At 40.5% G+C, this 55856-nt stretch overlaps 1 protein-coding gene and 1 long non-coding RNA gene across 4 annotated transcripts; both read left to right on the top strand.

Moving 5' to 3' along the window:
• The first annotated feature begins 27574 nt into the window (after positions 1-27574).
• LOC139433679 (uncharacterized) lies at positions 27575-34805 on the top strand. Of its 3 annotated transcripts, none has more exons than XR_011643068.1 (4): positions 27575-27941; positions 32053-32166; positions 33252-33459; positions 34382-34805. It is a non-coding gene; the product is annotated as an uncharacterized lncRNA (long non-coding RNA). The 3 variants fall into 3 exon arrangements; XR_011643070.1 differs by having other exon boundaries at positions 32053-32225; XR_011643069.1 differs by lacking the exon at positions 32053-32166.
• A 2850-nt stretch (positions 34806-37655) lies between these two features.
• On the top strand, positions 37656-53662 carry btc (betacellulin, epidermal growth factor family member). Its single transcript, XM_034080202.2, has 5 exons — positions 37656-37964; positions 42617-42712; positions 46421-46541; positions 49361-49507; positions 52013-53662. The coding sequence occupies exons 1-5, from the start codon at positions 37925-37927 to the stop codon at positions 52152-52154; spliced, it is 546 nt and encodes a 181-aa protein (XP_033936093.1). The 5' UTR covers positions 37656-37924; the 3' UTR covers positions 52155-53662.
• The last annotated feature ends 2194 nt before the right edge of the window (positions 53663-55856 follow it).

Here is a 55856-nt window from a genome sequence, read left to right as displayed (position 1 = left end):
AGTGCTTTACAAAAAATGAAAGACATTAAGAAAATGGCATTTAAAATCAGTCACTAAAAAGAAAAGCTAATAAAAGAAACATTAAAAGAAAAAATACATGGATAAAAGTTACAGTGCAGTTTAAGATATGAATAGTTCAATTAAAAGCAGCGACAAAAAGAAAAGTCTTCAGCCTGGATTTAAAAGTAGTCAGAGTTGCAGCGGACCTGCAGGTTTCTGGGAGTTTGTTCCAGATGTTTGGAGCATAATAACTGAACGCTGCTTCTCCTGTTTAGTTCTGACTCTGGGGACAGAAAGCTGACCAGTCCCTGAAGACCTGAGAGATCTGTCTCTGGGGACAGGAAGCTGACCAGTCCCTGAAGACCTGAGAGATCTGTCTCTGGGGACAGGAAGCTGACCGGTCCCTGAAGACCTGAGAGATCTGGATGGTTCATCATTTAGCAGGAGGTCAGAAATGTATTTTGGGCCTAAACCATTCAGTGCTTTATAAACCAGCAGCAGTATTTTGAAATCTATTCTTTGACACACAGGAAGCCAGTGTAAAGACTTCAGAACAGGAGTGATGTGATCCACTTTCTTAGTGTCAGTGAGGACTCGAGCAGCGGCGTTCTGAATCAGCTGCAGCTTCCTAATAGATGTTTTAGTGAGACCTGTGAAGACACCATTGCAGTAGTCGAGTCGACTGAAGATAAAAGCATGGACAAGTTTTTCCAAATCCTGCTGTGACATTAGTCTTTTAATCCTAGATATATTCTTTAGATGATAGTAGGCTGATTTAGTAACTGTTTTAATGTGACTGTTGAAACTCAGGTCAGAGTCCATGACTACACCTAGATTTCTGGCTTTATCTGTTGGTTTGAACATTGCAGACTGAAGCTCAGCGCTAACTTTTATACGTTCTGACTTGGCTCCAAAAACCATTACCTCAGTTTTATCTTTGTTTAATTGGAGAAAGTTCTGACACATCCAGTCATTGATTTGTTCAATGCACTTATTCAGTGTTTGAATTGGAGCATAGTCTCCTGGTGAAATTGTTACGTAAATGTGTGTGTCATCTGCATAGCTATGGTAACTTATTTTGTTGTTTTTCATTATCTGAGCCAGTGGTAGCATGGAGATGTTAAAGAGAAGAGGCCCCAAGATGGAGCCTTGAGGAACCCCGCATGTCATATTTGTCAACTCATATGTGTATTTACCTATAGAAACAAAGTTGTTTCTGTCCTTTAAGTAGGATTCAAACCAATTTAGAACTGTTTCCGAAAGTCCCACCCAGTTTTCCAGTTGGTCTAGTAATATGCTGTGGTCAACAGTGTCAAACGCAGCACTGAGATCTAATAATACTAACACTGAAGTTCTGCCACTGTCTGTGTTTAAGTGGATGTCATTAAAGACCTTTACAAGAGCAGTCTCAGTGCTGTGGTTTGGACGAAAGCCTGACTGGAACACATCGAAACAGTTATTTAAATGCAAGAAATTACTCAACTGTTGAAAAACAACTTTTTCAATGATTTTACCTAGAAATGGCAGGTTTGATATGGGCCTGTAATTGTTCATTACTGAAGCATCTAGATTATTCTTTTTTAAGAGCGGTTTAATTACTGCAGTTTTCAGGGCCTGTGGAAAAACACCTGAGTGAAGAGACTTGTTTACTATATGAAGTAGATCTGAGGCCATGCAAGGCCATTGTGTCATGATGTCTGAATTGATGTTAAGTGGACACAGAGACAACACATTTGCTGTTCCTGATGCAGAGGCACTGACTGCTTGTCTGATTTTCTGAATTTTGTCAGTGAAAAAGGCAAAATCATTGCACGCCCTGGTGGTTAGAAATTCAGAGGCTACTGACACTGGGGGGTTAGTTAGTCTGTCGACGGTAGCAAACAAGGCACGTGCGTTGTTTTTGGTTTTGGTAATGATGTCAGAGAAGAACGATTGTCGTGCGTTTTTCAATTCCAATATAAAGGCCAAGTCTCTCTTTATAGATTTCAAAGTGAACCTGGAGATTTGTTTTTCGCCACCTGCGTTCAGCTTTTCGACACTCTCTTTTTTCTGTTTTCACGGTCATGGCCTTTCTCCATGGAGATATTTTCTTGCCAGACACTTCCTTTATCTTAGTTGTAGCAATGGCATCTATAACATTTTGAATTTTTTAATTAAAATGATCTACTAGCTCATTTACTGAGATGTTAGCAGGGGCAAGTGTGGAAGAAAAATTCTGAGTAAAAATTTCCCTAGTATTTTCAGTTAAATATCGCTTTGTGGTTACCTCTTTTTGAACATTTTTGTGAACAGAAATAGAGCTCTCAAAGAAAACACAGGAATGGTCAGAGAGCACAACATCAGTCACCACAACCTTAGAGATATTCAGACCCTTTGAGATAATTAAGTCCAGAGTGTGCCCCTTATTGTGCGTGGGCTCCGTCACATGCTGAGTCAGTCCATAGCTATCAAGAACACAAAACAGTTCTTTAGCCCCTCTGTCCTGGGGGTTGTCAACATGGATGTTAAAATCACCAACAATGACTAGACGGTCAAAGTCAATACACACTATAGACAGCAGTTCAGTAAAGTCATCAAAAAAGCTTGCACAGTATTTGGGTGGTCTATAGATATTTAGGAACAGAGCTCGAGAGGAGCATTTCAGCTGAAGGGCCACATATTCAAAAGAATCAAAGTTTCCATACGATGTCTTCCTGCATTGAAGGGAATCATTGAACAGAATAGCAACTCCACCCCCTTTCTTATGCATTCTTTCCTGACTCATAAAACTAAAGTTGGGAGGGGTTGATTCGATAAGAACAGCTGCACTGTTATTTTGTTCAATCCAAGTTTCTGTTAAAAACATAAAATCGAGATTGTGCTCAGTGATAAAATCATTGATTACAAATATTTTTCCTGCCAAAGACCTGACATTTAATAAAGCTAGTTTAAGTTTGTTAAACACGTCATCAGTCATGTTTTTTGTAACAAGCTGTGGCTGACATGGAATCACTGCTAAATTAAATAAACTCACACAAACGTTTGAGCGCTTCCTGTATCTAAGATGATTCACCGCTCTTAATCTATTACCTATCAACACAGATATCGGCAAAGCTACTGGTAGGCAGGGGCCCGACATGTCTTGGAAAGAGTTGAGAGTGCCATACGCCCTTGAGCCTGGACCCAGCACATATCAGTAAGAGTTTGTTGTGTTTTGTACACACACATTCTTATCAGGCTTCGGAGACTGCAGATGCTTTCTTGAAGGGAAGGGAGGTGGTTGACGTAGGCACGGTGATGGAGACGGGGGAGATGGTGCGGGGGTAGAGGACATGCTGCCAGGGGGGGGGGGGTGGTTGACGTAGGCGCGGTGATGAAGACGGGGGAGATCGTGCGCGTCTCTGCAGTGATTTTGGTGGGCGTCGTTGAGGAGCGGGGGTAAAGTACATGCTGCCAATCCTGCGTATCGCCTTAGTTTGGTCTTTGAACTCCAGGAAGGAATCGGTGCCAACCTTCTGTATCTCCTTTGTGTGTTCAGTGATCTCCAGGAGGGTGGGCGAGGGTGAAAGGGTGAACAGAGTATCCTCAAAGGCGTTGACAGGGGGGGGGGGGGGGGTGACGGGCAGTGGAGACTCCTCCATGTGTCTCATAGGTCTCCCATAATCAGAACATTCCTCAGGCGGGTGCAGTGATACTACTTCTTTCGTCTGCATCAACCCAACTGTTGAATTTTTCGGCCAATTATGCCAAGATACAAACATTTGTTTTTTCCCTCTCACCACACGCCTTTGTAGAATTTTCTCGACATGAAAAGCCTTGTCATTGGCTATCTTCACTTTTTGTAACTCTTTCTCATAAAAAGTCCCCTTGATCTCTTCTCCATCATAATCTTTGAGCTTGTAAACAGGTGGCTGCCGAGGTAAGCCTTCAGACACCGTAAATAATTCGTCCGTATAACTCTGCTCATATTTTTTTTCGAATACTCCTCTTAATTTGGATATCCTTACAAGCTCCCCCTCCTTAAAGTTCATTTTGACAGCAGATTTTTTACGAAGGCTGGAGAGGTTATATAGATTCCGAAACACTTGAGCCTCATTTTCCTTGGTTACCTGCAGTGGGTTCATTTTAATACTTCGGTGATAACTATTATTGTAACTTTCAAGTAGTTCGGGTAAGACGTCTATATATCTATGAGTGTTTTTAGCTGTAAAATACCTCCACATTTGAGTTTTCAGCGTACGGTTAAATCTCTCTACCACACATGCCTTCATATCACTGGCGGTTGCATAATGTTGTATACCTCTTTTCTTCAATAAGTTTTGAATAACTTTATTAAAGAATTCTTTCCCCGCATCTGTTTGTAACTTTTTAGGGATCTCGCTGTGTGTTAAAATTGTATCAAAGGCTTTGGCAACCTCAATACCCGTCTTTTTCTTTAATGATTGAGCATAGGCTTTTTTCGAAAATACATCTATGACTGTTAACAAATCATTAAAACCATCATTATATTCGGACAGCGACTGCATATCGCATAGATCTGCTTGAAATTGCTGCAGCGGTCCGAGTACGAAAACTCTGTTTCTTACAAAATGCACCCTAGCCGGCTTGTGCAAAGTATATGCGTCCTGCTCAGATAAATATTCTCTGACTTTCTCTACATGAGTACGTTTATTACCCCCCTCCCTTCGGCCACCATATGGTCATCTCCATAGGGGGTTTATGGTTTCTCCCCTCATGTCCTGACTTGTCTCAGAATGTTCGCAAAAACAGAGAGGCTGACTTTTTTTAAATATATGTTTTTTTTAGATGCTTTACTTTGATTAATTTCATGTTATTTGCAAGTATTTGTAAGTTACATTCAATACTGTATACAGGATTAGGGGCACAGGAAGTGGTTAGGAGGCGGGACATATATCCTATGCATACTAATTGATTGAAACAACGGAATTTTATTTTTCTCATTTTTTAAATTTAAATTTTATTTTATTTTTGTAAACCGGAAGTGGGGGCGGGACATCCGGCCGAAATGGGCGGGACTTCCGGTCGGAAGGGGCAGGACTTCCGGTAAAAAGGGGCGGGACTTCCGGTCAGAAGGGGCGGGGCGACCTGTCACATTCCATGCATACTAATGTATTGAAAGTGGCATTTGTATAACTACTAGTGTAGGTAGAGACAGAGCCATATAATAGAATATCTATTCTATTCTATCTATATGGAGCTGGGTAGAGAGAGAGAGAGAAGGAGAAGAATAAGAGAAATAGGGGTTAAAATGGTGACCGAGGCTTCTGCTAAGTACTTCTCACAGGAAAAGAGGAATGGAGGAGGGATCAGAGCTCAGGAGACTAGCAGGAGACTGATGTCCAAGAATGAGCCAAAGCAGGACTTGTGCAACCTGGCAAAGTTCAAGAAATCAGAAGATTGCTCTTTGTAATTTATCCAGTTATATATATATATATATATGCAGTTCACCTGTTAATGAATATTTAAAAAGGATTTGGCTTTGTCAATATTAAATTATTTCCCTTATATCTTTTACTATCTTATATAGAGGTTCGAAAGGGTAAAATTGCCAATTTAGAAAATACAAAATGATGTAGGTTAGAGACGAGTTAAATAAGCTCATATTTGAATTCCCCATAAAAAAAACACATAATTTAGACACCCCCATGTTAGGATTTCCTTCAGATTCATGTTGGCACCCGAGTATGACCCGCCCTATTGGTGTATGATCAAATTTGATTTCTAATTTTAAATAAAAGGAAATAAATTCACAGTTATTGTCAAACATGAGTTAAATCAATTTCTCGCTTATTGTAAGAATGTATTTCACCATATTCATATTTAAATGATCGGGAAATTACGTTGTAATGATAATAAATCACCTCCCTCATTCAGATTAATGTCAATTGTTATGTTTGAATATTGAAAAAGAACAATCGACTGTGTTGTAGAGCCCATGAATGGGAGTCAGCAGGATAATCTTGTATACACAAGCTAGAATGACAACACACAACACAGGTGCACTCACTAACTCCTCCGTGGTGCAACACACACCATATAACCCAGTGAATTGTGTCCCGTAAATGTCACCAGTGTAAACATAATTATGTAAATAACCCAATTTGTGTTTTGTGAAACGGAAAAGGATATTACATTGTTTTTGTTACTTTCGTTGCAGTGTCTTAAATGTAATTTAGGTTAACTTCCTGTTTTATTTAGAATTATTATTATTACCTCTTGGGTTGCCGTACAGCCAATGAGTGACGTCATTGGTAAGCATAACGGACCCCGAGCAGATCTGGTAGGCCGAGCACATATGGTACTGACACCGGTAGTGTCTGTGGACCTGTCTGCCCGTTTTGTGAGTGCACTGCGCGCACTTGTGTGGCATTGTTTGGGATGACCTAATTAAAATAGCGTCCCCCCAGTAAAATAATCCCCTCTACACCACTGAATCCCTCTAGATATGACCCATTCTTACAAAATAAGTAATGATTTCAAAAAGTGTAGTATAAAAAAATTGCTTATTATGCCACTAGGCTATAACACTGACAGTGTTAGGAATCGTGGAAAAAGGTAGGACCCAAAAGCATACTACAAAAAAACGGAAAAAAGGTCTTGAAACAAAAGCGAGCTTTATTTAAAAGCTGATTAACAAAACATGGCATAACTTGAAACGGTAACAGAAAACAACTACACAAAAACTGACCGTGAGAAACATGGAGGAAGACCGGAGAGACAACCAAGAAACATGATGTGAAGGGAGGACAAACAAATACAGGGAGGGGTAATCACGAGACAAGAAACAGCCGGGCAGGGGAGGCAGAAACACAAGGGCAACAGGTGAACACAATTAGACAATCAGACACACCAGGGAAACTAACAACAGGATAACAAGACACAGGTGGGAACAGAACAGCAAAATAACACCCAAAACAAGACAGACTCAACTAAAAACTAGTGCTGTCAAAATTATCGCGTTAACGGCGGTAATTGATTATTTTAATTAATTGCGTTAAAATATTTAACGCATTTAACGCATGTGCAGAATGGCCCGCCCCATACCTGCCACCAGTGGCAGCGCCAGGGTATGGCTGGGGTAGGCTACACCCATACCAAGAAATGGCTTAGCCCCACCATGAAACATGATGTTAAAGTAAGCAACATAAAGTCTGCCAACTCGCGGAGTAAATCACACAGACAGCAGTTAGTCAGACTGATTTCAGTAGCCACGGTTTTGAAAACTTTTGTCACGTAGTGATCGTCTTCTCAATAGAACATCTTTGATAACGGCGTGGTGTTGTTGCAGGAAGTCCCGACGGAGAATACTTTTGCTGTAGTACAGGGGTGCACATAACTGGTACGCAGGTTATGGCGTAATCTGAAATGCGTGCCGTCACTTGTGTCACAAAGCGCATTTGCGTACCGACGTACTTGTGAAGCTTTTCCAGAAGGCGGTTAGATCCCCGGACGACAGAGTCGGTCTCCGTGTGCACAGACAGGCTGCTGTTAACGTCGGTCTGTACAACGGAACTGTGCCAAAACTACGCCAACCGGCTGCGGAGGTAGACTCCCCTCCCCCCCCCCCTTCACTGGAGCTAAAACAGCTGATCACAACGTTCACACTCTGTGGTCACGAGGTACTCCACTAGCCGCCGCCCTCTGTCGACTTTCCTGAAGTACTCCACTAGCCCCCCCCCCCCCCCCCCCGACTTTCCTGAAGTACTCCACTAGCCCCCCCCGTCGACTTTCCTGAAGTACTCCCCGTTGATAGAAATCAACACGTAATGAATTAAGACCCCACGGTTTGATGATTGATAGGTGTGTGGGCTGTCTTTCATTTTGACATGCAGAAAAATGTTATAATAAACATAGATACTGTGTTAAATGGATATATCCGCCTTCTTTCATTTATCTTTCCATTCCCACAACAATATACATAAATAAATGGCATATTTTGGACATAGTTCGAATGGTGATTAATCTGATTAATTAATTTTTAAGCTGTGATTAATCTGATTAAAAATGTTAATCGTTTGACGGCCCTACTAAAAACGTGACATGACATTAGGATTGTGACAGACAGTAGCCAATCTGCAGTATGACACCTGTTGATACTTGATTTGGTTACTTATAGTTTAACATTACTTGAGCAAACCTTTGCAGGACTTTTCGTTGAATGGAGAAGTATGATTCTATTGGTTATTTCCGCTTGAGGACATTATTTAAAAACCTCTTCCTTTCTCACCGTAGGCCATTGTATAATGATACACCGTTCATCTCCGATGAAATAATTTAAATATGCATTTACAGGAAGAAAAAACCCCACAAACCAGTAACATTTAGCGGCCAATATACACTAAAACAACTTTTAACCTGCACTCTACATGTTATAATGTTATATTTCTTATGACATTTAGGAATATAACAATAATATAAAAGGCTTTAAATTAAATATGTAGTGTAATATAACGCTGCAGGATCTTAAATCAGAAGTGTACGTTATTCGAGAGGAAGTTATTATGTAGTAAGCTTATTTCTAATTAGTTGTAATGCTAATATGAAGACTATATCAAACATAGTGACTCACCAGGGCCGAAGTGTGTTTCTCCAGTAAGTGAAGACCATAAAGGACGTCATTTTCTCCCTGCATGTGTCTCCTCAGCCTCCTTGCATCTTTATCTGCTTCCTCTCACTGGCCCAATCCCAAACCACTCCCTCGACCCTACCCCTCCGTGACGGAGTGAACTCCGTCTGTAGCCACACTCGCAGCTCAACGAGGCTCCCTCCTGTCAGGTGGAGGGAGTAAACACAGCAGCAAGCTTTGGGACGGCCTCCCCTCTCTCCGGAAGAAACAGGAAGTGCCGTAACTGTATGTAACAACGGTTTCAAATCAGCATCTCTTTGACAAAAAGTGTAAATTAATAACTCAAATAAAACTCCAAACATCTTTAATTGTGTTACTTTTTTGTAAAACTCTTTTAGTTTTAAACTTGATGTTTATAAGCTTCTTAGTTTTTGCAACAGTCTGTATATATACACAACTTTATAATAAAATGCACACATTTACCTTTTTCTAGACTAAACACAGTGTTCGTGTCTCCGTGTTCTGTCTCCCTGTTCCTGCCTGTTGACGTCAGCTGATAGAGGTGTTATGATTTTATCTTGTTATGCAGCATGTTGATGATGCTCTCGGAACTAGCTAAATACAGGGGTCTGGGGTAGAGTTCTTCAGAATTGACGTGGCAACTCTACCGTGCAGTCAGATCGTGGCTGCTGTGACTTGTGATGTGAATTCTCCGGCCGAAACTCCAAATAAATCATCAGTGTTTCACATCAAAGCTCCTGCTCTACCGTGTCTCTTTCCTGAGTCGGTGACTCCCACTGCATTGCTGCTACTCAGAAGTTTCCCTTACAGGCAGGGGCGCTGCCAGGGATTTTGGGCCCCATGAAAAGATATCACATTGGGCCCCACCACCAGGCACAGGCCACACCAACCAAGCACAATGCTGTCACCACACCTCCAGAACCCAACCCACTCATTCATGCTTTAAATAACTCTACCTGTACAGGCTTGCATCTATCGTGTCGTCCAATACTAACTGCACAATATGTACTGACACTGAGCGGTGAAACTATAACACTGTGCAGACGTGCCACATTCTGCTGCAGTAGAATTCACTATTTGATATAACACTAACATTCCCTCAATAGACCTCAATGGTCATCTGTTATGGTGTACATGCCTTTTTAATAACAGGTTTGAATGGAACATTCATAAATATAAATAAATATAACTTAAATATACATGACCTCTTGAATTAAAATAAAGTGAACATTAACACCAATATTATCATTTATAAAATGCTATAACAAAAAAAATAACATAAGCAGCAGATTGTTTTATTAAATATACCTTTTGAAAGCCTTTTTTGACGCCTGTAGTGTGTACGGGCCGTAATTCCACCTCTAGTAGCGTATTAGTCTGAATTGTAGCCACAAAATCACACAGAGCTGTGAATAGAAATAGACTCACAATGGTAACAAGTGGAAAATAATATTTACAAATGTGTAAATGATTTGTAGGTAATTCTGACTACTCAAGACACCGGACTTCTACATCTCCAAAGGAAGACTGTGTTCATTCTACAATCACATGGGATTAAAGCAAAATGTAGTTTTACTTGTATAATACTTCAATTTTATATAAAAGACAGTTTGTTTTCATCTGTTTTCAAATAAACAAAGTCTTGGCTTTCAGAATATTAAACTTGTTTCGGCAAATTCAGATGATAAATACAACTTTGAAGCTTCGGCATAATTACAAGCAGAGAACGGACTAATGTAACGTCACAGCGAGCATAACAACAGCCGGTGTTTCTTGTGAGTGTTTCCCCGGTACACAAACTCAAAAATACACACACACACACACTCGCGTGCTTCCCCCAGACAGGGCTGGACTGGGACAGCAAATCGGCCCTGTCATTTAGAACCAGACCGGCCCTGTAGTGGACATTTTTATTATATCCTTATATGCTTAAACCAAATGCATCTCATTTCCTGAGATGTGCTGTTTTCTTCTATCTACTCTACTTTGGGTTTATTCCCAAGCGCTTCAAGGCCACAGAGCTGCTTTGGCTACTGGGTTTTTTCATTTCATTTCAAACCTTTATTTAACCAGATTGGTCCCATTGAGATCATAGATCTCTTTTTCAAGGGAGACCTGCAGCATACAGGTTCCACATGAAACATAAAACAATAAAGGACATTACACATTATATTTACAGGATACATAGTTATAGACATTTACAAGTGCCCATTGTATCAGCAAGCATTTCATTTACCCTAGCTTTAAAAACATGCAGAGGAATGAGATGCTCAGTTTCAATTCTTGCTGAAGATTGTTCCAGCAAGTGGAGCTGCGCACATAAAAGCTGTCTCACCTCAGACAGTCCTTGCTCTTGGCACATCTAACAAGACTACATCATGTGACCTCAGACAATAGCTGCTTGCAACTCTCTGTGTGATCAGAGAGCAGATATAATACGGGAGTTTACCCAACAAAGCTTTATAGATAAACGTGTACCAGTGACTGAGCCTCCGTACAGAGAGAGATGGTAAACCTGCCTTGGCATACAGTGTACAGTGATGAGTCAGCGCTTTACAGTTAGTCACAAATCTCAGAGCACTGTGATACGCAGCATCCAATTTGCTCAGGTAATTGGCAGGTGCATTCATATAGACCAGATCCCCATAGTCCAGCACAGGTCAAAGGTCACAGAGCCTTTTCCTGGCCTCAAGCGAGAAACAGGACTTGTTTCTGAAAAAGAACCCTAGCCTCACCCTCAGCTTTTTAAGCAGGTTATTGACATGAAGTTTAAAAGAGAGACAATCATCAAGCCAGATACCCAGGTGTTTGTAACAGGCAACAACTTCAAGTTTTGTTCCTTGCGTAGTTACAATATCTAAAACAGGCTCTGGTGTCTTTTTAGCTTTAGAAAGAGCATTACCTTGGTTTGATCCACATTTAAAAGAAGCTTTAGTTCAGAGAGCTGAGTCTGAATAGTGTTAGAAACAGCCTGTAATTTAACACCAGCCTCTTTAATGGAAGGACCTGCACAGAACATCACGGTATCATCCGCATAAAAATGTAAAGTAGCTTCATCCACTTTTTCACCTACACTGTTAATATATATGGAGAATAAAAGTGGTCCTAACACAGAACCTTGAGGTACACCATTAGAAATGTTTAACCACTCAGAAGACAGTCCATCAAAATGAACACATGGGGACCTTTCAGAGAGGTAGTTCACAAACCACCCACTGCATGGCTGGATAGGCCAATACTGAGTAGCCTCTGCTTTAAGATGCGATGATCAACGGTGTCAAACGCTTTGGAAAGCTCAATAAACAGAGCTGCACAACTCTGCTTATTATCTAAAATAGTAGTAATGTCATTCACCACTTTCATCGTGGCAGTGATGGTGCTGTGTTTCTTTCTGAATCCTGACTGATGTTTAGACAGGATGTCATTTATACATAAAAACTCCTTTACCTGTTCACTCACTAGGCGTTCAAGAACCTTAGCCAGAACTGACAATTTAGAGATTGGCCTATAGTTATTTAAATAGTTGCCTCCCCTCCTTTCAGTAAAGGCAGGACATAAGCTGACTTCCATACTTTTGGAATTGTGTTCGTGCTGAGGGAGAGGTTAAAAAGAGAAGTAAGAGGTGGAGCAATAAAATCTGCAGCTATCTTTAAAAAGAAAGGTTCTACGTTGTCCGGGCCAGCTGGTTTCCTAGGATCTAACTTGGATAAAGCTTCATGAACAATACCAACAGTTAAAGGAGTAAAACTGAAAGGGTTTTCCAGACCACATTGTTCAGAGTCAAGGATTGGAGCGTTCACAGGAGCCACACAGCCAAACAGAGAGCCACAAGACACAAAATGCTCATTAAAGCAGTTTAGCATAGTAGCCCTGTCTGATATAATGCCAGATACTGTGGTCATGCACGGAGGTAGCTCATTTGGGATATCACCAGTGGAAATCGATTTTATGGCTTTCCAAAATTTTCTAGGGTTATTCAGGTTTTCTGTGGTAACCGACAAATAGTACTTTGATTTAGCACTTTTTATTTGAGATGTGAAGCTATTTCTTAGCTGCCTAAAACGCAGCCACTCTACCTCTGAGCCTGATTTCCTAGCCTTAGCCCAAGCATTATTTCTCTCATGAAGGAGACTGGACAGCTCAGCAGAAAACCAGGGATTGTTTCGTCCCTTCACTCTAAATTTACGCAGAGGTGCATGTCTATCTATAATTTTCATAAAACCAAGATAAAAATAAGACCATGCAGTTTCTACATCAGCACACAGATTGATTCTACCCCAATCAAAATCAAACAGATCATGTACAAAACCCTGCTCCACAAAGTGTTGTTTGTCTCTCTTTGTGATGACACGTGGTTTAACCTTTTGGACCTTAGTGTCCCTAATTGTGGCTACAACACAATGGTCACTCACATCATTAGCAAATACTCCCACAGATGAGTATTTATGTGGAACATTTGTTAAAATTAGATCAATTAAGGAGGATTTGTTTGGGGACTTAATATTTGGGCGAGTAGGACTGTCTATAATCTGGGTAAAATTCAATGAGGTACACAGGTTTTTAAAATCCTCTGACACAGAAGTTAACCAGTCCCAATTCAAATCACCAAGCAGCACTATTTCCTTGTAGGAAAGTTGCGATAACAGTTTTGCCAAAGACGATAAAGAGTCCTTGACAGCCGAAGGAGCCCTGTAGCAGCCCACCACCATGAGCTGTTGACCCTTTGTTACCTCAATATTCACGGCTAAAAATTCTAGCTGTTTACTAACAGATTTGGAAACCATATTAGTTACACAAAACTTATTTTTCACATAAATGGCAACGCCACCACCTTTTTTAGGCCGGTCAGTACGATATGCACTGTAACCATTTATGTAAATGTCAGAGGCCAAAATGGATTTATCTAGCCACGTTTCTGATAAGACAATGACATCAGCATCAGTAGAACTCGCCCAAATACGGACAAAATCTAATTTAGGTAACAGACTATGCACATTTAAATGAATTAAACCTAGCCCAGATCTAGATATAAAATCAGCAGGAGTAGCTATTTGACTAATACTGCTCGGTGGACCTGGCTGTACATTTCCTGATAGTAACAACAATAAAAATACCAAGCACCTTTTCCTCTTAATCAACACACATACATTGTCAGCTGTTCTAGAGTCACCAGCAAACTTCGCGAAAGTGAGATTAGAGTTTAAAAAACAATTCTGAAGGACCATCGTGGCAGGCATGTGAGAAAGACAAACATTTTCCGAAATGAATGTCCGCGACAGTGCAACCAGCAATTGTTTGTGCAACACCTCCGAAACTGTACAGGGGATGTCCACAGCGGGCGGCAGAACATACCCGAATCCAGTAGATTGTTCAGGACGACTAGCGATCTTCTCCATTGTCCAGCACAGCCAAGAAAGGCACAGCAGAAACACGAACCCGCCATTCTCCCAGTCCAGCACAACAGTATCCACGCTGTTCCCGGAGCAAGGTGGAGCAGGCCTCAGCTACAGCAGCACAGCAGAGTAGAGCAGGTAATCCCACCGCGTTACACCGGCTGTTTAATCCACTTTACATCTCCGCCGGGAGCACAGGCGCGGAGAGGAGCAGCGATACACGGTGTGAGGAGCGGCAAGAGAAGCAGCAAGAGGAGCGGCAAGAGGAGCGGCAAGAGGAGCGGCAAGAGGCAAGAGGAGCGGCAAGAGGAGCGGCAAGAGGAGCGGCAAGAGGAGCGGCAAGAGGAGCGGCAAGAGAAGCGGCAAGAGGAGCGGCAAGAGGAGCGGCAAGAGAAGCGGCAAGAGGAGCGGCAAGAGGAGCGGCAAGAGGAGCGGCAAGAGGAGCGGCGATACGAGGTGTGAGGAGCGGCGAGAAGGGCGGCGAGAGGAGAGCCAGGACCACACTTCCGACTCTTTATCTCTGCAAGAGTTGCTCCCTCTCGTGCTAAATCCACTCGGCGGGCAAAAGTAGGATCCCAGAAGTGATTCGCCCAGTGTGGAGTGGCTCCTGAAACCCTTCCCGACGAGCCTTTAGTGGAACTCGGGTCCGCTGTAGTGGATGAGGTTGAACGTGGCTCACATCCGGAACTCAGCAAGGTGGATCACGTCTCAGCGCTGACGGCGTGTAACCTGTTCCTCAGGTGAGCAGCAGCGAGCAGCTGTGAACGAGCAGCGAGCGGTTGAGACTCACACAAAGTCACACAAGAACTTCCCTACTCTGAGAACCGTTATGCTATCTACTGCTCAAGGACAGGTGTCTCATAAAAATATGTGACCGTGTGAAGACAGATTTCTGAACTTCCCACTCCTTCTGTATATAAGCTTTGCTACCATATTGTATGGCGCACACTCACGCAGACTATTCTATGCTCTGTGAGACCTGTGTCTATTTGTATTGTATCTTATGTATTTGAAGCTTCAAATAAATAACTAGAAAGACAGCTCTGTCTGATTTGTTTTGTCACTTTGACTTGTACTCTCCACAGTGTTGGGTCCTAGATTTCCATAACAGCCCAAATCCATAACACAAACGAATAGTAGCGGTTCCTGACAAGAAGAATAACTCAGTATAATTAAAAAAAAACACTATTATTATCCTTTTTCCGTACCAGGGGCAAACTAAACTAATACATACAACAAGTATGTGTAACTTCAAACCCTCTCACAAAGCGAACAGTGACCGAGCACTAATAGGGGCGTCTGATGGTGGTGGGGGCGGGGAGGGAGCGGATCAACAGCTTGAGCAGCTGTCAACTCAACATTGTAAATAACCAACCAAAGACGATCACCGGTTCATCTTGTTTTTAGCGTGAGAATAGTTTGGGCAGCGTGAGAGTGAAAGCGTGTCTCACAGGCCAGTTGGGGTGTGGTGGTGTACCGGCTGCAGGTGGGCCGACCAGTTCTACAAGAGGGAGACAATAGCTGTACTTATTTTTTACTGAGCCACATTCCATGATGCACCAACTTCAGACTTCCTCACAGAGCCCCTCCTCCAACACACACGAACACGCACATGACCAATGAGGGCACGAGATAAGTCTGTGCCCCGATGGAAGGCTGACAGGCAGGTCGGCCATCCCAAGTTCCCATCAGCAGGAACACGTGGGTTTGCTGTCCTGGCTCCAAGATGGTGGAATGAGCTCCCATCGACATCAGGACAGCAGAAAGCTCACACACCTTCCAGACTGAAACTCATCTCTTTCGACTCCACCTCGAGGATAGAACTGCTAACAAAGCACTGAAACACTAATAAAGGGCTGGCTCCTCTAAAGCCAGCTGAGCAGCACTTGAAATGTTTGGCTCTATGAAACCTGATGTACTTTATGATTCTGTTTTCTTCAAAGTTGTGTCTTCCTGGTGGAACGCACTTATTGTAAGTCGCTTTGGATAAAAGCGTCAGCTAAATGCAATGTAATGTCTGGGGGGTTATGACTGCTATCGTGTCAGCAGCGGGACCTATATATATAGAGGATATATATACAATATATGCAAATACACAATATTGGACACAGACTATAAAGGACACACAGTTTGATTCACTAATGAAAGTCAAACACATGTTTGTTTCCACTGTTTTATTGTGTGCCTGTCGCGATAAGCAATTAATTCAATCATCGTACACTCACAGAAATGAATCATGGTAGAGTTTATTTTTAAGCATTTACATCTATTTGATTTTATTTAAATACTCATATTTTTTAAATGTATGTATTGAAATTAATTATAATCTGTATAATTCCTGTCAATTCTAAAATATATTGAATGTAATTACTTAGAGGTTAAACAATAGCAGGATCGATAAATAAAAATGAACTCGATAAATTGCCATTTCCATGAGGATGTGACCCGCAGTTTGAAAGGATGTACTTGAATTATTATTATATATTATCATTATGTCAGGGGTCTAAAACGGTGCCGACAATATTATCGTTTATCGCAATAATTTCTGGGAAAATGTATCCAACAAAATTAATTATCGTGAGAGCGAGGCCTATACATGAAACACACACACACACAAACAAATCTACAGACTTACTCCAAACTGCCAAATATATTAATGAACACACTCTCACTCTCATATACTCTTTGACTCTGTTTTGGCCTAGTAGAACAATAAGCAGCAGACTTTTACTTTTTATCATTTCTACTGGATCTTAGATCTGCGCATGCGCAATACGGGTCGGCAGTTGCGGCGAGAGAGTATTTTTGTTGGGTAATCTATGGTGGGGCTCAAGTCAGTATTTGCAATGTAATTACATACACGCTCCCCTTGACCGTGAAACGCCCCGCGTGAGGGTTAGATTATTTCCCTGTCTCAATCCAAATGGAACTGTATGAAATAAAAAGGCACATTTGTCTTGTAGTAAATAAAAAGGGGCGATCTGGAGCCAATCCTGCAACTTCCCCACAGGTGACAGAGTTGCCATGCTGAAAGCCCAACCCCTGCAGGGGGTCTGGGGGGATTCTTTTTGAAATACTAACATAAAATACACATTCTGGTTCTCTCTTGAGAAGAAAAATAAATACATCTATTACTACATATTTAAAAAAAATTAATGCCATTTTAGTTTTGTGTTACTTTGTTCTGAAAGCTGAACCTGCTGCTCCTCACAGAGAGAAGAGGGAACCTTAGCAAAACAATCTGTAACATCCTATAGAATCTTGTAGAAATCTATAGCATGTTATAGAACATAGTCGTATTTGTAAGCCATGCTAAAGAATTCTATAGAATACTATAGAAATCTCTAGATCATTCTGTAGAATACTATACATGTGTACTTTTCTATAAACTTCTATAATTAAAACTATAACAATCTAAAGAAATCTATAGGACAGAACCGACTCATGACATATCTGTAGAAATCTATAGAAATCTGTAGAAATCTATAGAAATCTATAGAAATCTATAGAAATCTGTAGAAATCTATAGAAATCTGTAGAAATCTATAGAAATCTATAGGAATGTGTAGAAATCTATAGAAATCTATAGGAATTTGTAGAAATCTATAGCATTCAAAGAAAACATGCATGACATTTTCTTTCTGATGCAACCTATACTAAATTCTATAGAATTCTATAGAATTCTATAAAACTCTTAAATTGGAATAGAGAAAATCATAGTAATCTACATCATTTTGTGGAACTGAGCTGCTTTGCAAAAGCTGTATGGGTCCCTTTGAAATCTTTACAACTGTATACTGGATTATGTGCCCAATTACATTATGTATCCTATACATAACCATATACAACCATACAACATATTGGAATGGAACTCTAAACTGAATGAATGTCACTGTCCTTGTATTCTGATGTAAATGCTCCAGAATTTCTGTGACTGCATCTGTATGTATACATTGATCACTTATGTTATGTAACTAATTATCTGTTACAACTGGAGATTAAAGCTAAGTGACATAACAATATCTATTGTTAGTGTGAGTCTGTTATAAACTCATTGGAGTCTGCAGTACTCTACTCTGTTTTGCAGTCTATTATACACTGTAAAAAAAGATCGTAATTTTACAGGAAATAACTGTAAATGTTTATAGTAATTATCATGTTTTTTTAAATAACTTGCAAAATCCTGTAAAATGGCAGATATTAAAGGTGGGGTAGGTAAGTTTCAGAAACCGGCTCGAGATACACTTGTTATATTCCATGGAATGCTCTTAACATCCCGATAGCAATGAATATCTGAAGTGCTTTGACAACAAATCCATAAAAAAAGTCACCTGTAGAAGCCGTAAGCCTGTAAAAAGTAGCCGGCCCGGCTAAACGGAGTGGATGGCCTACCTGCCTGTCAGCCTTCCATCGGGGCACAAACTTATCTCGTGCCCTCATTGGTCATGTGCGCGTTCGTGTGTGTTGGGGGAGGGGCTCTATAAGGAAGTGGCAGATTTTCTCCGGTTGTGTATTTTCTAGGGCTGTCAAAAATTAACGCCACTAATTATTTTAACGGGATTAACGCATGTGTATTTTTTTTCCTCGGCCGCCCCGTAGTTTCAGAGCGCATCGAGTTTAAAATACCATCTACAAGCTGATGCTGACAGCCCGCTTGTGGCAGACCACACTTCCACGCTCACCGGCAGGCACCGACTGGCCATCGGGAGGACCGGGAGGGTGTGTGTATGTGTGGCCCGAGCGAGAGAGAGACCTTACGTGCATTGTTGTTGTTAGCATCTGGTGCTAGCTAGCTGCGCTAACGGATATAAGGAGCTGTTTAAATGAAAACAGAGGAGCGACATTTCGCCACAACTGCGCCGAGCACTTGACTTTATGCAGGAAGCCAGACAGTGGGACATTGTCCGAAAAGTCAGCACACTCAGCAGCACGGATAATGCAACATGATTGCAGTGTCCAGGTAGCTCCCGTTCGAGCATATGCCTTGAGTTGCACATAGCTCCAACGATCCATCACACACACACACACACACACACACACACACACACACACACACACACACACACACACACACACACACACACACACACACACACACACACACACACACACACACACACACACACACACACACACACACACACACACGAATATTTGTAATGTTCAGAGGTTGTTGTGTTTAATATTCACGAGAATATTTGTCATTGTTCAAATGATAATAAACATTAGCATAAAGCATATTTGTCCACTCATATGTTGATAAGAGTATTAAAAACTTGAAAAATATTCCTCTAAGGTACATTTAGAACAGATAAAAAATGTGCGATTAATCGCGATTAACTATGGACAATCATGCATCGACTGACAGCCCTAGTATTTTCAAATTCTAGCAATCTCGAGCCGGTTTCTCAAACTTACCTTTAACTATAAATTAACAACCCAAAACATTATTTTCAGTATTTTGACAATAACCACAAATAACGTTTATTTCCTTTTTTTTACAGTAAATTTACTATATAATATTTACAGTATTTTTGCACTTTCAGAAAATAAATGCAGATGTACGTAAAATAAAACGTTTTATCTGTAATTAAATATGTAACTCGTAATATAAAAGTGTATTACTATTATAAGACTTTAAGAATTTCTTTGTAATTTTAAGGTAATCATAAAACTGTAAAAAAAAAAAAGTCAAATAAAAAAAACGTAAAATGTAATTACAGCCAGAGCTACGGAACTTGAAATAGAATTCAGCCAAAACACGGCAGACAAGTCAGGCATGTTTGGAATGAGGCCACAACACTCCTGATTGGTTAATGTAAACGTAATCGAAGAAACCTGCCAATGAGAACTGTCCGTGCCTGTCGTTCACATTTGAAACTTCCACCTCAGTTTGAGCGTGTCTCCTCCTGCGAGCTACAGCTGTCTGTATGTCTGCTGCAGGAGTTTATGGATTAATATCGGGATCGTTTTACACGTTAAATATGAGCATCGGGACGTCAACAAAGAACAGAAGACTTGAGATCTGGTGAGTCCTGCAACTGTAATGGAGTTAAATATGTATTTAGATAATCCTTAGTTTGTGAATGTTTTATTTTTTATTTAAGGTTACGTTTCTTCTTCTAGTTAGCTGAGTTTCTTCCCGTTAAGTTGGTATTCATCATTAATAGGTTGTTAAATGTTAAGAAGCCCTGAGATGCTGTTTCTTGCAAGATGTTGCGCCCGGGAAACCGGACTTAACAGGTGGCTGCTAACGTTAGCTTACAGCTTATTGCAGTGCTGCCGCGCCACCCTCTCGTCTCCAACACGGGAGAATTACACATAAACATGCAGCGGGGTGTCACAATGTTGTCGCCAAGTTTAATGTAAAGTTTCACAGCTTTCTTATAGCGGAATCTAGTTTGTTAATGTTCAGTAACAGCTAGCATAGCATAAACAGCTAACCGCTAACGTTTGGCTAACTTGCTAGTTAGCTCTGCTCTATATATTATAAGCTAACATGACTAGCTAATGTCACACTGTGTGAACTAAAATACTTTTTGTATTACTACATCATACACGCTTGGTCCAAATCACTGCTAACATTTATTATTTTTGAAAATGTATAGTAAAGAAACACTCAGCCATGCATGAAATAACATAGCAAAAATAATACAGGTAATGTTTGACCCATGTTGTGCCTTAGAAGTGTAGTGATACAAACATGATTTTTATTCAAAAAGTAAGAAAGGGAAAAATACAAATTGGTGTTGATCCAAAACAGGTTAATTGAGGAATACCTGGAATCCTGAATGGTTAAAGTAATTTATTGCAAAGATATTTACAATTAAAACTAATTCGGGTCACTTTTGACACATGTTGGTTGTATGTTGTGTAACAAAGGGTTAACATGACGGCTGTGATGTTCACTCTTTTGACAGAGCACCAGTGGACAGCGAGGACTATGGAAGAGAAGATGTGATGGCTTTGTGTGGAAAGCTGCTGAAGCCAGCCTGTGTCCCTCATCAGTCTCTCCAGGCAGCACCCAGCTATTCTTCCATCTTGCAGATGAAAAGACTTTGATATGTGAGTAATAACTAACTTGTGTCTAACATAGTATTGCATGTGGTTTAGTAAAGTATTTAAAAATACCCCACATTGTACATGTACAGGAAAATCAGACCTTGTTCAAAGATCATAAGACAATTGTTTTGTCTTTGAGGTACAGCCGCAGCAGAGAGTCTGAGTTTGAAGAAAGCACTAACATTTTATTTAGTGTTTAATCAATCAATATTTACTGGTCTTGAATTTCCTCACTGGATTACAAAATGCTCGAATCTTATTGTACAGGGACATTATGCAGATTTAATCACCTGAAGATGAAAATATAGATTCATCGATATGTACCATTTTAAGGAAATAGACAGTTGGTGGTATTGACCAAAGCTCCGCAGCTGTAGCTAGGCGCTGCTAATGAAAACTCAAGTGCTCAAGTTGTTGGTTTTTCTTTATTAAGAATTGAGCAAGCATATCTTCCTCTTCGAAATCCCAGTTGTACTTCGCTAACACGTAGTGCCTGGGAGGGTGTGTTTGATTGTTCCCACCCTTACCTCACTTATGGACTAGGTCATGTTAGACAAGCAATCCAGTGGTTAGTTGTAGGGTCACCTCCATTGTTTTATTTTTTATTTATTCACTTTAAGAGAAAGGGATTTCAGAAACAAGTCTCACAAGTTTGGCTCGAGGTAAAATTAACAAAAGCTAACTGTTGTTAGACTATGTTCCCCCCTTCTAAACTTATAAAATAATTAATGCCCTGATAATAACATCCATCATTATGGTTTACTAATAGTTATCACTTCACTTCCTCCTCCAGCACCTGGACACAGCAGGAACCTATGCCAGGATCCTGTTTGTGGACTTCAGCTCTGCCTTCAACACAACCCTCTGGCTGGAGGCTGCGCACCATCAGGACTAAAACCTCTCTACATCAGGACCAGAACCTCTCTGCATCAGGACCAGAACCTCTCTCCATCAGGACCAGAACCTCTCTCCATCAGGACCAGAACCTCTCTCCATCAGGACCAAAACCTCTCTCCATCAGGACCAGAACCTCTCTCCATCAAGACCAGAACCTCTCTCCATCATGACCAGAACCTCTCTCCATCAGGACCAGAACCTCTCGGCACCTCAACAAGGCCCGCCCCCCCCCCACTGACACTTTACCTCAGCCACAACGCAGACTCTGCATGGAGATCACAGGATGGTAAATAATGCAATGTTTAAATATTTCTTACTGCCCATATTTTATATTCTATAATTTATTGCATTCTATTTCTTAATATAGTTCGCTATCTGTGTAGTTTTTACATTTTTTTATTTGTATGCACGACACCTCCTCATACGTGTGAACATACCTGGCAATAAACCCGTTTCTAATTCTGATCTGTTTGTCCTCTAGGTTGCACTGCCACGTCTACAGTAGCGCAGAATGGACAGAGAAAACATGATTGGGCCTCAAGTTTTTTGCAGCCAATATACATTATCCTACAAACTTGGGATAGGAGGGTGAGTGAATAAGTTATCCATTGGTTGGAACCTACATCCCCATTGTTAGACGTACTAAATCCTGCACACTGCTCCTTCAAATTGACTATGTGAACATATGTCGCCATTTTGCAATTTCTGTTATTTTCAGTTGAGAATGTTTCAAAGTAATCTTAAAAAATTCAACTTGGAAAATGTTAGAAAGCTGTAAAATAACAGTATTCTCCCTGTAGAACTTTAGTTTCTGTATTTATTTTAGTGTTTGATCCTACAAATCTAATAAAAGAAAATGTAAAAAACTGTTTTTCTCATCAGAACTTTATTTAAGGTATTTTAATGTAACATTTTAAGACAATGGATTTTGAAAAGAGAGGAAGGTTTCCTCTAAAATCTTTAAGGACCATTTCTGTATACTAATTGCTTTTGCACTTTATTTCAGTTAAAGTATTTTTACTTTAATTTTATGGTTTTTGTTTGGCAGCCTGCTGCCAGTCATTTGACCGTTTTTTTACGGGTTTTTTGCCCGTAGAAGTTTTAGTGCTGTACTTTTATTAAAGGTTATTGACTGTAAAAAGAGCAGATACATCTGTAAAATTCTGTAAAACCTTTAAGGACAATTCCCGTAAATTAATGTTATAAGTTCTGCAGAACAATTTTATAGAAAACAATAGCAGTTTTCTATAGGATTCTATAAATTATTTGGTGGAATCTATAGTAAAATTCATAGGTGAATTATATAGAATATTTGCCAATATCCTGCAGTATATTCTACAGAAACATCAATAGATTTTTCTATAGATTATTTTGCAGAATCTATAGTAAAATCCATAGATAAATTCTATAGAATATCTGCAAACATTCTATAGTATTCTTCAAAGAAGTACTATAGAAATGTCCACAGATTCTATAGAATATAGGTCACAAATTCTATAGTATTCTACAGAACAGTTCTATAGAAAGCATCCATGGGGTTTTCTATAGGAGTCTATAGATTATTTTCTACAAAAAAACCATCTACACAGTATATATTTTCTATACTATAGTATTCTATAGATTATTTCCCAGAATCTATAGTAAAACACGTAGGCAATTTCTATAGTATGTCTGCAAAAATCCTGTAGTATTCTACAGAAATTTTCTATAGAATTCGTCCATAGATTTTTCTATAGTATTCTATAGATTTTTTTGCTAAGGGGAGGCTGTGAATGACTTTACATTGTGGATAAGGGTGGATAGCCCCCATTGTTCTGTGTGTCAAAATGAAAGACAGCCCACACACCTATCAATCATCACACCGTGGGGTCTGAGTTCATTACGTGTTGATTTCTATCAACACGTAATGTTGTATCGATGTAGCCCTACAGCAAAAGGATTCTCCGTCGGGACTTCCTGCAACAACACCACGCCGTTATCGTGATTCTGATTGGCCAGAAGACATTATCAAAGATGCTCTATTGAGAAGACGATCACTACGTGACAAAAGTTTTCAAAACCGTTTCTAGTCTTCGGTATTCTTGTTTCTGGCGTGAGAATAGTTTGGGCAGCATGAGAGCGTGAGAGTGAAAGCGTGTGTCACACGCCAGTTGCGTGAGAGTTGGCAGCCCTGTACCTGCTGCAGGTGGGCCGACCAGTTATACAAGAGGGAGATAATAGCTGTACTTATTTTTTAATGAGCCACATGCCATGATGCACCAACTTCAGACTTCCTCACAGAGCCCCTCCTCCAACACACATGAACGCGCACATGACCACAGACTGACCTCTGATGTGACTCCCTGATCAACACTGCTATGGCATTGATTAGGTTGAACAGAGTTCCACATTCGATGGCAGTTTGGGTAGTTTCAGTCAGGACAAGATTAAGAACGTGAGCATACCCACATGGAAGGAATATATATGAACCTATATATTTTTAATATATGTCACATATATGTTTAACATATATGTGACATATCTGAAATTGGACCCCTACATATATGTCTCTGAACATATATGTACATATATATATCCATATATGCACACACATATATGTACATATATATCCATATATGCACACACATATATGTACATATATGGGTGCAGTGTATATGCACATATAGGTTGAACATATATGCACATATAGGTTGCACATATATGCACATATAAGTTTAGCCTATATGTGCATATATGTTTATTTACACCTATGTTCAAGGTTTATACATAGCCTACATAAAAAAATACAACACACAAAATGTATAAGTCATTAAATTGTCAATAAATGTCAATTATTTTGTCTGCTTTTGACGAGCCCTGAGCTCTGCAGCTTGTTGTTGATGGCTGGACCCTTCGTTGTGTGTGGCCACTTCTTCATTGTTGCCTCTACAGAGAAAAGAAAAGGACATCATGAGATGACGGTGTAAGAATGCTCCAAGTCTTCTCCAGACTCCAAGCATTCCACTCAAAGTGTTGCCAACCCACCCGGTGTAGTGCACGAGCTGCCCTGTGAGTGTATTGCAGATAAAGCCCAAAGCCTTTATTCAAACAGATGATCTATTTTATTAGTGATTTGTTTCATAAATCATTCCTATTATTTTTGAATTATCTGAACAGTCAGTGCATTTACCAAATCTGTCTAAGAAGCTGCTAAGTTTAGAATTAGGTAAAGTTTGGCTTTTCAAAATACTGTTCTAAAAAAAAATGACATCACATGAACTTCACTTCAAACAACAGAGATCATCAGCAGGTTGTTCCCCAGGAGAGCAGTAAGATACGCATCGCATCAAGAACATGAATTAAAGACGTGATATGGCACACACAGTACAACGGGCTGGTCGTTGATTAGGGTGAAGATGCTGGTTATTTAACACTTGTTGAGAGCTTCATATGTTGAATACTTAAAACGAAAGTTAGTTGTAATCAAATATAATCAATTATATTCTTGTGTAACCCACAATGAAAATGCTTCATATTTTAGGTTTTTCTATATTTACAGCATAAACAAAGCAAAGTGGTTTGTTTAGTTGAGTGTAAGACCTATAATGATTTATGCCCTAATCTCTGATAAGAGAGTAGGCAGTTCTTTCCTCTCCTCTCACAGCAGGGAGGGGGGCTCCGGACTTAAGGAGAAACACATTGAGGCCTCAAAAGGGTGGTTATGTCATAGTCATAGAATATGTCTAGTCATGTTTTGTTTTACACAAAACTTGGGAAGGTGTGTCTTATGCCAGAGCCAATAGAATATGTTGGTTGGGTATAGAGGAGGTGTTTGTGGGGTTTTCTATCCGGTTTTTTGAGCATAAAAAGACTGGCTTTTTGGGATTTCGGGGGGAGAGAGTGGGAAACCCCTGGTATACTCTCTCCTGGTAAGCTCTGTCCTTCAGAGCTGGGTTAATAGCTCTCGGTAAGGTTCTCTCAAACTTGGTAAATATCTCTTGATTTTCTTCATTGAAAGCTGAGTGAATTTCTTGGTTGAAATGCTGAGTGAATTTCTTTGTTTGCTGAGTGGAATGATTTGAGGGGGAGAGAGGGGGAAACCCCTGGTATACTCTCTCCCGGTAAGCTCTGACCCTCAGAGCTGGGTTAGATGGCTCTCGGTAAGTGGTTGCTGGAAGACGTTGCTAGAACTACCAGAATACATGATTAGACTTTTGCTGGAAGACGTTATTAGAACTACCAGAATACATGATTTGATGATTTGAATGAATATGAATTAAGATTTTAGATAAAAAATATAACCCCAGCATGATATGTTTTGTATGATTATAATGTGTTAAAAGGTAAAGACTCTGTATTGGTTTGGACCTACTTTTTCTTCAAATAAACTGATCTCACCTTTTGGATTGGGACAATAAAAGGGAAAATCTGTGCTCTCCTCTCCTGCTTCAAAGGTAAGACTGCACCCTGCCACACACACGTTTAGGTAGGAACACACCCCATTTACTGATACCAAAATCCTTCGGGATCGCTTAAACAGATTAAAAAGAGTTGTCTGAATAGAAACAGCAGTTAATTGAACCTGGTTCTTCGGGGAGTTAATAGAGGTGAGATCTTGCTGACGTTTGGTGGATCTGAGCCAAGCAGTAAACTTACATAGACTCAGTAACTTCGGTCAGGTCAATTAGTGAGGTCAGAGTAATTTACCGGAATAAATTAATCAGGACCTCACCTATACTCTAAACAATAGTTAAATTGCTCCTGCTGCCTTGAGCCAGCCATTCTTTCCTCCTCTCTGTGTCAGTGGGGAAACCTGACATTCATACTCCTTTCTCTGAGCGCTTGGAGCATCCCCAGGCAGCACAGCATTTATGTTCAGGTTCAAATTTGAGTCGGACTATTTAATGTTTTTTGAGCAGTGCATTGATAAAGAAAACCTTAAGGTTCATGCCTGTTTTGAAGAGTGCGGTTGAATGTTTGCATCAGCAAAGCCTTTCACTGTTGTATAGATTTTTTTTTTGTATACTTGCTTTGGTTTTTATATTTACTGTATTTGCTTTTTCGGTTCTGTTATCTTAATGATTGTTCTGTTATATGATAAATGTTGTAAATAATAAATGCTTTTTCTATCATTCTATGAAATGCAGTGCAACGTATCATTTGAAATATATGGACTATATGAGTATGCACAGAACTGACTAAATGAATAATCAATTAAAACAAATATTAAATAATATACTTAAATACACTATCATTTAAAACAAATATTAAATAATGAACTTAAATACACTAATATAGAATATATGAATTTGTATACCACATATTTAAATACATTCATGCATTTAATTAGTAGGAAGTTTTTATATTTAGTTTTTAAATTATATTTAGTCGAGTGCAGATTAATTATATTTAGTCAGTGCAGATTTGTATTTGTACTTATTGTAGTTGTCCAGCAGATGATGCTGTTTGTGTCATTAGGATATCCATACACCCCGCCCATCGGACGTCCAGCCCCGCCCACATCCGACCCCGCCCCATTCCGCGTTCCGCAGCCAGGGCCTATAGAACTTTTTGGCGTTGCAGTTACAACTCTCCGCCAGCAGATGGTGACAGTGCATCACATTAGCACATCATGTGAAGAACATGTTATTTTGTCTTCATACCGTGTCCATGCTCAGCTCTCTGAATATACTTTGCACATGTCTACACAGCCCAACTTCTGTGTAGACATGCAGTGGGAGTCACCGACTCACGAAGGAGACACGAGCAGGAGTTCTGATGTCACACACTGGTAGTTTAATACAAGCTTCGGCCGGAGAATTCACATCACAAGTCCCGCAGTCAAAGGCTCTGACTGCACGGGTGGTCAAATCTGATCCGCCTCGCATCTTGGCAGACCCTTTAACTAGTTTACCGAGAGCTGATCAGCATGTTGGGGGAAGGTATCCGTGAGCACCTGGAGACTGAATCACTCATCTGACGCTACGGCTCTTGTGACCGAGAGCTGACTGGTCATACAACTGGTAATGTCCGCAATAGCAAAGGGTTAGGGTTCGTAAAGTAAAGTTTGACCCCCGCAACATATGTGAAAACTCACCAAATTTCGCACGCATGTGTATAACGTAAAGTAAAGGTTCGGTCGTAAAACGTCAACAGGCCGAAAGGTCAAATATCTTGAGTAAAGACTAAATTAATCCCTCACAGCAATGTATTTTTTTTTGTATATTTAAATGTGGTTTTCATACTCGTCTTTGTTATTTTTGTAATGCTTAATAGTTTCTTTAAAATACTGTCTTTTTATTATCATTTTATGTTTGACCTAGTCTTACAACTTGTTTGCTTATGTTGTCTCTGTTTGCCTCACAGTCAAACAGAGAACATGGGTTGGATGAGGTCACAGAGGTAGGGGGGGGGGGGGGGGGGGGGTTGTTGAGGGCTTTGAAAGTGAAAAGTAATATTATAAAGTCATGCGGTGTTGATGGGGAGCCAGTGAGGTCATGGAGGATAGGGGTGATGTGGTCGGAGCGTCGGGTGGGAGGTCATGGAGGATAGGGGTGATGTGGTCGGGGTGGAGGTCATGGAGGGGTAGGGGTGATGTGGTCGGAGCGTCGGGTGGAGGTCATGGAGGATAGGGGTGATGTGGTCGGAGTGTCGGGTGGAGGTCATGGAGAATAGGGTGATGTGGTCGGAGCGTCGGGTGGAGGTCATGGAGGATAGGGGTGATGTGGTCGGAGCGTCGGGTGGAGGTCATGGAGGATAGGGGTGATGTGGTCGGAGCGTCGGGTGGAGGTCATGGAGGATAGGGGTGATGGTGGTTGGAGCGTCGGGTGGAGGTCATGGAGAATAGGGTGATTGTGGTCGGGTGGAGGTCATGGAGAATAGGGGTGATGTGGTCGGAGCGTCGGGTGGAGGTCATGGAGAATAGGGGTGATGTGGTTGGAGCGTCGGGTGGAGGTCATGGAGAATAGGGGTGATGTGGTCGGAGCGTCGGGTGGAGGTCATGGAGGATAGGGGTGATGTGGTCGGGTGGAGGTCATGGAGGATAGGGGTGATGTGGTTGGAGCGTCGGGTGGAGGTCATGGAGGATAGGGGGGATGTGGTCGGGTGGAGGTCATGGAGAATAGGGGTGATGTGGTTGGAGCGTCGGGTGGAGGTCATGGAGAATAGGGGTGATGTGGTCGGAGCGTCGGGTGGAGGTCATGGAGAATAGGGGTGATGTGGTCGGAGCGTCGGGTGGAGGTCATGGAGGATAGGGGTGATGTGGTTGGAGCGTCGGGTGGAGGTCATGGAGGATAGGGGGGATGTGGTCGGGTGGAGGTCATGGAGGATAGGGGGGATGTGGTCGGGTGGAGGTCATGGAGGATAGGGGTGATGTGGTCGGAGCGTCGGGTGGAGGTCATGGAGGATTCTGGGTAGTGTAGTGTCTTCGGCCATCCTAAACTGAACAAATATTTGTTTCTCCGAATCGAAGGGGAAAATTACAAAAGCATTGTACACAATTTAAACCAATCAATGTTGTGTAATCAACAAGGATACTCTGGTGTTTTTGAGTCGTGCAGATAGCACTGTGAAATCAATCCACAGTAAAGAGAATACTTACTTCCGGGTGTAAAATCCTGCGTTATCCAATGGGAATGGACGCTCACATTGCTCTCCGTCATACAATAAAGGGGACAGGATCAAATCGGAATATAATGTTCTTTTAAAAAAACGTTAACTAAAGGGAACAATCTATTGGACACAGCTGAAGCTCTGGCCTTCCTTAAAAACTAACTAATTTAATACAAATCACAGTTGTATTACCCACAATGCACTGTTTTTTGAGAACAACAATTCGTAACTAATGCACCATAATACATTCTGACGAAAAATAAAAATTATTATGAATACAAATAAAATAGAAGAAGCCTCCCGCGAGTTACTACAAGCTATAAAGTAGATTTTTAAAACGTTTTATAGTATAAAAGCTCACTGCAGGATGTGGTAGAAATGCGTGTGTGCACCACGACAAAGGAGCCTCATTCACTTTACATTGGGGTTGTTTGCGTGGTGCCGACACGCAAATGTAACAAAGTTCGTGACTCCACCATGCAATGCGGTGTTAAGGAGTCGTGGTGGAGTCACGCATTCTGGTGAGATCAGGTTGGTACAGAACTGTAAGAGACGGTGAGTACTATAAACAGAATTCGTTTTTTTCTGATGAAGGTTTGAGAATCTCTGTAAATCTTTATGTTGATGATTTTGAGATGTGTAACCCTCTTGGGACATCTCGAAAGACACACAAACGTTGTGGTGTATATTGGGTTTTGGGTAATTTGCCACCAGGTTCCCATTCAACACTAAACTCAATCTATTTAGCTGTTCTATGCAAATCTGATGATGTTAAGACCTATGGCTATGGAAAAGTGTTGGAGCCTCTCTTGCAAGACTTAAGCATATTAGAACAGCACGGTGTATTTATATCTCAGCTTGGTCAGTTTGTCAAAGGTTCTGTCCAGTGTGTTATAGCTGACAATCTTGGAGCCCATGGGCTCGGGGGATTTGTTCAGAGTTTTCCAGCTGGGTCAGTATGCAGGTTTTGTACTGGAGTCAAATCAGATTTTCAGACTAAGGATCAGGCTTGGACACAAAGGCCACATGACAGGGCACAAAGGCCACATGACAGGGCACAAAGGCCACATGACAGGGCACAAAGGCCACATGACAGGGCACAAAGGCCACATGACAGGGCACAAAGGCCACATGACAGGGCACAAAGGCCACATGACAGGGCACAAAGGCCACATGACCGGGCACAAAGGCCACATGACAGGGCACAAAGGCCACATTTTAATCATCAGTTCTTCCTCATTTCCCTCAATTGTTCATATTTGGTTTATTAAAATAATGATATTGTGGTCATTGTTAAAAAATGTCTGCTATTATTATGAGTATTATTATTTGTATAATGCGCTTTCTGCCTTCCTGTCATTCGGAGTTAGACCTTATTACTTAGTTAGTTTATATATACAGTCTATGATTCTGACACTAAACGCTTCGGGGGCCCCATCCTCTTTCGCTTGCTTCTCCTCGAGTCCATTTTCAGTTCTAGCGTGTAGACTAGACTAGAGCATAGATAGCCTTTGCATATAAAATGGAGAGGTTGAGTTTTATCCTTTATACATACAGTCTATGGTTTTATCACTAGCCGAGATGCACGTGACAGGCTCATGGCCAATCGTAGCACTTGAATGCTATGAAGGGGCGTGTCTTGCATAGTGCTCCAGCCGGATCTCGATTTTCAGCGCATTAACACTTTATTACGGTTTTAATATTTTAATTGTATATCAGTGAATATAAAGAAGTTGTGCTTTGTCAATTGAACAAGGAAGATGAAATACCTGATTCAAAACATCAAAACTATTGGTTTGAATCGTGTGAACAAGAAATGAGGATCAGGGTGCTAGGGCGCTAGTGCGCTCAGCGGCAGCACATCTTGAACTCCGCTGGGTGTCAGGGTTTGTGGACGGGCCGGGGCGCAGTAACGTAGTAGTAACGCCGCAGTAGTCAGGTGTTTGGTTATCATGACACTGCACACCAAAGTACTCAGTCTTATTGACGGAAGACAGACTTTTAAAAAAAAGAAAAAATTAATTGAATGGTTGGGAGAGCCGGACCGCAGCTATTTCCCATATGTCAACAAAAGGAGGAGGAAATGATCGTGGCGGTCGGGAACATGCAGGGATACAAACCGGAGGAGCCAGGCATGGGGGGGGGGGGCAGAGGCAGTGGGGGAAACTGGTAGGTTTCCGCCTGTCTGGGGAGTTTATATCCAGTGCACTTCGTTTGAATGGACAGCTAGCAAGCAGAGACAGTATATGTAGCCAGCATGGATGTAGCATGAATGCTTTGATTTGTATGTCCGGGACATTCATGTGGTTGGTTGTTGGTCGGGCTGCTCGCGTTGACTCCCCAAGCTCAAGACACGCCCACCGCCAAGGGGCAACGCACGCCGCCGTGTGTAGGGGCCGTAAGTCGTACATTTTTAGCATGGGTTTTAACGATGACTTCCTCTGTTTACTGATATGTAATGTTACAAAGATAAGTTCTTTATCAGGAAAAAAGGACTAGGAATTTACGATTTGTCTTTTGTAGGAAGTGCCGACGTAAAAAACACCGAGGGAAAACGACGAAGAAGTCAGTGAGGTCACTGTCCCTGTTTCAGAGGAGCACATTGTCCTTGTTCAGCTGGATGAAATACATTTACAGGTCATATGAATTCATCAATAATATCAGTCATTTCCTCAAAGCACAGCAAATGAATGCCTGTAAGTATTACGTTTATTTTAAGCATGTTGACTGTTGTTTAACATTACCGATATCTAAATGCTCATTTCAGTTAGCGCGTCAATAACGTTATCCATTATATGTTAGCATTGAGCTAGCGGACTAAGCGCTAGTTATTTGGCAATTCACAACGCAGGCTGCTTGGAGGTGTGGCGGGGCACAATGGCGCCGCTTTCACACACCAAGCCCCCAGGAAGTGCGCCGGACTCTGAGGAGAACACTCAAGATTTATTTCCCTCGGCATTATGAACGCGCATCCAACCCACGGGACCGCGCCGCCCGGCACCTTCATGTTACGTGTTCTGTATGCGTTGTACCCTTAACCATATACTGTATATATAAAGGTTTTACCTTTACCCATGGATGCACAATAAGAACGGACGTATCGCTTTACCGTTCGGGTGTTCAGAGCAGAGCTCCCTGTTGGAGCGGCAGAGCGTGATGTGAACAGAAAAATGTTTCTGTCGCAATATTATTTAAGGAATCGTTGAGCTAGCTAACTAGCATACATTGTCACTATCTGCTAACATTAGCTTTAGCTTTCATTTTCTAATAGTTTTTCTCATAGGCTATAAACAGAATAGATCTTGTACTTGAGTAAAAGTAGAAGTACTCAGATATTGTACTTGAGTAAAACAGAAGTACTCAGATATTGCACTTGACTATAAGTACTCAGATCTTGTATTAGAGTAAAGGTAGAAGTACCAGAGTGTACGAATACTTTGTTACAGTAAAAGTCCTGCATTCAAAATGTTCCTCAACAAGAAAATGGCTTCAGAATGTTACAATGTGTGATTATTCTAATAGCTTAACATGTGTAGATGCTCGGATACAGGGAAACTTGATAGATATAATTAATTCGCAACATTAAAATATTCTGTTTCATCTTGAGTAATAACAAATGTCTAATGTGAATTATATAATTATACATTAGCCACTGGTGCTGAATGCGTTCTTCTTCATATGCTTTTGTTCATATTTAGTAATTCTATATTGATCTTTAACAGATTTCCCCAGGGACTGCAGCTAAGGCAAGTCGACATGCTGCAGGACGGCGTGGCAGGAAGCAGTCGCACGCTGTCAACAATGTGGCTGAAGTTGAGGAAGGTCTGCAAGAGTGCAATCAAGAGGAGAGAAAGGAGGGGAAAGCAGAGACTTGGAGGACCAAACGAATTTGTCATGCTGGACGAAAGCAGCTTCTACCACAAAAGGAAGGTGTGTATAAACGACAGAGCCTTAGCCTTTGGCCTCACTAAAACTAAAACCTTTGTTTTTCAAGGTGAAATAACAACATATCTTTTAGGGTTGCCAGAAACTGACCATGATCAAAATCGATTATTCGGCAGCCCTGACGAATAATAATCGATCGGTCGGGGTGTAGCGTGCTGCAGCAGCAGTCTGCTCTGCACGCAGGCTTCCTCCAAGTCTACAGTAAAACAAACTGGTGGTGTGACCAATGACCATTTACAATTATTAATACTATTACTATTATTAGCATATATATATTTATATATATTTTGGTTGAAACTAAGCCAGAAAAAAAAAACATAAATAAAAAAAAAATCGATTTTTAAAAATAATATTCGATTATGGAGACTGTAGCGAATAATCGAATAATCGCTGGCATCCCTAATATCTTTTAAGGTCAGAGATTAACAAATGAATGAGCAAAGTAATGTCATTTTATAATTGTGTCATTTCACACCCTTGTGACTGGCGAGATAAAGTATACATTGGAGAGAGCCAGCTCCACAGTGTATACACAGTCACATAACAGAAGCTAAGCATGATCTCATCCAATCAGATCATTAAGGAAATAAATCCTTATTCTTTCTTTGTATTACTAACATTTTAAAAGTGCATAATCTTATTTATATATCATCTAATTCCAATATATATCTTACATTTTCATGTTTCTTGCAGCAAAATAAGCAAACTTTAACTTAATAAAATTAAACAGCCTTTCTGTTTGTACCACGACATTTTAATTAGTTTCTCTTCTTTTTTGAGAAAGGAAGTGAATATTTTTAAATTGTAAAAGAAAGCAAATAAACACATTTCACTTTGTTTATCAATTGAAATGCCTGATGTTGATTTTTATATAACTGTGTTGTCCTTTTTCACTGCTTTATGGTAGGTAGGGGAAGGTTCGGTCCTACGTGGAGGAGGAGAAAATAGGGTCTTTGGGCATCAGAGGAAAAAGGAGAAGACCTATCCGGAGGCCGGTGAAACAAAGATCACGGCGCCACTTAATTCCTCTGGTCACAAAATACGTTCGCCAAGGGACCACGGTGATAACGGACATGTGGAGGGCAGACACCACCGCAATCGCAGAAAGTGGCTTTGTCCATTTCTCTGTGAACCACAGCCGGTCATTTGTGAACCCAGACACAGGAGCCCACACCCAAAACATTGAGCGGGCTTGGTCAACGTACAAGTCCCAGGTCTGGAGACTGCGAGGATTGCTGCATGACATACGCCACTTTCGCAAGTTCTGATGCAACCTCGTTTTCATTATTAGTGTCCTTTGGATTGTTGTTTAAATAAAAATGTAAACTTGAGTGCACAGGGTTTGTTTGTTTGTTTGTCTATCATTAGGCAATGGCGAGCCGTGACTTTTATACCTAGGCCCTCTGACCCCCCTTCCCTCTAGAAAAAGAAGAAGAGATATTACGTCACAGCGTATACTTCAGCGGAATATCAAAACAGTGGCCCGGGGTGCAAAACGCATCAATGACAGCGACCCCCTACCACACAGAACAACACCATTTATATAAACACCTATCATGACAGGGCGCCCACAGCCAAGTAGCAATTACAAATGAATTAAGTCGGCACGGCAACCCACATTGAAAATGACTTAGGCCTACCTTTATGATAAATCACTGAAACACAAAGTCCATCCTCCTGTCCTCTTGGATGAAGCACTTGATGGTCGTGCAGCTGATCCTTTGCCACTCCAGTTTATCATTGTAACTCAATCTTGAAAATGACTCAGTTAATAATTTCGCAACGATGTCATCACTATCACTGACATGAGCCATCATGAACGAACCTATGCTAATTATAAATCTATCGATCATAAATCTATCAATTAGATTTATGATTCGAAAATAATAAAAGTAGGGTAGACATGTGGATATTATCCGGCTGAACAAAACGTACATTTATCTAACAGGTTCGTTCTCCACAGATCTTATTTCGAGCTATTTTCCAAAATCCTATGGAGAAATCCCGCTGCTTTCTGTCGAGGGAATCCGAGCGAAGCTTACTTCCGGGTTTTAGGACGCGTCACTGCGCCCCTTGCATAGACCCGTTCTTATTATACATCCATGCATAGACCTCACAGCGGGCGGAACGTGTCATATATTCCGCAAAAATAAAGCCCGCCCATTTAGAGGGAAGATATGATTGGTCAATTGTCATTTGACATTACTCTCTCGTTGAGGTACTATAGCGGGCCCTCTGTGAATGTAGAGAGGGACCAACAAGCTCTCCCGTCTTCACAGTCGCAGAGACGGCATTTAACCCTTCACATTCCAACAGAAACTGAACAGGCAGATTCGAAGGATTTATTTCTTTGGAAATATTATTTTAAATACAATTAAATCAAGTTATGTTGGTAAAACTAATGAAAAATGTAACAATAAAAAAATATTTTAAAAGATATTTAAAAAAAAACGTTTTTTTTTATGTTTTCAAATATTATTTTTTAGAATATCTTAGGCCCTCACAGAGGGCCTAGAGGGCCCTGACGGCTCGCCACTGTCATTAGGTAATGGGTAACTACTGTTTGTGATGCATTACTTTACTTGAGGGGACACACACTGCTTAACGAATGGTTAAGTAGGCATTAGGTAATGGGTAACTACCGTTTTTGTTTGCGTTCCTTGAGTTCACCGTACCCACACGGCCTAAGTAATGGTAATGTCAATCGGATCCACCTCCACCAGGTGATCCAGGGTGGGACCCAAGCCAGCCGAAGATGGCAGGTTTAAATGTGCCCTGCTGCAGCGGACCATTGCTTCAATCAAAGTCTCCCAGGAACTCCTCGTTAAGTTAACGAATGATTCGTTAATACAGCACCCCCCAGTCTGTTTACCAGCAACTAACCATTAGTTCCTCCATCGCAGTCACTGAGGAACTCCTCAGTAACTAACCATTAACTATCTAGTAGTTCCTCAGTAACTAAGCACATTGTGTGTACCTTATTGTAAAGTGTTACCATTTAATGTATTGAAGGCAAAGATATTTAACACATAGTGAGAACTGCTGCTATTTATCTCTCAATATTGTCTGTAAAAAACGTGGTAAAAGTTATTCTTTCAGTGAGACAACAGAGCGAGCTTCTACAGTTGCACTACGTTTTGACAACAGTTAAATATTATTTTGATAATAACATATATTTCAATGTTGATGAACTTCATACTGTTCATTCATAATCTGATCGTCTTTGTAGCTCACTGTTGAAATAAAAAAAAAACATTACAATTACAAAATAATGATATCTACAGCCGCTAAACACACAAACACACCGCTTTCATAAATAACACACAATAATATGTTTTATGTTTCCTGTAATTTCTGTTAGGAAAGGACATGCCTGAAAGACACGACATGTTCTCCTTCTCTGAGGGTCAAGAAGAACATCCAAGAGGAACATTAAAAGCTGATGTTATGAGAATTTAAGACCAGTACAGGACAATCACTAAGAAACTACTTTTATTGTGAAAACACTCAGTTTTATGTAATAAATATGGCCAGACCACATCACGGATTATTTCTGAAACAGTCTGGAGCTCCAATACTTTCTCTCTCAGGTTTACCACAAGACGAGTTCCTTTTTGTATTTCCTGCGTCTTCACACATGCTCTCCCCGGTACAGGTGAGTGTTAGCGATGAGAGGAGAGAGAGGGCTTTGGTTTCTGACACACGGGACACATGTTTGAGTATGAAAGACATCAAACAGTGCATTTCACATGATAGGTCCCCTTTAATGCTGCAGCACCTCTTTCACCCTCTGTCTGAAACCAGAGCCCAGTCTGCTCTGATTGGTCAGCTGGCTGGCTCTGTTGTGATTGGTCGACCGCTTAGAGATGTCTATACAAACTAATAAAAGCTGCGCATTGTTCACTTCCACCTGTTGCTTCATTCTTTGAGGAAAGGGAGAGCAGGTATAAAAGGTGCAGTAAATAACCTGCTGAGTCTCCTTTAAAGGAGGCGGGGAGCCGGGAGTTGGGTTTCAGTGCCACCCCTTTTTTTATCCTCACACACACGCACACACACGCACACACACACACACACACACACACACACACACACACACACACACACACACACACACACACACACACACACACACACACACACACACACACACACACACACACACACACACACACACACACACACACACACACACACACACTCATGCTTTAAAGGCTCACTATGAACCAGACTGCCTGTAATGCAGGATCACAATGCCACACACACACACACACACACACACACACACACACACACACACACACACACACACACACACACACACACACACACACCTGGGGAACTTCCAGTGTCCGCACCTTCACTAAAGGTCGTTGACCTCTGATTTATCCGTTTTTTCTCAATGGATCTGAACTTGGATTAGCGTTTTTTGTATTTCTCGTGAGGTGAGGAGATGGCCCGGGTGTGCAGACTGTATGCAGCGGTTCTGGCAGGTAAGATGTCCACTTCTCATAAACACGTTAAAGCCGCGTTTACATATCATTATTATATTCAACATGTGCTTTTCGTGATAATTGTCATCAATATTCTCAATTCCACAGAAGATATAAGCCCCATAACTCGACATAAACTGTTTCAAAGTGTACGTAACGTTATTATATCTGTATGAAATGCTTTGTAAGTTGTGGTTTTGAGTATTTAGACACAATTCAACCATGGTAGATATTAAAGTGTGTATTTAAACATATGCAAAGTGTTCAAAAGGGTTTTGACAGTTGCCGCACTTTTTCATCACCCATGTGCCTTCGGAGTAAAGCAGGTCAGAAGACAGCGCTCTTCCTTTGAGCTATATTTAGACTTTGAGTTGGTTAATGATTGAGTAAATACACCTTCCGCTGATCACCAGTCACCGTCAAGCAGGCTTCCCTGACGTGCACTCAGTCACCCGTCTGTGGTTAGTGCTATGTCTGCTCCAGAGAGAACGGTGTGCATGGGTTTGGTTAAGATTAAGTGTGTGTGTGTGTGTGTGTGTGTGTGTGTGTGTGTGTGTGTGTGTGTGTGTGTGTGTGTGTGTGTGGGTGGTCTAGCATTACTATACTTGTGGGGACCTACATCTGTTTACATAGTCACGTGTGGGGACCCGCCTCCCTTATGGGGACAAAATGGAGGTCCCCATAAGGGATCATTCATTTTAGGGTGAAGACTTGGTTAGGGTTAGGGTAAGTCTCCAGGACATGCCTGTAAGTCAATGTAATGTCCCCTGAAGTGATGTATACATGGAATGTGTGTGTGTGTGTGTGTGTGTGTGTGTGTGTGTGTGTGTGTGTGTGTGTGTGTGTGTGTGTGTGTGTGTGTGTGTGTGTGTGTGTGTGAGTGAGAAAGACAAAAGTGGGCGTGCTTGAGAGAAGTCTCCTACCTTGTAAGGTCTCTTGGAGTCATGACTCTGCATATTTCCTTCAGTAACTTTAATTGTGATCGTGTGTTGTCGTTGGCATCTCCTCTGTAGATTCCTATAAGCAGTGCAAACAAAACAAAATGTCCGCCTAATGGCATCCAGAAGTTAGTTCAGATGAGAGAGACTGAACAGTATCCGAGAGGAATCTGGATGTTTAAGATGAATATAGTGAGTACAATGTAAAATATAATTAGATTACAGTCAAAGAAGTTAATTTACAGAACAGCTGTAGAGAGGAACTTACACAACATATAACACGTTATAAACATATTACAATTAAATAGATGATTTCAGAGGATTCTACTCGAGTAACAGTAGAAGTACTCAGGTCTTGTACTTGAGTTAAAGTAGAAGTACTCAGGTCTTGTACTTGAGTTAAAGTAGAAGTACTCAGGTCTTGTACTTGAGTAAAAGTAGAAGTACTCAGGTCTTGTACTTGAGTAAAAGTAGAAGTACTCAGGTATTGTACTTGAGTTAAAGTAGAAGTACTCAGGTCTTGTACTTGAGTAAAAGTAGAAGTACTCAGATCTTGTACTTGAGTTAAAGTAGAAGTACTCAGGTCTTGTACTTGAGTAAAAGTAGAAGTACTCAGATCTTGTACTTGAGTAAAAGTAGAAGTACTCAGATATTGTACTTGAGTAAAAGTAGAAAGACTCAGATCTTGTACTTGAGTAAAAGTAGAAGTACTCAGATCTTGTACTTGAGTTAAAGTAGAAGTACTGAGATCTTGTAGTAAAAGCAGAAGTACTCAGGTAATGTCCTTGAGTAAAAGTAGAAGTACTCAGATATTGTCCTTGAGTAAAATTAGAAGTACTCAGATATTGTAGTAAAAGTAGAAGTACTCAGGTCTTGTACTTGAGTAAAAGTAGAAGTACTCAGATCTTGTACTTGAGTAAAGTAGAAGTACTCAGATATTGTACTTGAGTAAAAGTACTCAGATCTTGTAGTAAAAGTAGAAGTACTCAGGTCTTGTACTTGAGTAAAAGTAGAAGTACTCAGGTATTGTCCTTGAGTAAAAGTAGAAGTACTCAGATCTTGCACTTGAGTCAAAGTAGAAGTACTCAGATCTTGTACTTGAGTTAAAGTAGAAGTACTGAGATCTTGTAGTAAAAGCAGAAGTACTCAGGTAATGTCCTTGAGTAAAAGTAGAAGTACTCAGATGTTGTACTTGAGTAAAAGTAGAAGTACTCAGATCTTGTACTTGAGTAAAAGTAGAAGTACTCAGATCTTGTACTTGAGTTAAAGTAGAAGTACTGAGATCTTGTAGTAAAAGCAGAAGTACTCAGGTAATGTCCTTGAGTAAAAGTAGAAGTACTCAGATATTGTCCTTGAGTAAAATTAGAAGTACTCAGATCTTGTAGTAAAAGTAGAAGTACTCAGGTCTTGTACTTGAGTAAAAGTAGAAGTACTCAGATCTTGTACTTGAGTAAAGTAGAAGTACTCAGATATTGTACTTGAGTAACAGTACTCAGATCTTGTAGTAAAAGTAGAAGTACTCAGGTCTTGTACTTGAGTAAAAGTAGAAGTACTCAGGTATTGTCCTTGAGTAAAAGTAGAAGTACTCAGATCTTGCACTTGAGTCAAAGTAGAAGTACTGAGATCTTGTAGTAAAAGCAGAAGTACTCAGGTAATGTCCTTGAGTAAAAGTAGAAGTACTCAGATGTTGTACTTGAGTAAAAGTAGAAGTACTCAGATCTTGTACTTGAGTAAAAGTAGAAGTACTCAGATCTTGTACTTGAGTTAAAGTAGAAGTACTGAGATCTTGTAGTAAAAGCAGAAGTACTCAGGTAATGTCCTTGAGTAAAAGTAGAAGTACTCAGATGTTGTACTTGAGTAAAAGTAGAAGTACTCAGATCTTGTACTTGAGTAAAAGTAGAAGTACTCAGATCTTGTACTTGAGTTAAAGTAGAAGTACTGAGATCTTGTAGTAAAAGCAGAAGTACTCAGGTAATGTCCTTGAGTAAAAGTAGAAGTACTCAGATATTGTCCTTGAGTAAAATTAGAAGTACTCAGATCTTGTAGTAAAAGTAGAAGTACTCAGGTCTTGTACTTGAGTAAAAGTAGAAGTACTCAGATCTTGTACTTGAGTAAAGTAGAAGTACTCAGATATTGTACTTGAGTAAAAGTACTCAGATCTTGTAGTAAAAGTAGAAGTACTCAGGTCTTGTACTTGAGTAAAAGTAGAAGTACTCAGGTATTGTCCTTGAGTAAAAGTAGAAGTACTCAGATCTTGCACTTGAGTCAAAGTAGAAGTACTCAGATCTTGTACTTGAGTTAAAGTAGAAGTACTGAGATCTTGTAGTAAAAGCAGAAGTACTCAGGTAATGTCCTTGAGTAAAAGTAGAAGTACTCAGATGTTGTACTTGAGTAAAAGTAGAAGTACCAGAGTGTAGGAATACTCTGTTTCAGTAAAAGTCCTGCATTCAAAATGTTCCTCAAGTGAAAGTAGAAAAGTATTCTCATCTAAATATAGTGAAAGACAGTGAAAGTAGTCGTTGTGCAGATTGGTCCATTTCAGAATAATATATATGATATGTTTTATAATGATTGATCATGAAAGTGTTCTCAGAGCTGGTGAAGGTGCAGCTAGTCTGAAGTACTTTGTAGACTGCAGGGTAGCTGGTGGAGGTGCAGCTAGTCTGAAGTACTTTGTAGACTGCAGGGTAGCTGGTGAAGGTGCAGCTAGTCTGAAGTACTTTGTAGACTGCAGGGTAGCTGGTGAAGGTGCAGCTAGTCTGAAGTACTTTGTAGACTGCAGGGTAGCTGGTGAAGGTGCAGCTAGTCTGAAGTACTTTGTAGACTGCAGGGTAGCTGGTGGAGGTGCAGCTAGTCTGAAGTACTTTGTAGACTGCAGGGTAGCTGGTGAAGGTGCAGCTAGTCTGAAGTACTTTGTAGACTGCAGGGTAGCTGGTGAAGGTGCACCTAGTCTGAAGTACTTTGTAGACTGCAGGGTAGCTGGTGAAGGTGCAGCTAGTCTGAAGTACTTTGTAGACTGCAGGGTAGCTGGTGGAGGTGCAGCTAGTCTGAAGTACTTTGTAGACTGCAGGGTAGCTGGTGAAGGTGCAGCTAGTCTGAAGTACTTTGTAGACTGCAGGGTAGCTGGTGAAGGTGCAGCTAGTCTGAAGTACTTTGTAGACTGCAGGGTAGCTGGTGGATTTACTCGTAAAATGGAAATTCTCAACTAAAGTACAAATACCTCAAAATTATACCTAAGCACTTGAGTGAATGTACTTAGTGAATGATCTCTAGGAAGCAGTGGTGTTTAATTCTCGGGCTTTTATTGTGAAGGTGAGATTTTGAACCTGAAAGTAACGCATTGTAAAGGTTTAATATCTAAATTGTGTCATTTCTCTGCAGACATTCCACTGTGCATTCAATATTTACTTCACATTGCTAAGTTGAGGTAGAAATGTTATATATTGCCACTTTAAGTGTGTAACAATATATCAAAAAGGGGTAGAAACTCCTACTTCCTTCTCCCTATCGTATATAAAATACTTAGCTATAATATTTATTGCATTTTCCCTGTATATTTTCCCTGGGTATTCTTGAATCGTTTACTTACTTATACTTATATAAATGAAAAAAGAGGACAACTACTACTTTCTGTGGACACAAATTGGTTAAAAAACATTGTGCATGTGTTTTTGTTGTGGGTGTTTACCTGTGTGTGTGTGTGTTTGTCTGCAGCTCTGGCTTTGTGCAAATACTCTCTGGCCGGCAGTCATGTGACCGAAGCGTCTGCCAATCAAACCGTGTCAATCGGAAATGGAGACAACGGCACAGGTAGATATGGACAGGTGGGAAAGGGGGGCTTCAACTGGGCCATAACGGAGTCTGGATGTTTTCCACCTCTCTGATTTAGCTGCAGGATATTCTCTCAAAAGCTCGTTATAGAAATGGTGGGCCTCCGACAGCAGGCTTGTAGTTTCAATCCTTAAAATGTCTTTTTTGTATGTATTACCTGCTTTATCAAAATCAACTTCAAGTGAATAGTTCCTTGTTTTCACATTGATTGAAACCACTCATTTCTGTACCTATTTAATCAGAATTAGGGTTTTTATTAGGTTTACACATACAAGGAATTGTTCTGGTTTTTGCATAAACACAGTAGGACGAATAAGGTTGTAAAACATATGCAAATATTGTTAAAACATTTTTTTTAAATAGTTATAAATACGCAAAAATATACGTAAAATTACAATAATAAAATACAGTTTGTGCAGTATACCTAAATGTAAGTGAAAAACATGTATATATACACAGCGTCTATGAAACCATAGCAGGTTAGCTTAGCGTAGCTTAGCATAGCTTAGCGTAGCTTGGCTGAAAGAATGGACAGGGGGTTTGTTAACCACTGTTCTCCTTTCAACAAATACAAAATACGCTATGCTTCTCGTACAAGTTAAACAAATTAGACAGAAGATGTTAATGTCATGCCTCCAACGTCCAGCGAAACAAGCCATCAACTGCTTCCTATTTCCCAAACTATCCCTTCAAACTTTGTAACTTGATATTTTTCTTTTAACGGCGGTGAGCCTGATCTCGTGTTTCCGTTTCTACTGAAGCGCTTTCATTGAAGTCCCCGGAGCAGCAGTATTACTTTACGAGCTCGTATTCACAGATAATGGGCTGTGCAGTAAAGGCAGCGGCGGCTTGTTGTATAACGAGCATTGTGTGTAACTTCAGGGGGTCAGAAGTTCAGCGTTATGGTCGACTAGCAGCTGGGTTAGCGAGTGTTTGGTGGAGGAGAAACAGAACGGGAACGAGTGTAACTTTATCCACCATGTGTTCAGTTGAGTTGGTAATGTAATGATTGCGACCCGGTGACACCGAGCTTCTTCCAGCAATGATTCATCACTCCCCTCTGGGTCAAATTGCAAACTATTTATACCGTGCCAGGAGGTGAGGGTGTAAGTCAAAAGGAGAAGCTGACAGAACGTTACAGAAATAGCTCGGCTTTTTAAAACAACTCTCTGGTGTTCTTCATGAGTTAGTGTGGGGTCTAAAGGGAGAGGACATATTTCCTGCATTTCTACGCCACCTATATCTTGGATTAACCCTCCACTACATCCCAAACAATGAAATCAACAATGCTAATGCTAAATCATAGCATGTTGTTACAGTTTGTCCGATCTCCACCGCCAATTCATGTCGAATTTGGAAGCTAATGTTAGCTGGCTAAGTTAGCTAACGTTGACTCGAAGATTTGTCGGGCGTTTCACCAAATGTACTTTCTACTTTTATGCTACGGTTTGTTCACAAACATCTTATTTCCACCGCCAAATCCTGTCCAATCAGGAAGCTAACGTTAGCTGGCAAAGTTACTAGTAGGAAATCAATTTGGTATTTCACCAACAGTACTCTCTACTTTAAGCTAACTTAAGCTAGCTCTTTAAGCTAATGAACGAGCTAACAAGCAGTTTTTTTTGTCATTAACTAGCTTTTCATTTGTTATGTTTGAAGTCCATGATTAAGCAGTTCAACTAAATGTTTCTTACCTTTGTAAACAGTCAGATTCCCATCGGAAATGACAGACTTTCATTGACCTCTAAAGCAGACTTTAGCTAACAATCATTGACTGTTTCTGTTCCTGTTTTCCTTGCTTTAACAGTAGGAGAGTCTACTTTAAGCTGACTTAAGCTAGCTCTTTATGCTAACTCCAACCAAGCAAGCAGGTTATTTTAACATTAAATGGCCTGTCTTATGTTCTGTTATCAGTCCATGATTAAGCAGTTGTCTAGATAGTTCTTAACATTGTAAACATCTTTCATTGAAGCAATTTAGCCAACAGTGATACTTTCTTAGCTTTTTCGAGTACTTCACTTTTCCATTTTTTAGGTTTAAGAAAGCAGACATGCAAATTACAAAACATTTGAAAGCATGATTTCAAGGTTTGGGGGGAAAAAAGTTGGGATTTTGATTTAACTTCTGCTGAAAATAGCAATAATGATCACTGATATACCAACCCAGTCTCACGGTTATAGTCACGAAATTAATTTAATCTATTGATTCGTGTTCACCAACACAATTTTCGCATTTTTGGTGTCACACAGAACGATTTTAAAAGCAATGTATTTCTATTGCTAGAGTGTTTCGTGCCTGCTCCACGTCTTTTGTCCAGTGTCGGTACCATATGTGTTCGGGGTACCATATGTGTTCGGGGTCCGTCTTTTGCAAATGATGTCACTGACGTCACGCATTGTGATTGGCTGTACGGTAATTTACCCAGGGGTGCTCGGGGGCGCTGTCTAGAGTATAGCGGGGTTGTTTGAACATTACATTACATTACATTTAGCTGACGATTTTATCCAAAGCGACTTAGAGTAGATGATCAGTGGGGCCTTGTTTTTATTGAAACATGATGTTTCGATGTATATTTCCATTGAAAATGCTAACCGCTAGCCGCAAAGCTAGCATCGCAGCCACTGATCCGTTTTCTGAGTATGGGAGTACTTCCATTTGCTTCGTCTTGGTCTGTAGATGCGATTTGATGTGTCCCCCAAAAATAACAATCGACAGTGTAAACATAATTATGTAAATAACCAATTTGTATTCTGTGAAACGGAAAAGGATTTTACATTGTTTTTGTTACTTTCGTTGCAGTGTCTTAAATGTAATTTAGGTTAACTTCCTGTTTGAAGTTGTTGCTATGGAAACAACATGACGGAGAAAAAAGAATCTTCTACATATAATAACGGACAAAGTATAGAATGAAGCGTAGGCTATGTTTAAATGTTCGGAATTTGACCGTGTATGATGGTCCTCTTGAGTTGCCGTACAGCCGGAGACTTTGCACACGTTTTTTACAAACATTTCCACACGCTAGGAGTATGGGAGTATTTCCATTCGCTTCGTCTTGATCTGTAGATGTGATTTGCCGAGCACCCCTGGGTAAATTACCGTACAGCCAATCACAATGCGTGACGTCATTGGTAAGAGACGGACCCCGAACACATATGGTACCGACACCGGTCGGGTCTTGGAAGACCGGAAGCTGTGTGGTTCATAAAAACATTTTCTTGCTCAATACCCTAAGCCCAACCCTTTTATTTTAAATAGTACAATGTCGGAGTTTTTTTGCCGTCCGCGAGGAAAACAAATGGCTCAGAGCCTCAGAATACTGAAATCTGTATTTTTTAAAATATTTGTTTCCTTCTAATTTGTTATTATTTGGTGCAGGCACGAAACATACTACCCTATGACACTACCAATAGAAATACATTGCTTTTAAAATCGTTCTGTGTGACACGAAAAAAAATTAGGAACACGAATCAATAGAATAAATGTTGTGACTATACTGATAATTACACTATGATGATACGATGTGTTTAATCAGTCAAAAAGTTGGTTAGCAAACGAACAACTTTGCTCCCCCAAACGTAATAATAACAATGTATGTTGGCGCCTAATCTCCACGTTTCAACAGATGGTGAAAAGCTGACCACAATAATCCTGAAACTCATTTGAAAAGTTAACATCTTATTTCTCCAGAAAGCACGACAGATACAGGGCAGTGGACCGGACACTTCTCAATATGTCCCGAGGCTTTGACAAACTACTGCATCCACGGGGAGTGCCGTTACATTAAAGAACAGAATGCACCGTCCTGCAGGTAAGACGCTGCAAGAACACGGAGATAATTAGCATTTCCAGAAAGGTGTAGCTGTAAAATTCAACTGATAAAAGAGCAGAAATGGAAGAAGTACACACATCCTTTCCTCAAGTAGAAGTACAGATACTCGTGTTTAAAAAATACTCTGGTGAAAGTAGAAGTACTTTGAGTATTTGATGTTGTATTTGAGTTCAACATGTAAGAAGTAGAAAGTACAGGTATTTGAGTTCAACATGAGAGAAGTAGAAAGTTCAGGTATTTGAGTTCAACATGTAAGAAGTAGAAAGTACAGGTATTTGAGTTCAACATGTAAGAAGTAGAAAGTACAGGTATTTGAGTTCAACATGTAAGAAGTAGAAAGTACAGGTATTTGTGTTCAACATGTAAGAAGTAGAAAGTACAGGTATTTGTGTTCAACATGTGAGAAGTAGAAAGTACAGGTATTTGTGTTCAACATGTGAGAAGTAGAAAGTACAGGTATTTGAGTTCAACATGTGAGAAGTAGAAAGTACAGGTATTTGAGTTCAACATGTGAGAAGTAGAAAGTACAGGTATTTGAGTTCAACATGAGAGAAGTAGAAAGTACAGGTATTTGGGTTCACATGTGAGAAGTAGAAAGTAGAGGGATTGTGTTCAACATGTGAGAAGTAGAAAGTACAGGTATTTGGGTTCAACATGTGAGAAGTAGAAAGTACAGGTATTTGTGTTCAACATGTGAGAAGTAGAAAGTACAGGTATTTGAGTTCAACATGTAAGAAGTAGAAAGTACAGGTATTGAGTTCAACATGTGAGAAGTAGAAAGTACAGGTATTTGAGTTCAACATGTAAGAAGTAGAAAGTACAGGTATTTGAGTTCAACATGAGAGAAGTAGAAAGTACAGGTATTTGAGTTCAACATGTAAGAAGTAGAAAGTACAGGTATTTGAGTTCAACAGTAAGAAGTAGAAAGTACAGGTATTTGGGTTCAACATGTAAGAAGTAGAAAGTACAGGTATTTGTGTTCAACATGTAAGAAGTAGAAAGTACAGGTATTTGAGTTCAACATGTAAGAAGTAGAAAGTACAGGTATTTGGGTTCAACATGTAAGAAGTAGAAAGTACAGGTATTTGGGTTCAACATGAGAGAAGTAGAAAGTACAGGTATTTGAGTTCAACATGTGAGAAGTAGAAAGTACAGGTATTTGAGTTCAACATGAGAGAAGTAGAAAGTACAGGTATTTGAGTTCAACATGAGAGAAGTAGAAAGTACAGGTATTTGTGTTCAACATGAGAGAAGTAGAAAGTACAGATATTTGTGTTCAACATGTAAGAAGTAGAAAGTACAGGTATTTGGGTTCAACATGAGAGAAGTAGAAAGTACAGATATTTGTGTTCAACATGTAAGAAGTAGAAAGTACAGGTATTTGGGTTCAACATGTAAGAAGTAGAAAGTACAGGTATTTGAGTTCAACATGTAAGAAGTAGAAAGTACAGGTATTTGAGTTCAACATGTAAGAAGTAGAAAGTACAGGTATTTGGGTTCAACATGTAAGAAGTAGAAAGTACAGGTATTTGTGTTCAACATGTAAGAAGTAGAAAGTACAGGTATTTGAGTTCAACATGTAAGAAGTAGAAAGTACAGGTATTTGGGTTCAACATGTAAGAAGTAGAAAGTACAGGTATTTGGGTTCAACATGAGAGAAGTAGAAAGTACAGGTATTTGAGTTCAACATGTGAGAAGTAGAAAGTACAGGTATTTGTGTTCAACATGAGAGAAGTAGAAGTACAGGTATTTGAGTTCAACATGAGAGAAGTAGAAAGTACAGGTATTTGTGTTCAACATGAGAGAAGTAGAAAGTACAGATATTTGTGTTCAACATGTAAGAAGTAGAAAGTACAGGTATTTGGGTTCAACATGAGAGAAGTAGAAAGTACAGATATTTGTGTTCAACATGTAAGAAGTAGAAAGTACAGGTATTTGGGTTCAACATGTAAGAAGTAGAAAGTACAGGTATTTGGGTTCAACATGTAAGAAGTAGAAAGTACAGGTATTTGTGTTCAACATGTAAGAAGTAGAAAGTACAGGTATTTGAGTTCAACATGTAAGAAGTAGAAAGTACAGGTATTTGGGTTCAACATGTAAGAAGTAGAAAGTACAGGTATTTGGGTTCAACATGAGAGAAGTAGAAAGTACAGGTATTTGAGTTCAACATGTGAGAAGTAGAAAGTACAGGTATTTGTGTTCAACATGTAGAGAAGTAGAAAGTACAGGTATTTGTAGTTCAACATGAGAGAAGTAGAAAGTACAGGTATTTGTGTTCAACATGAAGAAGTAGAAAGTACAGATATTTGGGTTCAACATGTAAGAAGTAGAAAGTACAGGTATTTGGGTTCAACATGTAAGAAGTAGAAAGTACAGGTATTTGAGTTCTACATGTAAGAAGTAGAAAGTACAGGTATTTGAGTTCAACATGTAAGAAGTAGAAAGTACAGGTATTTGAGTTCAACATGTAAGAAGTAGAAAGTACAGGTATTTGAGTTCAACATGTAAGAAGTAGAAAGTACAGGTATTTGTGTTCAACATGTGAGAAGTAGAAAGTACAGGTATTTGTGTTCAACATGTAAGAAGTAGAAAGTACAGGTATTTGGGTTAAAATGTAAGAAGTCAAAGTAAAAAGTCGTCAGAAAAATAAGTAGTGGAGTAAAGTACTGATACCAGAAAAATGTACTTGAGTACAGTAACATAGTATTTGTACTCCAATACTTCCCCCCTCTTTAAAAGAGACAGTAGTGTTTCTTTATTGTCTGTTAAATCAAAACAGTGAAAGTATTTGTTCTCAGGTGTCAGCATGGCTACATCGGCTCCAGATGTGAATATCTGGACTTGGATTGGCGGATAGGAGGAAAACGACAAATAATAATCGCCTGCGTCATCGCGGGGCTCGTTTTCCTGATTCTTCTCATCGTATTCATCTGTATTTGTTCACAGTAAGTTCCTGTGTTGTTCTACATAAAAGAATGGTTTGACATTTGGGAAAATATGGCTTTTTTGGGCAAGTTAGAAGCTTTTGAAAGAAGTATCTAGAGCCAGGAGACGCTTAGCTTCGCATTAAGATGAGGACGTTTTTTGTTTCACACAAGCTTTGACATTTTAACACTTCGCATATTTTCTACGCATTATTCCACGGCATCAAACTTCTCATCTGACCTTCGTGATAAAGTGACTAAACTTATTTCCCAGCAGTGTTCATTAAGCATCTTTCATTGGGTTACCATGTTTGCCTATTTTTGTAGGTTTTTCCTTATGAAATAGTAATTTTTTGCATTATTTTGCAGTTCTTTACGTCAGTGGTTCTCAAACTTTTTTCAATAATGTACCCCCTTTGAAAAAGAAATTCAGCCACGTCCCCCCTGATCAGCGCAAAACTATTTGTTCTGGAAAAAAAGCCTATATAAAGGTTCAGCACAGCACGGCACCATCAGTGTCTGATTTATTAAAACAACAACAGTAACTGAGAAACACTTAAATAATAATAATAATAATAATACTTTTTATTTCGAGGCGCCTTTCAGGACACCCAAGGTCGCCTTACAGTGCATTTAAAAGTTAAAACAGCTAAAACAAAAACGGAACACAAATTAATCGAACCGACAAGGCAATACAGCAGCATAAAAGCATAAAACAGGCAGGACAAGAGTGTGGAGTGGAGTGAGAGGGGGATCTGTGATAGCAGGTTGAATGTGTTTGAGTGAGTAGGCCAGTTTAAATGCTACATTTCAAATGTTTACAATCCATCACTAAATTCACGGCAAACCAATTTTAACATCAAGCGATAACACTGAGACGACATTAGTTACATTGAACTGATCTTTTTAATAAGTTGTACTCAATGTGAAACACGGGCTCGAGCTTCACTGAGAGCTTCGTCTTTCTGACAGGGAGGCAGCTGCAGCTGTTACACTAGTGTTTTAAACATGTGAAACTGTTCATATAAAACCCACACTGCTCAAACTTCCTCACTTTCCCTAAAATTGGTCTAAATCCATTTATTTATTTATTTAGGGGCGTGGGGAACGAAGAGAACAGATATATGAGCATTTTATGAGCATGGGATTTTGACCCCTCATATAAACATATAATGCTGCGCTATACTTTGCGGTCGTTGCCAAGCAACGCTTATTGTTTAGGTCCGGGCAGGCAGTCATATCATTAGCTAGAGCTAGATCTGATAGATTTGGACATAAACGCGAGTGAAGTCTAACCGGACGAGAGAGAGAGATCAGATCAGCTGCTCTGCATGACCACAGCCCCCCCGCTGTGACGCACCGCGGAGCAAAATACACTAAGCGTTAGACCGAACACACTGAGCTAGTTCATCTACTCTGGAACTAGCTACACTAGTTATAAATATATTTATTCTTTGCTGTCGGGTCACTCATTACAGGTTCAGCGAGCTGCATGAGCCTGACGGGCTGTCAGGAGAGGCAGAGGGAAAGAGAGCGCCCCGTTTATTGTCCAGAGTTTCTGTAAACTGAATAAAGTAGTTCATCTTCTATCAGCAGTTTGTTTAAATGCATTAATTATGTTTTTTTTCAATTAACATAAAATAAATCTCACGTACCCCCTGCAGTACTCCAACGTACCCCTAGGGGTCCGCGCACCCCCATTTGAGATACACAGCTTTACGTGACCAGTATCATCACACTCTTGAAAGTGTGTATGTCGCTCAATAAAATGGATCTCTAACATTATGGTCGGGGATATAAGCGATACCAATAAAATACAAATACTAGTTTGTATTTTATTAAAAACAGCAGTACAAACCATTATATATACAACAAAACGTAACCGTTGTTAGGAGAAGTTAGCGTTAAGGTTTTACAAAGTACACTTTTTGTGTAAATTCTACTTAAATTGAGTAAAACCTTTTTTTAAATATATAACATTTGGTTCCAATTTAAACACAGTACAGTAAAGAGTTCCCTTTTCAGAGTTATTTCCTCTCTGCTCGTGTTCATATTCCACTCTGATTAACACCGTAGCATTCAATTAGATCAACTTTACTGCTATTTTACTCAATAAGGACCGCAATCTTTTTTATTTAAACGCTAACTCGTTTCTCTTCCCCTCAGTCGGAGGTGCCGGTTGTGTTGGCGGTATTCTGATATATACAACAAAACATAGTTGTTAGGAGAAACTATCTTGAGTAATTTTAAGCTTTTCCAAAGTATTTTTTTGGTGTACATTCTACTTAAATTGAGTAAAACTTTATTTTAAATAAATAACATTTGGTTCCAATCTAAACAGAGTAACGCGCACTCCAAGTACAGAGTTATTTCCACTCTATTCAGTGTTTATATTCAACTCCGCATGATGATTTACACTATGCTATTTTACGTAAATTAGCATCATATTTGACTCAATATGGATAGCTTATTTATTCCTGCATGGTTCATTTTCCACTGTATTTAACGTGTTTCTCTTTCCGTCAGTCGGAGGTGCCGGTTGTGTTGGCGGAGGCGGAGACGGAGACGGAGAGAGGAACCGAGGAACGGCTCGGAGAAGCTCAGCATGATGGAGACACACACACCGTTAGCATCAGAATCAGAGCCAACACACACCAACGCTGTGTGAAGAGTGTGTGTGAGACCACCAGTCTGCGAAGTGTTTACATTGGAGGGATTTCTGTTCTTCATGTGACAGCTGCTGCCTTTTGTCTCACGGTGACATCAGTCCTTTCCGAGGCCTGGAGAAGAAGAGGAAGAGGAGGACGAGGGGCATTTTCCGGATGAAGATCAAGCAGCAGCACGGGAGTTTTGCACCCTTCTCTTAAAAGGCACGAGTGTCTGAAGCTGTGACGAAGCTGCAGTGCGAAGAGGACGATGAACACGAGTTCGGAGAGTTCACACGTGTTGGCAAGGACGTTTCTTTTCCAGCGCTGGAACAAGTGCCGCAGACTGAAGGGCGCTAAATCAGGTGTTGCTATGTTGGAAAAAGATGTGACAGCAGCTGGCAGCCGGGGATAACAGATGGCCAGGTTATTGTGCGATGTGGGAGACAATAAGCCCCGGTGGCATCGCACTATAATTACCTGGGGAGCTTTAGGAATGTATAATTACTGCGAAGGTCTTCAATTCCGTTGTATGTCGAGTAAAAACTCACCCATTATATCTGTAACATTTCCCCATGGACTTCATGTGATTACATTAGCCTGAGACACTGTTATCTAAATCTAACAAGCTAACTAGCGAACATAAGCTATATATCTAACAAGCTAACGTTAGCTTTGTGGGAGACAATAGGCAATGTTGGCATCGGACTAGTATTCCACAGGGAGCTTTCGGAATGTATAATTACTGCGAAGGTCTTCTGTGATTTAATCCCGTGCAAATCGGCCATTTCCGTTGTATGTCAAGTAAAAACTCACCACATTTTACCGACTGCATTTCCTGTGTGAGCGAACTCTAAAAAGCTAGTGAATGTTTGCCATATATTTAACAATTTACTTAAAGGTGGGGTAGGTAAGTTTGAGAAACCGGCTCGAGATACACTTGTTGTTATATTCCATGGAATGCTCTTAACATCCCGATAGCAATGAACTTCTGAAGTGCTTTGACAAAAAATCCATAACAAAATGTCATCTGTAGAAGCCGTGGTACTGTAACAAGTACAACCGGACTGGATGGCCTACCTGCCTGTCAGCCTTCCATCGGGGCACACACTGATCTCGTGCCCTCATTGGTCATGTGCGCGTTCGTGTGTGTTGGGGGAGGGGCTCTGTGAGGAAGTGGCAGATTTTCTCCGGTTGTGTATTTTCAAATTCTAGCGATCTCGAGCCGGTTTCTCAAACTTACCTACCCCACCTTTAACGTTTGCCAGTAAAAACTCAACTCATTTGACTTATGTGAATTTCCCTAATCATGGACGTCATGTGATAAGATCTAGCAAACGTTAGCTATCTAACAAGCTAACTGCGAACGTTAGCTATATGTCTAACAAGCTGACGAGCCAACGTTCCCCATCTCCATGATTTGGTGTTGTATTTGATCTTTTCCTTTGCAAGATTGATGTTTTATCCACCTCTTGCTCGGCCAAAAGGCTGCATTGGAAACTACAATGAAAGTAAAACACGTTCCCGAATGGCTTGGTTTTCTGTGCACTTTTGATCACATTGCTAATCTGGGAACGATGCTAGCTAGCTAGCTAAGAGCGGCTACGTCACTTCTGGTTAGTGCGCAAGCTACCATGTTTAATTTAAAGGTCACCTGTTATGCAAAATCCACTTCTTCATGTCTCTTCTACATCAACATGTGTCCCCTCTTCTTCATGTCTCTTCTACATCAACATGTGTCCCCTCTTCTTCATGTCTCTTCTACATCAACATGTGTCCCCTCTTCTGCATGTCTCTTCTACATCAACATGTGTCCCCTCTTCTCCATGTCTCTTCTACATCAACATGTGTCCCCTCTTCTCCATGTCTCTTCTACATCAACATGTGTCCCCTCTTCTCCATGTCTCTTCTACATCAACATGTGTCCCCTCTTCTCCATGTCTCTTCTACATCAACATGTGTCCCCTCTTCTTCATGTCTCTTCTACATCAACATGTGTCCCCTCTTCTTCATGTCTCTTCTACATCAACATGTGTCCCCTCTTCTCCATGTCTCTTCTACATCAACATGTGTCCCCTCTTCTCCATGTCTCTTCTACATCAACATGTGTCCCCTCTTCTCCATGTCTCTTCTACATCAACATGTGTCCCCTCTTCTCATGCCTCTTCTACATCAACATGTGTCCCCTCTTCTCCATGTCTCTTCTACATCAACATGTTGTCCCCTCTTCTTCATGTCTCTTCTACATCAACATGTGTCCCCTCTTCTCCATGTCTCTTCTACATCAACATGTGTCCCCTCTTCTCCATGTCTCTTCTACATCAACATGTGTCCCCTCTTCTCCATGTCTCTTCTACATCAACATGTGTCCCCTCTTCTTCATGTCTCTTCTACATCAACATGTGTCCCCTCTTCTTCATGTGTCTTCTACATCAACACGTGTCCCCTCTTCTCCATGTCTCTTCTACATCAACAAGTGTCCCCTCTTCTTCATGTCTCTTCTACATCAACATGTGTCCCCTCTTCTTCATGTCTCTTCTACATCAACATGTGTCCCCTCTTCTTCATGTCTCTTCTACATCAACATGTGTCCCCTCTTCTTCATGTCCCTTCTACATCAACATGTGTCCCCTCTTCTTCATGTCCCTTCTACATCAACACGTGTCCCCTCTTCTTCATGTCTCTTCTACATCAACACGTGTCCCCTCTTCTCCATGTCTCTTCTACATCAACATGTGTCCCCTCTTCTCCATGTCTCTTCTACATCAAACATGTCCCCCTCTTCTCATGCTCTCTTCTACATCAACATGTGTCCCCTCTTCTCATGTCTCTTCTACATCAACATGTGTCCCCTCTTCTCCATGTCTCTTCTACATCAACATGTGTCCCCTCTTCTCATGTCTCTTCTACATCAACATGTGTCCCCTCTTCTTCATGTCTCTTCTACATCAACATGTGTCCCCTCTTCTCATGTCCTCTTCTACATCAACATGTGTCCCCTCTTCTCCATGTCTCTTCTACATCAACATGTGTCCCCTCTTCTTCCATGTCTCTTCTACATCAACATGTGTCCCCTCTTCTCCATGTCTCTTCTACATCAAACATGTGTCCCCTCTTCTTCATGTCTCTTCTACATCAACATGTGTCCCCTCTTCTTCACGTCTCTTCTACATCAACATGTGTCCCCTCTTGTTCATGTCTCTTCTACATCAACATGTGTCCCTCTTCTCAATGTCTCTTCTTCATCAACACGTGTCCCCTCTTCTTCATATGTCTCTTCTACATCACAACATGGTGTCCCCCTCTTCTTCACGTCTCTTCTTACATACAACAGTGTCCCCTCTTCTTCACGTCTCTTCTACATGTCAACACGTGTCCCCCTCTTCTTTCATGTCTCTTCTACAATCAACAAGTGGTCCCCTCTTCTTCATGTCTCTTCTACATCAACATGTGTCCCTCTTCTATCATGTCTCTTCTATCATCAACATGTGTCCCCTCTTCTCCGTAGTCTCTTCTACATCAACATGTGTCCACCTCTTCTTCATGTGTCTTCTACCATCAACATGTGCCCCTCCCTCTTCTTCATGTCTCTTCTACATCAACATTGTGATCCCCTCTTCTCCATGTCTCTTCTTCATCAATCACGTGTCACCCGTCTTCTTCCATGTCTCTTCTACATCAACACGTGTCCCCTCTTCTTCATGTCTCTTCTACATCAACAAAGT

This window comes from Pseudochaenichthys georgianus, unplaced genomic scaffold (assembly GCF_902827115.2).
Source record: "Pseudochaenichthys georgianus unplaced genomic scaffold, fPseGeo1.2 scaffold_944_arrow_ctg1, whole genome shotgun sequence".
In the NCBI taxonomy this organism is placed as follows: Eukaryota; Metazoa; Chordata; class Actinopteri; order Perciformes; family Channichthyidae; genus Pseudochaenichthys; species Pseudochaenichthys georgianus.
The sequence above is the reverse complement of the archived record's forward strand: the minus strand, read 5'-3'. Positions and strand labels throughout refer to the sequence as shown.

Bases quoted from the DNA above. Each gene is read 5' to 3' on its own strand.
- btc (XM_034080202.2), top strand. From the start codon at position 37,925: ATGGCCCGGGTGTGCAGACTGTATGCAGCGGTTCTGGCAG. The intron at 42,713-46,420 runs GTAGATATGGAC...TTATTTCTCCAG, and splicing joins AAATGGAGACAACGGCACAG to AAAGCACGACAGATACAGGG. The intron at 46,542-49,360 runs GTAAGACGCTGC...ATTTGTTCTCAG, and splicing joins CAGAATGCACCGTCCTGCAG to GTGTCAGCATGGCTACATCG.